General features: G+C 42.7%; 2 protein-coding genes across 5 annotated transcripts in view; both read right to left on the reverse strand.

Moving 5' to 3' along the window:
* Positions 1–3,314: 3,314 nt before the first annotated feature.
* NARS1 (asparaginyl-tRNA synthetase 1) lies at positions 3,315–23,043 on the reverse strand. Of its 2 annotated transcripts, none has more exons than XM_032293583.1 (15): positions 22,589–23,043; positions 20,895–20,974; positions 18,070–18,135; positions 17,880–17,972; positions 17,710–17,799; positions 16,851–16,929; positions 14,370–14,440; positions 12,169–12,255; positions 9,681–9,902; positions 9,371–9,570; positions 8,853–8,988; positions 8,062–8,175; positions 5,446–5,577; positions 4,991–5,122; positions 3,315–4,432 (listed from the first exon to the last, which is right to left on the reverse strand). In XM_032293583.1, the coding sequence occupies exons 1-15, from the start codon at positions 22,596–22,598 to the stop codon at positions 4,301–4,303; spliced, it is 1,644 nt and encodes a 547-aa protein (XP_032149474.1). In that variant the 5' UTR covers positions 22,599–23,043; the 3' UTR covers positions 3,315–4,300. The 2 variants fall into 2 exon arrangements, with proteins under 2 accessions (XP_032149474.1, XP_032149473.1); XM_032293582.1 differs by having other exon boundaries at positions 20,895–20,977; positions 22,589–23,041.
* Positions 23,044–40,485: 17,442 nt separating this feature from the next.
* Positions 40,486–71,698, reverse strand: part of ATP8B1 (ATPase phospholipid transporting 8B1) — a 141,827-nt gene continuing 110,614 nt past the window's right edge. For 2 of the 3 annotated variants that reach the window (XM_032293580.1, XM_032293579.1), the window contains exons 16-28: positions 68,907–69,095; positions 66,230–66,342; positions 64,167–64,331; positions 63,308–63,419; positions 61,442–61,517; positions 58,467–58,599; positions 57,222–57,510; positions 51,032–51,255; positions 50,136–50,219; positions 48,294–48,539; positions 47,841–47,979; positions 44,363–44,493; positions 40,486–42,755 (exon numbers count right to left, since the gene is read on the reverse strand). In XM_032293580.1, coding sequence (XP_032149471.1) covers positions 42,531–42,755; positions 44,363–44,493; positions 47,841–47,979; positions 48,294–48,539; positions 50,136–50,219; positions 51,032–51,255; positions 57,222–57,510; positions 58,467–58,599; positions 61,442–61,517; positions 63,308–63,419; positions 64,167–64,331; positions 66,230–66,342; positions 68,907–69,095 — 2,126 coding nt within the window. In that variant the 3' untranslated portion in view covers positions 40,486–42,530. The remainder of the gene's footprint in view (positions 42,756–44,362; positions 44,494–47,840; positions 47,980–48,293; positions 48,540–50,135; positions 50,220–51,031; positions 51,256–57,221; positions 57,511–58,466; positions 58,600–61,441; positions 61,518–63,307; positions 63,420–64,166; positions 64,332–66,229; positions 66,343–68,906; positions 69,096–71,698) is intronic. The other variant, XM_032293581.1, reaches the window with a different exon arrangement.

Below are 71,698 nucleotides of genomic sequence, written 5' to 3' on the forward strand. Positions count from 1 at the left end.
CTGGAATCCCAGCGCTTTGGGAGGATGAGGTGGGCGGATCATCTATGAGGAGTTCAAGACCAGCCTGGCCAACATGACGAAACCCTGGCTCCACTAAAAACACACAAATTAGCTGGGCATGGTGGCAGACACCTGTAATCCCAGCTACTTGGGAGGCTAAGGCAGAAGAATCATTTGAACCCAGCTGGTGGAGGCTGCAGTGAGCCAAAATCACACCACTGCACTCCAGAGCCTGGGCAACAGAGCGAGGCCTTGACTGAAAAAAAATAAAAACTACCACAGGATGTGCTTCACCAAAATGAGGATGTAAACTGAGAAAAACAGGAAACATGGAACACAGGAAAAGGCTGTCCAGTACAAAAAAAAAAAAAAAAAAAACCCACACACAGTAAAGGGAACACCCAGGGTGGTAACGAAAGATTAAGATGACAACTGTGTTCCTACAGTAGAAGCCCCAGAAGACACTAAGATGTAACTGACAGACAGCCCAATATAGCCAAAGATCTTTTGTGATTGAATTTAAAAAAATAAGGCAAATTTATTAATTATAGGGGAGATAAAAGTTGGGCAGAAAGAGAAAAGTAATTATTGTGAACTACGCAGCCAACCAAAATTAGAGTTGGAAATATGGTGCCATGGTTTGAACGTTTGTCCCCTCCAGATCTCATGTTGAATTGCAATCTCCAGTGTTGGAGGAGGCGCATGGTGGGAGGTGGTGGTCATGGGGGTGGATCCCTCATGAATGGCTTGGTGTTCTTTATGAGGTGATATGTGAGTTCTTGCACTGAGTTCACAGATCTGGTTGCTTGAGTGTGGCACCTCCCCATCTCTTGCTCCCTCTCATCGTGTGGCATGCTGGCTCCCCCTTTGCCTTATGCCATGATTGGAAGTTTCCTGAGGGCTCACCAGAAGCAGATGGCCAACATCATGCTTCCTGTACAGTCTGTAGAACTGTGAGCCAAAAGAAACCACTTTTCTTTGTAAATTACCCAGCTTCAGGTATTTCTTTATAGCAACCCCAAAACATCCTAATACAGTTGGGAGAGAGAAGAAGGTGAACACGAATGGTGGGGACAGGAAAAGGAAGAAATTAAATCCTCAAATGCCAGAAAAGGGCAATAAATAATGCCTAAAACTGAAAAACCAATAAAGTAGTATAAGCGTGTTATTTAGCAACATGCAGATAAATACTGAAAAAAAAAAGCTAAAATTTTTCAATACCTTCATTTCGTTAAGTTGGAGTACTAAGACAAGTTGTATCCAATACAACTTGATTTTGACTCCAGAAACTAGTCTTTGTCCACATACCAAGTTATCAATCTCTTCAAAGATGTTCTTCACCTATCATCATGTTAGTTACAATCCATAAGGTAGAAGGAAACTTCAGCATAAGAAACCGAGTTATTTAATTAACCAGTGATTTCTAAATACTAGAAATTACAGTATTTACATATCATGACATCCCTTCTTTTATCCCAGAAGGGCTGGATGAAATATACTGATTCGACGGCAGTTCAAAATTCAAGCCTTGAAGTTTCTCAGCCCTCCCTCAATGTTCCCATTTCAACTAGATTAACATGAAATCAAGAGAGAACCTACAGCAGTAATAAGACAGGCTTAAGTTTGAGTTTAGAAGTAGGAGGAAGCTACCTGGAGATTGTCAACCTCACTGTGCAACAACCTCCTTCGAGGAGCTTTTAAAAAATACCCTGGCCCAATCCTGAAATTCAGATTCAACTGGTCTGGGGTAATGCCCAAACACCATTATTTTTAAGGTTCCCCAAATGATTCCCATGTGCTGCCAAGATTGCTTCTCACAGAGTTGAGCTACTTTACACACTAAGGACAACATCTTTAGGAAGTGTTAGAGGCAGCAAGGTGGCAGGGGCTGAACGACAAGGTGGGAAACTGGTCACTTGAAATGGCTGAAGGACATTTAAGAAGAGGGCAAGCTGATGCTTAAGTACTTGAATTAGCTTTTTGTCTCCAAAACTGAGGTCACACAAGTGCCAAAGGTGAAGGGGTGTTTGGTATGAAAAGCAGGGAGTTTCAGGGAGAAGGAGCTCATGCGATGGGAGTCCTGAGAGGGCAGGGGTGTCTGTGAGCTGGCCATGGGAACGTGGGATGGCATCTGTGACACCTGGACTAAGGCAGCAACTACACAGCAAAGGGAGTGAAGTCCACGTGCGTGAGGTTTGCTGCTCACTGTGCTCATCTCTCAGCCTGAGGTCATGATCTTGACTCCCTTATCCAGGCTCTCCTTCAATATATTTTTTTTTTTTTTGAGACAGAGTTTCACTCATGTTACCCAGGCTGGAGTGCAATGGCGTGATCTCGGCTCACCACAACCTCCGCCTCCTGGGTTCAGGCAATTCTCCTGCCTCAGCCTCCTGAGTAGCTGGAATTACAGACACGCACCACCATGCCCAGCTAATTTTTTGTATTTTTAGTAGAGACGGGATTTCACCATGTTGACCAGGATAGTCTCGATCTCTTGACCTCGTGATCCACCCGCCTCGGCCTCCCAAAGTGCTGGAATTACAGGCTTGAGCCACCACGCCCGGCCCTTCAATATATTAAAACTCTCCATCTGTTTACACCATAAAAATTTAGGCTAATTGAGCCTAATCTCTTCACTTAAATTCTAATAAAGTGAATTGCCTAGTTGAAGTCACCTACAGCTCATTCACATTCTTCCAAGTATTTATTATTTAAAGATGCAGGCCGAATTGATTATAAATGCCTCATTTCCTATTTTTTTTTGAAAGAGTCTTGCTGTTGCCAAGCTGGAGTGCAATGGCACAATCTCAGCTCACTGCAACCTCCACTCCCAGGTTCAAGCAATTCTCCTGCCTCCGCCTCCCGAGTAGCTGAGGTTACAGGCACCTGCCACCGAGCTTGGCTAATTTTTGTACAGATGGGGTTTCACCATGTTGGCCAGGCTGGTGGTCTTGAACTCCTGACCTCCGGTGATCTGCCCACCTCTGCCTCCGAAAGTGGTGGAATTACAGGCGTGAACCACTGCACCCAGCCTAAATGCCTCATTTCTACCTGTCATTTCCTTTAACTGCAAAACAGGATAAAATCTAATGTGTTCAAAAGTAACACAAAAGATTACAAAAAGGATTTAACCATGACCCACAAATCTTTTTTAAAAAAATTCATTCTCATTATCATATATTAGTAATATCTACTAAATTTATCAGTACCAAATTTCACATATACATATATCATAAAAAACATAAAAGAATTGCAAAAGCATGAACTAATGTGATACAGAGATGTTTAGCTTTAAGAAAATTAAGCCAGCAAAGAGTTTTTACTTGTGTTCATTTATTGAATGCTGGGAGTACAGATTATTGAGAATACATGACATGCATTTGGGGGAGAAATTAAATCTGAAATGAAGCCATCCAATAAGTCTGCTGTGAGTTAATAAGGTAGCACAGATTAGATGTAAGGACAGAGTGGTAAAAACTAAAACAGCCACTTAAACAGTTGTTATTAAGATTCCAGCTGCAAATTCTTTTGGAACTTATTTATTCTTAATTACTTAGGAATTACCAGGAAAGAGCGAAGATCAGTCTGCCGCTTTACCTTAAACTAAAGCTAACAGGGATACTGTGAATCACTGAAGACCTCTCCCCAGAATTATGCTCTTACTTCAATACCTTTAAGGCCATTCTGGTTTTACAAATTCTTCCCTAACAATTAGTATGCCTCAGACTTATAAGCAGCTATGCAGACTTAGAAAAGATTAATAACTGATGCAAAAGACTGTATTCATTTGATTCCAGTGTCTAACTGCTGAATCATACTGTGGTCTAATATGAGCAAATTTTTATACCATATTGCCAATTTCCCCTCCAAGATTTTTGTTGTAACTCATTGATGCAATAAAATAAATCAAAGAATTCCAGGTACACTTAAAAGGACAGAAAGATTAAGTTACTGGAATATCTTAGACCATGATCTAAAACTGTTGAATTACACAGATATAACTTGAATAAAATGATTAACTTGAATGAAGTGAATAAAATGCCGAAATGTATCCCTAACTACGGTTTCATGCCAGCTATTTCTCCCAAACTTTGTAATGGATATCTTTTCTTAAGATGACAACCTTAATATCACTCGATGTTCAGCTGATTTGGGGTACTTTTATCGTAGCACAAAGAAAAAAAAAAGAGAAAACCCCAATGGAATGAAAAAAGGAAGATTTTGGCTTTTTGTTTTCTTTTTTAAAGAGGCAGCCTGTTTTTTTTTCATAATCATTCCTCCGCACTTCTGGAGACATGGGTTATGGCTTGCAGCGCTGGACAAATCGAGGGTATAAGCACACGTCTCGGATGTGATACCTATTCAGAATCCACGTTAAGAATCGTTCCAGGCCCAAGCCATAGCCTCCATGTGGACATGTGCCATATTTTCTCTGTTTAAAAAAAAAAGAAAGAGGAGTAAACACTTAGTTAAAAATTTCATCTAAAGTAGTTAAAATTTTCCACTGTGAAAGGAGTTAGTCCCCTGTGGTTAAGAATTCAACTATGGCCAGATTTGGTGGCTCATGCCTGTAATCCCAGCACTTAATCTCTATGCCTTCATGCACCATGTGTAAAGAAATAATTTGGTATGAAAAATCAACCGGGGATGAAGTACCACCCTGGAAAGAGATTTTTAAAAACTTTGAAACTAAATCAATGTCTCTTTATAAGACGATAATGAAGAAGAGTACTAGATACTGGTAGGATCAATTTTTTAAAACTCAGTTGCAATCAACAAGCCAGCTGTTAAACAGGCTTTCAAATGAAATTAACATAACTTGGTCAAGACAAAGCTGACAATATTCACACACATTAGTATAACAGGGAAACTGAATACAGCTCATTCAAATAGCAAAGTACACCCTGAATTCTCCCCTTTTAAAAATTTCAATATATACAGAACGATTACAGTGAAAAAATTTTAAGAGTGCTTAAAAAATTGGTTTTACCTGATCTGTATACCAGTAATAGGGAGTGGGGTCGATCCCTTCCCTTTTATAACCTGCCAGTATTTCTTCACTATCCCAGATACGCATTGAGCCTCCCACAATCTCACCAACGTTGGGCATCAACACGTCGACCTTTAAATATAAGCAAAAGAAGATACACAATTACTATCAAGCGATCAGACATAGCACTGCTCTAGAGTTTCAATGAATATTACAATTAAGCTCTGAGCGCTAAAGGAGGCACTATTATTATGTAATATTCAAATATTTACATTTCTCTAATTTAACAAAGCGTGTCAACCCCAATCAGGAGAGAGGGAACAAGCCAATGTCTTTAAATATTGTCATTTAGATAGAGAATGAAATATGTGCCATGAGCTGTATCTGATTCCAGATGACAGTTCCCACCCCCTTGAAAAGCAAAATTATTAATACACTTTGAAACAGAAACTGACAGATTCAGTAAGACGGGGATCCTCAGGACATCGTTGCATGTAGAAGGACTTGATTTCCACAGGAAATCGACACAGCAAGATTGGTTCATTAATGGTGTCTGTCATCAGTCTCTCAGGAGCTTCTGGGATATCCTGAGGTTAAACAAGATTTCATTAACATTTACAACTTGAATCACAACAAGATAGAAGCAGCTCCTTCATCCTGCACCAGTCCTTCCTCCTATCAGTTCAACAGAGTAGAGGATACACACCTACCTTTAACTCACACACATTTGTGTAAAGAATAATTTCTTTCAAAAAGAAATAAACATATTCTTAAAACTCAGTTATTTAATGAACTGTAAAAGATCTGCCTCCCTTTACAGCATACCTCAAGCACCATGCTGTTTGATGAAGGAAAATCAAAAAAACAAAAACAAAAGCCAACCCCAAGTTGTGACTAGACACAGCTCAGTATTTTTCTCAGTGGCCTGTTTTGTCTAGCTCTGAGGCGAATGAGGTCCACTTAGTCCCATAAGGCATAAGGTAATCATGAATGCTCCAGAACATCATTGATCTACAGAGTATATTACTAATGACACTAATCTTTAAACTCTCCTCTTATCTGCCCTTCTTTCCTGTTGTAATCAATCACTTATGCCTCTGATGACAGAAAGACACAATCCTAAGACAAATAACCAATGTCAAACTGCTAAGTGTAACCATACCTGGAGCTCTCTCTCAAAACATCCTTCTGTACCACATATAAATTAAAGTTAACATATAAGCTCAAATGGAAAACTCTTGTCCCATTAAAAACGGATTGAGAACTGGAGAAGACTCATAGATTTGTTTAATGGAAGAAGTGAAATGGAGGAAACAATCACCCAGCACACCTGTTTTCAAGCTCCCGGTCCTGGAGCCCTTGCTTCCAGGAGATGAGAGGGGGAGCTCTAGTTTCTCAGCTTGCATCTGCTTTACACAGCGGGGGTCTGCATAAGATTTAGTCAGGGGAAAACCTGTCTAAGGCCTGAGGACCACGTATCTACTCTAGTGTCCTCATGTGTATGGAATGACAGCAATGTATAGTAAATGCTGACAGGCTCCCCGTGCCATGGTCCTGGCTAAGCATTTAGCTCTTGTAGTCACCACAATCTTGCAAAACAGATGTTACTTCCAAGGTAGAAATAAGGAACCTGAGACGGGGGCCACTGGCCTTCAGTTACATAGCACAAAAGAAAAGAGCTGGGAGCTAAGCCCACCTGCGGGAAACTTCTGACTCCACAGCTTGTGTAATCCACTCAACCACACGATTTTACCAACAGGTACACAAAGTACTCAAGTTCTCAATACAAAATTTTGTTATTACATATCATAGGCTGAATCCACAGGCTGGGCACAGTGTGGCTCACATCTATAATCTCAACACTTTGGGAGGCAGAGGTGAGATGATTGCTTGAGGTCAGGAGCTGGACCAGCCCAGCCAACCCAGTAATACTCTCCATCTTGTTAAAAGCAAACAACGGAATTCACAAAAGCAATAAGAGTGCTTTATATAGACCTAGTATATTGTTTTCTCCTCTCTATTAATTCCGTCTAAAACCCAAAACTAGTTAGCAGTAGCTACTCACATTTTAACTGTAAAACAATTTAGATGTGCAAATATTATGTAAGTAATGGTTAAATGCACAGGGAAGATGGCCTACCACAGTGTTGAAAACGTGAGCCTGATGTAGTGGCTCATGCCTGTAATCCCAACACTTTGAGGGGCCGGGGTGGGAGGACTGCTTGAGCCAAGGAGTTTGAGACCAGCCTTCGCAACATAGGGAGATGCCATCTCTACAAATAATAAAAAATTAGCTGGGCATGGTGGCTCACACCTATAATCCCAGGACTTTTGGAGGCTGAGGGAAGATGATCACTTGAACTTTGGAGTTCAAGGTTGTAGTGAGCTGTGATCACACCACTGCACTCCAGCCTGGATGACAGATGAAGACACTGTTCCAAAGAAAGAAAATTTGCAACCCAAGTGCATGCTGGGAGAGTGGTTCTCAGGCAAAACCGAAATGCCGTTTATCTGGGGCACTTACTCGGCTTCCTTCTCCACAAAGACCTTCTCTCTTGATTTTGCATTTTAACCAATGGCTATCTTCTTTCTCACCTTCCACATTAAGGAGTTTTAAATCACTGTTTTGGGGGAGGGGATGAACCTCTTTTTAAAAGCTAAAGATATTCTCTCCAGAAAACCAAAACAAATGTATCTATATACCAACACTGCATGTGATTTCAAAAGCTTCGCAATCTTTTAAAGCACTCCTGCCAGCCTAGAGAATAAGGAGAACTTATAAGCTGTGGCCAAGGAAGAACAATGAAGGAAGGGGGAAGAGGCAAAGCCTGAGACCTGAAGGCAGCTTAGAAACTCACTCATACTTACTGGACGCTACAGAACAGGCACTGTCCCGAGACTCTACATCTGTTAGCTCAGCGGATCTGCAGGCAACCCCAAGAAGCAGGTTCTGCTGTTACCATTTATTTGAGGACAGGCAGATGCCACCCACATTACTAGTTCATTAACCAGAAGAAGAGAACCACTGAAGCCCAATCCCAGTGGAAACAATGAGAGAAAGGAATACATACTTCTCCAAATTCATAGAAAGTTCCATCTTCTTTCTTTATATCGTGTTCTTTTAGCCACACGATAGCATCTGAGTAGTTCATCCGTTTGAAAGGCCGTGTGGGGGGCTTAAAGTTCTATAGCAGAAAGGAAAACTACAATGTATGCATATATATATACACATTAACACTACAATTTCCATTTTAAAAAACTATTCACCATTATTATAAAATATCACTTCAGTCGAGTGTGGTGGCTCATGCCTGTAATCCCAGCACTTTGGGAGGCTGAGATAGGCAGATCACTTGAGGTCAGGAGTTTGAGATCAGCCTGGACAACATGGTGAAACCCCATCTCTACTAAACACAAAAATTAGCCGTGGGTGGTGGCAACTGCCTGTAATTCCAGCTACTCGGGAGGGTGAGGCAGGAGATTGCTTGAACCTGGGAGGTGGAGGTTGCAGTGAGCTGAGATCACGCCACTGCACTGCAGCCTAGGCAACGAAGCAAGACTCCATCAAAAAAAAAGGAAAAAATATATCTATATAACTTCAGACTAGAAAACTATGTACATATTCCTAAAGCAGAAAGCATATGAGCCTCTTCTTATATAAGTTAAAACATCATTAAAATTATTGAAAATAACTAAAAACATTATAAAATTATTGACAATAACTAATATCAATGTCTAGTCTTCAAAATAGTCACTTATTTCAGCTCACCAAGCCATCAAATCTACAAAAACTGATGGTGAAGACTTCATTGTCTTCCAAAAAAGGACTGTGACTTTTTCTTTCCATAAACCCTGTACCTACCGGGTTGAGTTCATGCACTATGCTGGCCACAGGTGACTTCAATACTCGGTCTACCACATCACAGACCAAGTCCTCCAGTCGGTTCAGGAGGTCCTCAAAGCTCAGGAAAGGACACTCGGCTTCCACGTGAGTGTACCTGAAGAACGAGACACTAGCTCAGTGCTGCTTTGCTCCTGGCACTGTTTTCTCTCCAGCAAGGCTTTTAACATTGGTAAACCATCAATAAAATTCCAACCATGCTACAAATTTCCAACTTTGCAAATTACTTGTGGACGCCTCTCTTCTCTACGGAGTAGCAATTTCTTGTTTACTCCTTTAAATGTAAAAGACCGAGTCAAAGTGGAAAAGAGACCTTAGCTTCGATCTAAGGCGGCAAGACTTGGTACGATGTTCTTCTGTTAACCTCTTAATATATCAGTTTTTTTTTTTTTTTAAGCATAGACATCATTTACCTACACTAAGATTTCTTCTCTACAAATATTACCTAAAAAGAAATAAACAAAAAGACAATTTCATACTCAGCCAGGTGCCTTCGTGTTCTGGACTGTTCTGCCCGGTATGATTGCGCGATGCAAAAAACATCTCCCAGGGCTGGGATGCAAGTCTCCAGGTACAACTGAGAGGACTGAGTCAAAAATGCCTCTTCCCCAAAGTAGTCAAGCTTGAAGAGTGTGGAGCCACCTTCTACTTGTGTTTGCACTAATGTTGGAGGGGCAACCTGTTCAAATGCAAAGAAAGAGTCAATCAATGCCTATCGTGAGCACCGCCATTCAAGTTTCAAAACGGCAAATATGTACTGTTTGCAAAAGCTGACGAATGCATACTTACTTCACAGTACCCCCTATCAAAGAAGTGATCTCTAAAGCACCTGGTGATCATGGACCGTGCTCTGAAGATTTTGGACATGTTTTCCCCTCGGATCATCATGTGTCTGTTGTTGAGTTGGACGTCAACGTCAGACTCCTCATTGATCAAGTTGTCAGCTCCTCCAGCAGGGGCCAAGCCAATGAGCTCCCAGAAGTCACAACTCAGCTCATGGCCACCTGGAGCCTGCATTTTTTAAAAGTGGTGTCCAGAGAAAGAGAGAAGGAAAAGGAAATAAAAAATTAACAGTACTGAGAGGATTTTAATTTATGTCAAAAGTTTTGGTAAGCTGAGATTTTTAAGAACCTCATAATTCTCAGGCTTACCCTTCTAAAAATAGACCTAATAGTCTAGTTTTATATTGATATTTTTATGAATATTCTCTGTGGATAAATACACATTCAAATACACACAACTATCTCTTTTTTTTTTTTTGAGATGGAGTCTCGCTCTGCTGCCCAGGCTGGAGTACACTGGCACAATCTTGGCCAACCTCCACCTCCTGAGTTGAAGTGATTCTCCTGCCTCAGCCTCCCGTATAGCTGGGAGTTGACAAAGCTGATCTTGAACTCCTGACCTCAGGTGATGCCTCAACCTCTGAAAGTGCTGAGATTACAGGTGTGAGCCACCACACTCTGCCACAAGTATCTTTTTTTGAGATGGAATTTCACTCTTGTTGTCCAGACTAGAGTGCAAGGGCGCAATCTCCTCTCACTGCAACCTCCACCTCCCAGGTTCAAGCAATTCTCCTGCCTCAACCTCCCAAGTAGCTGGGATTACAGGAATGCACCACCATGCCAGGTCAGTTTGGTATTTTTAGTAGAGATGGGTTTCTTCATGTTGGTCAAGTTGGTCTCAAACTCCAACCTCAGGTGATCTGCCTGCCTCGGCCTCCCAAAGTGCTGGGATTATAGGCATGAACCAATGCGCCCAGACACAAATATCTTTTGAAAATAGAAATGCACAGGCCGGACACGGTGACTCATGCCTGTAATTCCAGCACTTTGGGAGGCTGAGGCGGGCAGATAATTTAAGGTCAGTTTGAGACCAGCCTGGTCAACATGGTGAAACCCCTTCTCTATCTACTAAAAATATAAAAATTAGCCAGGCGTGGTAGCAGGCACCTGTAATCCCAGCTACTCGGGAGGCTGAGGCATGAGAGTCACTTTTACCCAGGAAGAGACTGCAGTAAGCTGAAACTGCGCCACTGCACTCCAGCCTAAGCAAGGAAAGTGAGACTTAGTCTAAAAAAAAAAAAAAGAAAAGAACAAAAGAAAAGGCAGGGGGCGGGGTCGCTCACGCCTGTAATCCCAAAACTTTGGGAGGCCAAGGCAGGCGGATCACAAGGTCAGGAGTTCGAGACCAGCCTGGCCAACGTGGTAAAACCCCATCTCTACTAAAGAGACAAAAAATTAGCCAGGCGTGGTAGCTCATGCCTGTAATCCCAGCTACTCAGGAGGCTGAGGCAGGAGAATCACTTGAAATGGGAAGGAAGAGGTTGTAGTGAGCCAAGATCGCGCCATCGCACTCCAGCTTCTGAGAAAACTCTTGTCTGAAACAAAACAAAAAGAGGCTCTAAAATTCTATCAAGAAAGTTTCAATTTTAGACTACAGTTCTCCGAAAATTTTTAGGTGGGTTGTTAAGTTTTTGTTTCCATCTGGCTACAAAGTAATTCAAATATCTATAGCACAGTGGCTGTATTATATCCCATAAGGATGATTCAGGAATTCTGTAAGGTTGGAAATCGTTATATTCATTTTATCACATGAGCTGTATAGTGTAGACTTCACATTTATTGCATGTACATGCTGGGATGGTTAATATGAAGTGAGGACTTGATTGGAATGAAGGATACAAAGTATTTTCTGGGTGTATCTGGGTGTTGCCAGAGGAGATTAACATAATCTCCCAGTCAGTGGTCTGGGAGAGGCAGACCCACCCACAGGGTGGGTGGGTATCACCTACTCGGCTGCCAGCATGGCTAGAAAAAGTCGGAGGAAGAAGGTGGACGGGCAGACTTGCTGAGTCTTCCGGCCTTCATCTTTCTCCCATGCAGGATGCTTCCTGTTATGGAACATCAGACTCCAAGTTCTTCAGCCTTTGGACTCTTGGACTTACGCCAGTGCTTTCCCAGGGGCTGTTGGGCCTTTGGTCACAGACTGAAGGTTGCCCTGTCGGCTTCCCTACTTTTGAGGCTTTTGAACTTGGACCCAGCCTCTACTGGCTTCCTTGCCCCACAGCTTACAGACGGCCTATCGTGGGACTTCATCTTGTAATCATGTGAGTCAATTCTCCTTAATAAACTCCCTTTCATATACACATATATCCTATTAGCTCTGTCCCTCTGAAGAACCCTAATACATATGCCAAACACCAAAGATCCAAAGACACTGGAAAACAAACCAATAAACAAACTACGCATTCACCCAGTGTGAAACTCAATCCACTCACCTGCTTGCCCTTTGGGGTAAGGTTTAGCGTTCCATACACTGCAACGCTACTCTCCGTGGACAAGAGTACTCCATTGTAGCACAGACACTATAAAAAGGTCAAAGTTCAAATTTAGTTATTCACATTGATTTAAAAATCCTACCATACAGAAAGTTAAAGGGATTATTTGCAAACAAGTTATCTGGTCAAATACTAGTAAAATAAAGAAATGGCCACTGATTCTCAATAAGAATAGCTATTTTTGTGGAAGACAGAGGTTTATCTATATATACACATATAAATGTAAATACACATTTTCCATATATACATATGCGTAAATGACACTGACCCACATAACTTAAAATATCTGGACAGTTTATTTATTTTAAATCCAGGCTATTAAAATAACATACAGGTTGGGCACAGTGGCTCGCGCCTATAATCCCAACACTTTTGAAAGCTAAGGTGGGAGGCTCACTTAAGCCCTGGAATTCAACACCAGCCTGGACAACATAGGGAGAGCTAAATAAAAATTAGCTGGGTGTGGTGGTTCTCACCTACAGTCTTACTTGGGAGGCTGAGGTGGGAGAACTGTTTGGGTCTGGGAAGTCAAGGCTACAATGAGCTATGATGATGCCACTGCACTCTTTCTGAGAAATCCTGTCTCTCAAGAAAACAAACAAACAAACAAAACCATACAGAGCCCATCTACTATAATCACTTCTTACTAAAGTCATTAGGAAAAAACTGATGGGGAACTTTAAAAGGAAGGAGTCAGGCTGCCAACACCTGAACCCACTACTCATAAAAAAGACAACCAGCTGGACTTGGTGGCTCACACCTGTAATCCCAGCACTTTGGGAGTGAGGCAGGTGGATCACCTGAGGTCAGGAGTTCGAGACCAGTCTGGTCAACATGGCAAAACCCCATCTATACTAAAAGTACAAAAATTAGCTGGGCATGGTAGCAGGCACCTGTACTCCCAGCTACTCAGGAGGCTGAGGCAGGAGAATCGCTTGAATCTGGGAGGCGGAGGTTGCAGTGAGCAGAGATTGTGCCACTGCACACTCCAGCCTGGGTGACAGAGTGAGACTCCAAAAAATAATAGTTTTTTAAAAAAAAAAAGACAAGCCTCTGGATGTGATGCAACTAAAAGAACACAGCTTTGCCCATGAAGCAGTTGTGTCAAAAACCTGAACCCAATCAGGCCTAACCTCCAATTTATAAACAATACAGAGACTAGAACAACAAGCTAAAGGACACCACAAGGATGCAAATAACCAAATCCAGAATGCGAGCAGTTCCACAGGACAACCCACTAGGGTTTTCCCAACAAATACACAGTAATGGGGGAGGGGGGCCGAGCAAAAGAAAAGAATGCAAAGGGAGCAGTTACAGATTAAAGAAAATTTCAAAGTCATATCACTAAATGCAGCATGTCAATCTTGTTAAGATCCTCATTAAAATCAATCAACTATAAAAAGGCCTTATAAACTGATAACAAGAATCTGGATATTAGATCATATTTAGTAGCTGTATGAATTTGGTGGAGGGTGTGTTAATAGTGACTACAGTATTTTTCTTTCTTTTTTTTTGAGACAGTTTTCCTCTGCTGCCCAGGCTGGAGGATGGTGGTGTCATCTTGGCTCACTACAACCTCTGCCACCCGAGTAGCTAAGAGTACAGTTATGCACCACCACGCCTGGCTAAATTTTGTATTTTTTGTAGAGCCAGGATTTTACCATGTTGTCCAGGCTGGTCTCAAGCTCCTGGGCTCAAGCAATCTACCCACTTCAGCCTCCCAAAGTGTTGAGACTACAGGCATGAGCCACCATGCCCTGCCATATTATTTTTCTTAGTGATGCATAAGCATGGTATTTCAGTAAAATGATATAATGTCTGAGGGGCAACATCATACCAGGATTGGCCATATTGGTAGTTACAGAAGTTGGGTGATGGGCACTTGAGAATTTTTTATATGGTTCTGTTTTTTAATGTGCTGGAAATTTTCCACAACAAAAGTTTTCTCCCTCTAGTCTTGCTAAGGTATAATAAACAAATAAAAATTGCACGTTTATGATACAAAGTGGTGTTTTGATGTATTCATTGTCAACATAATAAAAGTTTTAAATAAATGTATACAGATTCTAGAATTCACAGAACAATAAAGGAATCTACTAAAAACATCTGATTTTCAGGCATAAATAAAGGAAAATATTTACCAAATCATCCGCCAAGACACACTGAAGAAAACCTGTTCCATCTCGCAACACCAAAAACATTAAATTCTTTCCTAAAAAGGAGAAATAATAATTTAGGCAGACTGTTCTCAAATTATGAAAACCAGATTAGTTTTTCAAAATTTTTTTTTTAAGATAGGGTCTCACTTCGTCACCCAGGATAGACTGCAACAGCACAATCACAGCTCACTGAAGCCTCCACCTCCTGGGCTCAAGCAAACCTCCCACCTTACCCTCCCAGGTAGCTGGGGCTACAGGCACGTGCCATCACACCTGGCTATTTTGTAGGGACTGGGGTCTCACTGTGTTGCCCAGGCTGGTCTCAAGCTCCTGGGCACAAGCAATCCTCCTACCTCAGCCTCCCAAGCTGTTGAGATTACAGGTGTGAGCCACTGCACCCAGCATGATTTAATCTTATCTAAAGAAAACTCAAAGGTTAAACATTGGAAGTTCACACCTCCCACATGGCTCCCTTCCCTGGAAGTACCCACTGGTAATACCATTACTAAGTATTTGTAAAATACTTTATTTTCATTGTATTGGACTTTCAAATCATACATGATCCCCTAGATCCACACAACCAGGGGAAAGCAAGACAGAAGGCAACACGAGTTAAGGGATTGCGGCTTATCCACCCCTGAATCCCCTGCAATGTGTGGCACAGTACTGTGCACTCAGTGGGTGATGCATAAATGTTCTTGAACAAAATCACTTTTCCTTATTTATGTCCCAAAGGTCCTTCACTGAGATCTACTTAAAACATTTCATTTGTATTTTTTGCCCCCGCTCCCCTTTTTTTTGAGATGGAGGTTCACTTTTGTCACCCAGGCTGGAGTACAATGGCACAGCCTTGGCTCACTGCAACCCCCGCCTCCTGGGTTCAAGCAATTCTCCAGCCCCAGCCTCCCAAGTACCTGGGATTACAGGCACCAGCCATCATGTCCAGCTAATTTTTTTTTTTTTTTTCCCTGAGATGGAGTCTCCTCTGTTGCCCCGGCTGTAGTACAGTGGCATGATCTCGGCTCACTGCAACTTCCGCCACCTGGGTTGACATGATTCTCCTACCTCAGTCTCCTGAGTAGCTGGGACTACAGGTGCCTGCCACCATGCCTGGCTAATTTTTGTACTTTATTAGTAAAGATAAGGTTTCATCATAATGGCCAGGCTGGTCTCGAACTCCTGACCTTGTCATCCACCCACCTCGGCCTCCCAAAGTGCTGGGATTACAGGCGTGAGCGACCACACCTGGCTAGTCCTACTTTTTAATAAAAGATTTGCTACTGCCTTATAATAAATAGTAAAAACAATGTTTAATATTTAAAAATATATAATAATAATAAAAGGGGAAAGAGAAAACAAAATGTCAGAACCAAGGAAAATGCAAATATACTGATTATAAGAGTCAAAACTATGGCCAAGTTTCAGACTCAGATGTAAATTTCCTATAGTAACATCCCTTGGTTTTCACTAAATAAAACAGCTAGACACGGTGGCTCACACCTGTAATCCCAGCACTTTGGGAGGCTGAGGCGGGCAGATCATGAAGTCAGGAGTTCAAGACCAGCCTGGCCAATATGGCAAAACCCCATCTCTACTAAAAATACACAAAAAAAAAAAAAAAAAAAAAAAAAAAATTGCCAGGCATGGTGGCACATGCCTGTAGTTCTAGCTACTCAGGAGGCTGAGGCAGGAGAATCGCTTGAACCTGGGAGGTGGAGGTTGCAGTGAGCTCAGATTGCACCACTGCACTCTGGCCTGGGCAACAGAGTGAGACTCTGTCTCAAAATAATAATAATTATTATTAAAACTCAATTAGACAAATATTTACTGGACACATCTTCATCACTGTTAATTGCTAACCATTAAAAAAGCATTTAAAAACTTTTATACTTTCAATAGTCATTTTAAATAAGAACAAATTTAAAATACAAATCATTCTACCTTTAAAGCCAGGTGAGGTACTACTATGTGTCTGTAATCCCAGCTGCACAGGAGGCTGAGGTGGGAGGATAGCTGGGGGAGTTCAAGTCTAGCCAGCATACCAAAAAAAAAAAAAAAAAAGAAGGCCGGCCACAGTGACTCATACCTGTAATCCCAGCATTTTAAGAGGCCAAGGCAGGTGGATCACTTAAGGCCAGGAGTTCCAGAGCAGCCTGGCCAACATGGTGAAACCCCGTCTCTACTAAAAATGCAAAAATCAGCCAGCTGTGGTGGGAGGTACCTGTAATCCCAGCTACTCAGGAGGCTAAGGCAGGAAAACTGCTTGAACCCGGGAGGCAGAGGTTGCAGTGAGCCAAGACAGTGCCACTCCACCCCGGGCAAAGGGGGAAAATTTACCCCAAAAAAAAAAAAAAAAAAAAAAAAAAAAGGAGAAAAAAACCCTTGCAAACCTTTGTATGTTTTTCTTCATGTAAGACCAGGGATATTTAAAAATTAAAAAGAAGGAAAAGTTTTGCCATTTACCTTGCCTACGTAGCCTGTGGACCCAGCCAAACACCTTTACCCTTTGGCCTCGATATCCTTCTAACGCACTAATCTTCACCTGTCAAATTGAAATAAATAACATTTGCTCAATAATGTAATTTGTACACACCAACTTTTTCACTAACATTAGACAGATGGTAGTAAAGTGTTAGAAATCACAAATGGTGCAAACTGGGGACAGCCCCTCTACTGCAGGTCAGAACCAAACACATTTCACTCTACTGGAGTGGTTTAAAACAAACAAACAAAATCCAAGTCTTCTTTTCTTAGTGCAAAACTGGTAATGAGAAACACCCAGGAGAATTTCAGATATTGCTAGATAAAATCAATTAACAAATGAATTGAATTTGTCATAAGTGGAGCACTTGCTTCCCATAGTAGTAACAATCCCAGTCTACAGGGAGCCTTTTCCATGACCCCATCGTTCTTCAATATCTTCCAGGACTTGGTATCTAAAAAGGCTAGCTTTTGTGTGGGGGATGAAGGAGATGGGAGATGAGCAGAGGAAGGGGCTGGTGCATGTAGCCAAAAAACCCCAGCTCCATCACTATAAGAACTACTGGAAATTTGGCTGGGCGTGGTGGCTCACACATATAATCCCAGCACTTTCGGAGGCCAAAGTGGGCAGATCACCTGAGGTCAGGAGTTTGAGACCAGCCTGACCAACATGGTTAAACTTCGTCTCTAAAAAAAATTAAAAAAAAAAAAAAAAAAAAAAAAAAAGAAAAGGAAAGTGAAAACAACGTACAGAAACAAACCATGTGGCATGCCCCTCAAACACAGAAACAATGATCTGATGTAGCAAAGTCCACGGTATTTGAAATGATAAAAAACTTACACATTTTGGCTCTGGGAGACTTGGATCGTTTTTAATGGTAATCTTCTTGGCTTCTTCCAGGTTCTTTTCTCTTCGTAAATTATCTTCTGCCTAATTTTAATGATGAAACAGTTTGTTAACACGGTTTCCAGAGTTCTAGCAATGTTCACGGTGGCAAGTTCAGGACTCACCTCTTTCTTATCCCGGGAGTCACTCTTCATTTGTTCCCTATGCCACATCTTTTTAATGTTCTTCATCTGTGATTTAGAAATAACATCCCACCGCTAGAGAAATAAACAGGTATTTATTATCAAGACCTTTGTGTCATGATGAAAATTTATTTCCAAAATATAATTCCATAAAGTTTTTGGTTTACTCTACCTCATTTTCTTTTTGTGAATCTACGTAAATGGTAGGAAATGGTTCTTTTCCTACTGTCATCAAAGCCTTGGGTAGGGAGGGAGAAAAAAGACAGTTCTTGAACATTGTACAATACTTAAAATCAAAATAACATCTCAAGTATAAGGCAACTTAAACAATCTAACCATAAGTACCCAAGAGGCAAAAGTTGATGTTGGCAGAGTAACTGGTTGAATATTTAAGCAGCACGCTGGTTACAACTGAAGCTCTGAGGTCCTCTCACAAACAATTCCAAGTTCCAAGTTCAGGTACACACTATACAGTTCCCCAGTACAAGCAGACTACAAGCAACAGATCTTAAGTGGCTGAAGCCACCAGCACAGGTACATGGGCAACAGAAGAGACACCTGACAGCAAAAGCCAACTTCAGGTGACATCTAAAAGGTTAGTCCTCTGTGAGAAATCAGACGAGTCTCAGGCATTTTTGAAACTTTCAACAAAACAATGGCCAAGGACACAAAAAGCTAAGCTCATTTAATCTGAAAAATTCCCAAATGTAGAATACTTCTTTTCCCCAATGGGATATATTAGGCATTGCTGTGTTACACATCATTTAATAGTTTATCATTTGTGGTTTCAAAAAAATAGCTGAAAGTACATAAAAGATAGATATTTTAAGTCCTCAAATATTCTTTCAAAATCTCTCCCAAGTTATTAAATCAAACAATAAATGCAATGAATTATTCTCTTGTTGCAAGATCTGAAGCCTGGAAAAACTGACTTTTTCTCAGGTCAATGACTGCTGCAGAGAGGGACGGAACCTGGATCTTTTGAAAACATCCAAGAGTTCATCCTTTTAACAACTAGACATTGGAAGAATACATGTAGGTCATTCAGAATTCATTTACTTCCTGCCAGTCTGGACTGATCCCTCCTTTTGTATCACTGAAATTGAAAGAGCCAAAGTTTCCAAATCAGAATGCTATAGTTTTGTTAGTAGTGACATTCTGCAGACGTTCATCTACAGCATTGTCAGTTTTGGGAAGCCGCAACGAGGCACCCGACAATCCAGAAATGGAAGACTTCCCCCTAAGTTAAAAAGTAAAACCCAGCCAAGTGTGGTGGCTCACACCTGTAAGCCCAGCACTTTGGGAGGCCAAGACAGGAGGATTGCTTAAGCCCAGGAGTTTAAGACCAGCCTGGAAAGCTGAGGTGGGAGGATCATTTAAGCCCAGGAGGTTGAAGTTACAGTGAGCCATGACTGCGTTACTACACTCCAGCCTGGGTAACAAAGTAAGATCCCATCTCAGGGGAAAAAAATTAAATGAAAAACAAGTACCCATGTATGTCACACCAAAGTATAATCATATGGTATGATCTTAAAAGAGGAGAATGCTCCCACATTAGGAGGACTTGATAGTAATTATAAATGTGGTAACATAGTTAACAAAAAAAGGGGAAGCACAGGAAAGGGAGTGTCAAGGCTCTGCTTTTCCAAGTACAATTCAAGGAAAGAACTTTTTGTTGTTGTTGCGGAGGCTGCAGTGCAGTGGCACAATCACAGCTGACTGCAGCCTCAACCTCCTGGGCTCAAGTAATCCCCCCATCTCAGTCTCCCGAGTAGCTAGGACCACAGGTGCATACCACCATGCCTAGCTAATTTAAAAAAAAAAAAAAAATTTGTAGTTGGCTGGATGCAGTGGCTCACTCCTATAATCCCAGGACTTTGGGAGGCCTGGGCAACAGAAGGAAATGTCTCTATTTTTTAAATTAATTAAATTTTTAAGAAGTTACATTTTTTTGCAGAGATGAATGAAAGTCTTACTATGTTGCCCAGGCTGTCCTCAAACTCCTGGGCTCAAGAAATCCTCCAGCCTCAGCCTCCCAAGTGCTGGGATTACAGACATGAGGCACCAAAGCCCAGACCCAAGGAAGGAACTTTTAACCATCTTCCTTATGTGGCAGTTGTAGTCAATGGATTCTAGCATATAAGTTCAACAGCTAAGTCCATGGTCTATTTTAAGAAGGTTGTCTTATGCTACACTTTGTAATTCAGGCTAGAGTGCAGTGGTGCAAGCATGGCTCACTGCGACTTCCCCTTTCCAGGCTAAAACAATCCTCTCAACTCAGGTCCAGAGTAGCTAGGAGTACAGGCACACTCCACCATGCCCAGCTAATTTTATGTGTTTTGTAGAAATAGGATTTCACCAAGTTGCCCCAACTGGTCTCAAACTCCTGGGCTGAAGTGATCCACCTGCCCGGCCTCCCAAAGTGTTGGGATTATAGGCATGAGCCACTGCACCTGGCCTGAGTCCAAGCTCTTGACAAACTCCTTTGACAATATGCTAAATTCATTCGAAAATTCTAGATCCTGAGAAATAATAGCACGTTACTAGATTGGCATTCTAGCTTCAAGCTCCAGACTCATGAGTGAGCTCTGACACATGAATCCATTCCCAGTGTGTCTAGTATAAACCAGACCTTCAAGTCAAATCTCAGGATCATACTCTGCACTGTGGTAAATTCACCAAAAGCCCTCTCAGGAGAGGCTCCTGGCCATGAGCTCAGTGTGACTGAGAAAAGGTAACTTTTAGCTTTATAAGAATTGAAAAACCACTAATCTGACTCACTGGAGAGAAAAATTCCAAGGTGCAATGCCATGTGGTAAGAAAGAAGATTACTTTTTAAACGTTCAAGTTTAGACTTTGATCATCTAACAATCTGAAAGCCATATATATGTATGCATTCCTTACTTTCCCTTTTCTGAAAATTCTCTTTGGAACCTAGTGTTTGACATAAGTCATTAATAAACGCAGTCTCATTTTCCCAATGAGAAGAGACTCTACCTTTAGACCTGTTTTAAATGGCTTCTCCTTGGTTCCATCTCCCGTGGCATCATTGCCCTCTCGTTCAGAGACGTACAGCTCTGCTGTTTGACAAAATGAGAGTAACTTACTGGTTTGGCCATTAACTATTAGTCGCCTTACTACTTTATTCATTCTTTGCCTTTGTAAACAGAACAAGCATGATTAGTAAAAATTACTGAGGTCCATAAGAAATTAATATCCTAATTATTTCCCCACTCCCACATTTCAGTAACATCCATCTCATAAAAACATTAGTTAAAAATCCAGGTTTTCAAAGTGAACTCTGATCATTTTAATTTGTGATATTTATTCTCTCTACCTGGGCACCCAAAAATAAAAGAGGGGCTTTGAAGTTGGTCAGACGTATGCTGGGATCTTGGATTTTGTACCTTAAAAGGCAGGGTGACTCTGGAAAACTTATTTAACTTTTCTGAGCTTACTTCTTCTTTTGTCGCCCGGGGTTGGAGTGGAATGGCGCAATCTCGGCTCACTGCAACTTCTGCCTCCAGGGTTCAAGTGATTCTCCTGCCTGAGCCTCCCAAAGTAGCTGGGCTTACAGGCACCAACACGCCCAGCTAATTTTTTTTTTTTTTTTGTATTTTTAGTAGAGACGGGGTTTCACTATGTTAGCCAGGCTGGTCTCAAACTCCTGACCTGCCTTGGCCTCCCAAAGTGTTGGGATTACAGTCGTGAGCCACCGCGACCCACCACTTATTTCTTTATCTATAAAATAAGAACAACAATACCCATCTTGAAAGGCTGTGCTGAGGATGAAATAAAATAACACATACAAATTAGACATCCTCGTGCCAGTTTTTGTAGAGACGGCAAATAAACACCAGCTCCCTCTAGTCTTTAAAGGAAACTGAAGCTCTGACGTTGGAAAATTTCAGAAGGCCTTACAACTAGAAGGTCTGAACAGTTACATCCATTTAGATCTCCTTTTTTTTTTTTTTTTCCTACTATACAGTATGGTCTCTCCCGAAACCTTAATAAACAATAAGGCTGGGAGAAAAACAACTGGAAGCCGGGTGCGGTGGCTGATGCTTTGTAATCCCAGCACTGTGGGAGGCTGAGGTGGATCACCCGAGGTCAGGAATTTGAAACCAGCCTGACCAACATGGAGAAACCCTAACTCTACTAAAAATACAAAATTAGCCGGGCGTGGTGGCGCACGCCTGTAATCCCAGCAACTCCGGAGGCTGAGGCAGGAAAACCGCTTGAACCCGGGAGGCGGAGGTTGCGGGGAGCCGAGATCGCGCCATTGCACTCCAGCCTGGGCAACAAGAACGAACCTCCGTCTAAAAAAAAAAGATTAAAAAACCTGGAATCCTAAAGTCCCTTCCTGACGATCTCTTGGAAGAACTGAAGGAGTGGGGCCTACCCAGCGTCTGAACCCCTCCCAGCGCCTGAGTCTCAGCGCGATAGGGATGTTTCGCAGCGGGGCAAGGGTAGGCCCGGAGCCGCCGCCATCACAGCCCGGGGGAACCAGGAGCTCGGGGAAGCCTGGCCCGGCCCTTCGAATCCGGGACCCAGCGAGGGCCAGGACCCTCCCTGCAACTGGACCCCAAACACTGGCGGCCTCTGGCAGGCACTAAGGAAAGCGCCGGAACCAGGCTTGAGCAGAGTTCCTACCCCAGGCAGGGAACACCGCGCCATACACCAAGCCTTACCTAGCACCATGCCTGCAGTGGCCGTGATCACCTCCAAGGACACAGACGCAACACCACGCCGCCTTAGCACTCCGACGTGCACCAGCGGTTTCCGCCACAGGGGCGTTGCATCAGACAGTTTAGGACAGAGGGCGCCCACGTGAGTCAGCTGAGCGCCGCGGCGCCATTGGTTACAAGAGGTGGGCGAGCGGCGCCGGAGCCGCCATTTTTGGTGAGGGCAGAGGCAACTTCCGGGTCCGAAGACGCCCCGCCCTGCGCGTTTGCGCAGCTGGGAGGGCGCAGCCTGGCTCGGGGTTCCCAGGTCATCGAGACCCAGGCACAGCCTCACTTTTGCATCCTTCCTTCCCCGCCTCTCCAATTTTCCTTTCTGAATCTTCCAATTCTGCCCCAGCTGGAGGCGTGCGGGCCCTCTTACAAACCAGACCCCGATCCCCAGATACTGGAGGCTGGTTGAGTTTATGTCGCGAGACTGGGTGCGCGGGAATGGAGGGGACGCGGCGGGATGCATTAACTTTCTAACCTCCGTGAACCAACGTCCGTCGGTGTTCAGGACAGGAACTATGATGTAAGTTCATTTAAAGTTATAAGGATCACTGTTAGGGAGGCCATAATAATGTGGTGGAAAGAACGAAAGCTTTGGAATACAAACCTGGTTTTCCCTCTTACTGTGTGTCTTCACATAAATTACCTAATCTGAATGAGCTTCAGTTTTTCTATTTGTGAAAGATGATATAAGTTCACTGTCCAGGCATGTAAGAGGTGCTAATAAAGAGTCTGTCATTATTTTTAACTTTTTCCTTTTTTGGTGTTTTTGTTTTTTGTTTTCTGTTTTCTTGAGACTGGGTCTTCTCTGCTGCTCGGGCGGGAGTGCAGTGGTTTGATCATAGCGCCCTGCAGCCTCGAATTCCTGGGCTCAAGCGGGCGTCCCACTTCAGCCTCCCAAGTAGCTGGGACTGCAGGTGTACGCCACCACACTCAGCTTTTTTTTTTTTTTTTAATTTTTGTGGAGACGGGGAGGTGGGGAGGAGGCTTCCTGTGTTGCCCAGGCTGGTCTCAACCTCCTGGAATCAAGTGATCCTCCTGCTTCATTCAGCCTTCCAAAGTGCTGGTCTTACAGGCATGAGCCACCATGTCTGGCCCATTATTCTCAATTTAGTGGAATACCAGAGTTTGTCCCTGAAGCAAAAGAAAACCCTTTTTGTTATGAAAGGTCCTCAAAAATAACTCCATACATAGGTTCAAGGCCTATCAAGAATATGAACCAGGGTCGGGTGCAGTGGCTCACGCCTGTAATCCCAACACTTTGGGACATGCTGAGGTTGCTGGAACCCTTGGGGCCAGGAGTTCAAGATCAGCCTGGCCAACATGATGAAACCCCTGACTACTCAAAATACAAAAATTAGCTGGGCGTGGGGTCATGTGCCTGTAAACACAGCTACTTAGGAGGCCGAGGCAGGAGAATCACTTGAACCTGGAAGGGGGGGTTGCAGTGAGCTGAGATTGTGCCACTGCACACTCCAGCCTGGGCAACAGAGCAAGACTCCATCTAAAAAAAAAAAAAAAAAAAAAAATATGTACTAAATACTATTCCTAAAGAATATTTGAGCCAATTTTTTGAACTTTCCGTTTTCCTCTTTGCTGAATGTTTTCTGTTGGCTCATGAATTGGGATCAATTGCTGCAAAGCAAATTACCCCAAACTTTAGCAGCCTAAAACCCCAAACATGTATTACCTTAGCAGTTTGAGACAGAGTCTCAGTTCTGTCTCCCAGGCTGGAGTGCAGTGGCGTCGTCTCGGCTCACTGCAACCTCTGCCTACCGGGTTCAAGTGATTCTCCTGCCTCAGCCTCCTGAGAAGCTGGGATTGCAGGTGTGTGCCACCACACTTGGCTAGTTTTTGTATTTTTTTGTGGAGATGGGGTTTCGCCATGTTGGCCAGGCTGGTCTGGAACTCCTGACCTCAAGTGATCCGCCCGCCATGGTCTCCCAAAATGCTGGGATTACAGGTGTGAGCCACCGTGCCAGGCCCTACTTTACACAGTTTCTGATGGTCAGAAATACGGTAGTGGGTTCGCTAGGGGTCCTGGCTCAGGTCTGTCCTGAATCATGCTGAGGGCAGGGACTGCAGTCATCTGAAAGCTTGGCTGGGTGGGGATCTGCCTTTGGGCTCACTCACAAGGTTAAGGGCAGAAAGCCTCAGTTCCTTGCCAGGTGGGCTCCCCATAGAGCTGCTAATGATACAGCCACTGACTTCACCCAAAATAAGTGATCAGAGAGGGAGAATATTAGTTACCCTTTTTTTTTCCTTGAGACAGAGTGAGATGGAGTGGCACTGTGGCCTGGGCTGGAGTGCAGCAGCGCCATCTCGGCTCACTGCGATTTCCACTTCCCAGGTTCAAGCGATTCACCTGCCTCAGCCTTCCAAGTAGCTAGGATTACAGGTGCCCGCCACCATGACCAGCTAATTGTTTTGTATTTTTAGTACAGATGGGATTTCACTACGTTGGCCAGGCTGGTTTCAAACTCCTGACTTCGCGATCCACCTGCCTCAGCCTCCCAAAGTGTTGGGATTACAGGCGTGAGCCACTGTGCCCAGCCCCTTTTGTTTTATGATAAATTACCCCAAAACATCAAATGGTATTTGTTGTCTCACACTTCTGTGGAATAGGAATCTGGGCATGGGTTAGCTGAGGACTTGGAGCTGAGTCTATCCGTAGGCTGCAGTGAGGGTGTCAGCTGGGGCTGCAGTCAGTTTAACTTGAGACTCTTAAGTCTCACCTGGGGTGCATGACCTTCCATATGCACGCCGGTGGGTGTTGGCCAGAGGTCTCCCTCAGTTCTTTCCACATGGGTCTCTTGCTTGGTTAAAGCCAGCGAGCAAGATGGAAGTCAGAACCCTTAGTTGCCTAATGTCAGAAGGGATATCCCAAAACTTTTGCCATATTCAGTTAATTAGGATCAAGTCACTTGTTCCAGCCTACACTCAAAGGAAGGGTATTACACACGGGCGTGGATGCCAGCAGGTGGGAATCGTGGGCTCTCTTAGAAAGCTCCCAACTGCAGTGACCAAAACTGAGGATGCAGTGCTGTTTCTAACCTGACTTGTTAGATGAAATGTCATTGTCTCTCCATATTCTACCGGTCACACAGACCAGCCCTGGGGTGAATACCAAGAGGTGGCGCTCAGTGGGTACCATCTTAGAGGCTGCCCACCACAGCCCCTCCAGATGAATTTCTCCTGCTCTGCCCCAGAGGCTGACTCATGTGAACCACATCAATGGGCTCCCTCGTCCTCTGACTCCTGTTCAGGTGCAACTAATGGAGAACACTTGTGGAAGAACAGAGGGGTGGTGTGAGGTTGGGGTCTTTATTTCCCTAGCTCCTCATTGCAGGCTGGCTGCATCCTCACTTGGGGGCCACCACTCCTGCCAGGTGGCACCAAGAGACTCATCTGAACTGCCCTTCAGGAATTTCGTTTCATTTGATCATTAAAACTGAATGTGTAGGCTAGGCGCAGTGGCTCACACCTGTAATCCCAGCAGCTTAGGAGGCTGAGGCAGGCAGACCGCTTGAGGCCAGGAGTTCAAAACCAGCCTGGGCAACATGGCAAAAACCCGTCTCTACTACAAATACAAAAATTAGCTGGGTGTGGTGGCATGCTCCTGTAATCCTAGCTACTCAGGAGGCTGAGGCAGGAGAATTGCTTGAACCTGGTAAGCAGAAGTTGCAGTGAGCCAAGATCAGGCTACTGCATTCCAGCCTGGGTGACAGAGTGAGACTCTGTCTCAAAAAAAAAAAAAATTGAATTTACACAGCAACATTCTGTTGTGAAATAAAAAGTGTATATAGGTTCGTACAAGCAGGCTGTACAAAAAGGTCACTTAAATTCCCACCCTCTCCTCAGTCCACACCTAGAGATTCACAGGATTTCTCTAAGTCCAGTTAGTACAGGATGGAAAAAATGGGGCTCGTGCTGACATAGGCATAATATGCTAGCACATGCCAGACATGAACAGCTATTCTACTGTAGCCTCGCTTGGGTGAAGCCCTAAAAAGACTGGTGAAGGGAAGTCATCTCAGACGGTGGAACTGAGCACTGTGACTGCTTTTCCACTTCTCAGCTAAGTAGAGATGGCCTGAAGGACTGATGGACGGACACTGGTTCGAGGGTTGGCCAGTTGATCAGAGACTAAGAAATAACAAGAGTAAAGATTAGGTACAGGAGGTCTGGTGGGGATGTGGATGGAGCTTTTTGAATGGGCACTGAACGTGAAGATTTTTGTCCTCTGCAAACATCCATCAGAAAGCATTCAGTATGGAGGAGGTCTCTATCATCTGTTGATGTTGGACTTTTTCCCCCAGAACATCCCCGTTCTTGGTCAAAGAGCCCATGTACAAATGCATGTGTTCAGCCTCATGGACTGCCCTTCATCCTGGCTGATCTGGCTGGCCACTGTCACTGTTAAGTACCCAACCTGCCAACAGCAGAAGCCAACTTTGAGAACCTGATGGGACACGATTCTTTTTTTTTTTTTTTTCTGAGACAGAGTCTGGTTCTGTTGTCCAGACTGGAGTGCAGTGGCATGATCTCAGCTCACTGCAACCTCCACCTCTTGGGTTCAAGTGATTCTCCTGCCTCAACCTCCTGAGTAGCTGGGACTACAGGTGCCCGCCACCGTGCCTGGCTAATTTTTCTATTTTTAGTAGAGCTGGGGTTTCACCATATTGGCCAGGCTGGTCTCGAACTCCTGATGACCTTCTGATCCGTCCGCCTCGGCCTCCCAAAGTGTTGAGATTACAGGTGTGAGCCACCTCACCCAGCCAGGACACGATTCTTTAGGGAGACTAGCTGGCCACTTGACGGCAAGTAAATTACATCAGACCCCTGGAGGAAGCAGGGATATGCCTCCCAGGTGTAGACTCAGTTCACTCAGGGATGTGCCTTCTCTGCCTGCAGCACCCACATGTACAGACTTACAGAATGCTGCATGCTCTCTATGGTACACCGTATCTCTCACCTGGGGACACATTTCGGTAAAGGATGTGTGACAGTGAGCTCATACCTATGGAATTCAGTGCTCTAACCATGTGCTTTGTGTTTATTTAGATTATTATTTAAAATAATCAGACATGCCCCTGTGAACCCAGAAAATCAGAGACACGTCTTAGTTGATTTAGAAAGTTTATTTTGCCAAGGTTAAGGATGCACCTGTGACAGCCTCAGGAAGTCCTGATGACATGTGCCCAAGGTGTTCGGGGCAAAGTTTGGTTTTGTACATTTTTTAGCGAGAGGCAAGACATCAATCAATAGATACAAGAAGTACATTGGTCAGGTCTGGAAAGGCAGGACAACTTGAAGCAAAGGCAGGAAGACTCCAAGCCGGGAGGGGGTTTCCAGGTCACAGATAGGTGAGACACAAACGGTTGCATTCTTTTGAGCTTCTGATTTAGCTCTTTCAAAGGAGGCAAATCAGATATGCATCTATCTCAGTGAGCAGAGGAATAACTTCACAGAATGAGAGGCAGTTTGCCGTAAGCAGCTTCCAGCTGAGTTCTCCTTGGTGATTTTGGGGGTCCAAGGTATTTTCCTTTCACACTCCCCTCTCCTATACGGAAGGACCATAGGATATTGGGAGGTGTGGTGCAAGCAAAGGTTTAGAATGTCTTTGTATAGTTGAAATTATTTTATTGCTTCTGCCATTGTTAGGGAAGCAGGGGCCTAGGAGGGCTAGAGTGACACCACTTTCAGTTCAGCTCCATCTTGAGACTAACAAGGCACATTCCTTGCCAGTCACGACCCATGTTTACAGTTGAGAAAACAGCCTAAAGATACCTGCAAGGACACAATCATAAAACAACAGAAAGACCAGATGTCCCAATACCCATAATATATGCTTTCAAGATATAGTTATGCTTTAATGTACTTATACACTAAAATGTCAAGGACAGTGTTTTTTTAAATCAATAAAATAAATTTTGTCTTGCTGTCAGCTCACACACGTGTAAGCACAGCTTAGTTTAGCCTTTACATAGACAAAACCCCTATATATGAAAAAGCTTAAACAGGCTGGGCGCAGTGGCTCACGCCTGTAATCCTGAGAGGGATCTGGGAGGCTGAGGCGGGTGGATCACCTGAGGTCAGTAGTTTCAGACAAGCTTGGCCAACATAGTGAAACCCTGTCTACTAAAAATAAAAAAGTTAGTTGTGTATGGTGGTGGGCACCTGTAATCCCAGTTACTTGGGAGGCTGAGGCAGGAGAATCGCCTGAACCTAGGAGGCAGAGGTTGCAGGGAGCCGAGATTGCGTCACTGCACTCCAGCCTGGGCAACAGAGCGAGACTCCAGCTCAAAAAAAAAAAAAAAAAAGAAAAAACGTGAAAGGGCATTCCTTTCTTGCTTCCTAAGGACGCCCTATTGTGTAATGGAGGAGCTTTCAGTAAACTCTCACTCCACCCTCCAACTTGTCTTGAATTCCTTCCTGCGTGTAATTCAGGGGAGCCCTCTCTTGGGGTCTGGATCAAGATCGCTTTTTCTGTGAACACCATCACCATGAGAACATGCCCTGATTGACCCACTGGTTCAAGGAGGGTGAGAGACATCTGGAGAAGATGGGGACCCAGTCTTCAGCTTGGAGACATGCCCAGCTGAGCTCAGCCCACATCAGTGACCTGTAGATACATGAGTGAGAATAAACGGTTGTTGGGTTAGGCCTCTGAGTTCTGGAGGCATTTTGTTACACCTCTTTACTGTGGCAATGGTAGACTAACACATGCTCTATTACCCGGGAGTGTGTGGCTTAAAAGAATAATTGAATGGCCAGGTGCGGTGGCTCAAGCCTGTAATCTCAACACTGGGAGGCCAACGTGGGAGGACCACATGAGGCCAGGAGTTCAAGACCAGCCTGCGAAACACAGTGAGACCCGCCCCCCCCCCCCCCCCCCCCCCCCGCCATCTCTACAAAATTTTTTAAAAATTAGCCTGGCGTCGTGGCACACGCCTGTAATCCTAGCTACTCAGGACGGCCAGAATGAACCGCATTGTTCGTCTGTCTCCTCATTCCGATTCTGGCCAGCAAGGGGCGCCCTCCCACTGCGGTCCTCGCTGTGAGGTCTCCGCGCCCACTCAGGTTTGCGCTGGATTGCTTCACAGGATGCGAGTCTTTGCTCTTTTAATGTGGCGTCCCCCACAGGCTACCGTACCTGGCCGCCGGCTCGGGTTTAGGGCACTTGACGCCGGCGCCGCCATGTTGTCTCGGGCCACTTCCGCATTTCAGGCGCTTGGACCTGCATTTCCTACTTGGTACTGCTCGCGGAGCCGCGCGTCCGAGTGTTGGGGGGTTCGAGGTGGTGGGGAGCCCGGGGCTCGCCCTAGTCGTGGGGACACTGCCTTCCAGGCGCTGTCCCCAGGCAAACTTAGACATCTTCAAGGAGCCTTCTTGGACATTCGGGTTTTTGCTCCTCAAAATAGGCTTGGGGAAGAGAACAGGTAAACATCGCTGCGAGCGTCTCTAAGATTCGTTTCCCTGTCCCAGGACCGGGAATCGGGGAGGGATCCATGCGGAGTTCACTGAATTTAACAAATCAGTGAAGCAACTGGAAAACCTCAGTACTGTTTTAAATCAGATCGAGGGCGGTGGCTCACGCCTGTAATCCCAGCACTTTCGGAGGGCGAGGCGGAGAGTGGGGGCGGAGGGGATTGCTTGAGGCCTTGAGTTCAAGACCAGCCTGGGCAACGTGGTGAGACCATCCCCCCGCCCCCACTTCTCTTCAAAAAATACACAAATTAGCCGGGCTTAGTGACATGGGATTGTGGTCCCAGCTACTCAGGAGGCTGAGGTGGGAGGATCGCTTGAACCAGGGAGGTTGAGGCTGCAGTGAACTGTGATCACGTCACTGCACTCCAGCCTGGGGCTACAGAGCTACACCCTGCCTCTAATTAATATAGATAGATAGATGACAGATGCAATAAAAAATAAAATTGCTTGTAAACGGCAAACTAAAAGTGGGAATTATCATTATGATGAAACTATTAATTTGAGGATCCAAAACCTTAACTTTCTTTTTCCTGTAGTTAAGTTTAAGCACTTAGGTTTGCTTCAGTGATTCCCAGGCGTTTTCATGATCACACGCTGCTTGCTTGTAAGCACCTTATCTCTTACTAAAAAAATTACAATCATTTGAAAGTATCTCACTCTTTAAGAAGGGCGAACAGTGGTAGCACCTGTACAGTCAGAGCTCTGAATGAAGCCAGATCACAGAACTCATTTTCTGGCTTCGCGACCCTGGTCAAGTTTCTTAACCCTTCTGAGTCACAGATGTTTCAATTGTAAAGTGATAATAACCCTTCACTGGGAAGGTTATTGTGAGGATAATATGAGATCAAGTGTACCAAAATGACAAACATGTGCTTGACATCCAGTAAGCCTTCTGAATTGGGATATAAATGGCATTAATAGTTAATCATTGTTATTCTTTTGTTCGGTGATATGCATGAATCACAACTTTAAGCCTTTAAACTGCTAAGAGCTGCTTGGTGGACCTCCTCTCCCAATTCACCCCACTCACTAAACCTTGCTTCCCTCAACAGTGGGCTTTCTGGACAGAATTTCAGCATGTCTGAAACTATAGGTCCTTCCGAACACAGCCCCGAATCTCAGCAAATGACTGGTCTCTTGCTTCAAGTCATTAAATGGGTGCTCTCTGACAGCCCTCCCTTGAAACCTACAAACTTTCATGCTTTGACATCCATCCTTTCCCTCCAGTGCAATGCAAGTCGCATCCTCCCTCTGGCTAACGTCTCTGGATTCCCCAAACCTCTCCAGTCTAATCTCCACACTCTAGCCAGGGTGAACGTTTATAAGTATAAACACATTTTCATTTCATTCTCTGTCTAGCAACCTTCCATGGGCTTCCTTCTGCTCTGAGGGTTCACCCCAACATCCGTACCGGTTTACCAGACTGTATGCTGTGGCTTGCCATTGCTTCTTATTTATTATTTTTTATTTATTCTTTTGAGATAGGGGTGATCTTCCCACCTCAGCTTCAAAAGTAGCTGGGACTATAGGCACACGCCATATTGCCTGTCTAATTGTGTGTGTGTGTGTGTGTGTGTGTGTGTGTGTGTGTCTGTGTCTGTAGAGATGGGGTTTGGGGATTTTTCCCTGTTGCCCAGGTTGGTCTCGAACTCCTGGGCTCAAGGGATACACCCACTTCAACCTCCCAAAGTGCTAGGATTACAGGCGTGAGCCACTGCACCTGACCCTGTTGCTTTTTAAAGGTACAAATAGCTTTAGCCCAGGCTAGCTTCTTCACTGAATTGATCTGGGTACGATGTAGGATTTGGGATCGCTGTTTAGAAAGGTGAAGACAGAGTCAAAGAACATTTTCTCTATAGAGGTGGGGAAACTTTCAAAGCAGAATTAATTGTGTTCTCTAAAAGCAATGAAGTCTCTTGGTTAGTTTGAAGAACAGTCATGTATTAGTTTAGCAGGAGTCGAGGCTCTTAAGGGATCTCTGTGGGTCTCAGAAGCTCAGCTGATGATATCTGGGTTAATCAGGTTTGGGTTATTTATTTATTTATTTATTTATTTTGGTGGTTGTTGTTTTTGGAACAGGTCATAAAAATATTTACCCCCGAAGCCACAAAATCCTATAAAATAGCTCAGTCTTTGACAAATTCAGTAAATATGAAAGAGTCCTTCTGAGTTCTTATTTACTCAAGATGTTTGCAGTAATAAAATCTTGATACAAGTTTTCTAGAATCTTGAACTTTCAGAGCTCCTTTAGAAACAGTCCATTGTGTTGTTTTTATTAAACACTTAAATAAGCACAAAGTTTTTACGTTGTTCACACAAAATTTAAATAAGGTAGCTGAAGGTAGGTGGGAACCCCCAAATGGATGGTAACAGAAAACCTCCTATAGGATTTCCATAGACTGGTTTATTCATTATGCAGCTTGGCTCAGCAGAACCATTTTATAATGAAACTGCAAGATGACTCCCAGTGGACAAATCAACCTCTATTCTAAAGGTTGATTCTTATCAACTGGGAGAATTGATTCCTGATGAGAAATGCTAGACTAAAAAGCCCTCCCACGTACACTTCACAAGCCAGATCCAATATCTTTAATCCTCTCGTGGAAAAGAAACAAGGAGACATTTCAGGGTTTACAACAGCCTGAAATAATTGCAACATTCTCACAACAGGGGCCAAAGGAACAGGGACATCTTTCCAAATGGAAATCATAAACAGGTTACCTGGAGTGAGACAATCTATATCTTAAACTTGGCCCGAGCAGCTTGGATTTTGGTTTTTTTGTTTTGTTTTTTTTTGAGATGGAGTCTTGCTCTGTGGCCCAGGCTGGAGTGCAGTGATGCAATTTCGGCTCACTGGAATCTCTGCCTCCTGGGTTCAAGCAGTTCTCCTGCCTCAGCCTCCTGAGTGGCTGGGACTACCGGCATGCCCCGCCACACCTGGCTAATATTTTTGTATTTAAATTTAATTGAAAGATGGGGTTTCACCATGTTGGTCAGGTTGGTCTCCAACTCCTGACCTCAAGTGATCCTCCCACCTTGGCCTCCCAAAGTCCTGTGATTACAGGCGTGAGCCACTGCACCTGGCCAGCACCTTGGATTTTTAACCACCATCCTAGATCAGGAAGTTTAAATTTCTGTTCATATTAAAATTTTCCTTCCTCATTTATTGTTAATACCTGCATTACTATTTTATTCAGGTTTTGAAGCAAAATTCCTGATGATTTTAAAACTGTGAGAGTTATTTCTTCCTATGCTTCTTATTACTGAGGTCATCTTAGCTGACAATTAATTGGACAATAAAGACCATACTGGTCTTTGAAACAGTCTTTCAAATTCCATTGGTGCTTTCCACTATTTTGACACGACTTTAAGATGTTGCCCAGACTCTTCTGAGGGCAAAGAAAATGTGTGTGCATATAAATGGCCTAGCAAAACACACTGCTCTCTGTCTATAACCATGAGCAGGAAGTCCCCATCTCTGGGTACTGCCAGTCACCCCAGAGGACAATGTGAAGAGCTGGGGTTGCTGTTCTAGTGAGAAACTTGTGGGCTTGGGCGAGACTCAGTTTGGGAGGCTTTGTGACTTAAGCAGGAAAAATATTAACTCAAATTACTCCCTTTGGCCTAAAAATCATTTCTATTTTTATTGTTTAATTTTTGAAATAGAAATATATTCATATGGTTCAAAATAATTTTAAAAGTATAAAAAGGTAATTCCATATTTAAAAGTCTCATTCCTCATAACCACTTTCACTAGTCTCTTTTATATCTAGAAATTCTTGTTGAAAATATGATAGTATTCCTCCCAGTCTACCTCCTTTATTCCTTCCTTCCTTTCTTTAAAACAGCTTTTTTTTTTTTTTGAGGCATAAGTAATTTACAACAGCCTGGGTGCGGTGGCTCACGCTTGTAATCCCAGCACTTTGAGAGGCCAAGGTGGGCAGATAACCTGAGGTCAGGAGTTTGAGACCAGCCTGGCCAACATGGTGAAACCCCGTCTCTACTAAAATTACAAAAATTAGCCAGGCATGGTGGCACATGCCTATAATCTCAGTTACTTAGGAGGCTGAGGAAGGAGAATCTCTTGAACTCAGGAGGTGGAGGTTGCAGTGAGCTAACTCCAGCCTGGGTGACAGAGTGAGACCCCATCTCAAAAAAGAACAAAACAAAACACCCCCCCCAACCAATATATATATATGACAAAGTGCACACATTTAAAATGTGCAATTTGATATGTTTTAACATTATGTGTATACGCATGAAACCATCACCACAATTGGTGTTAGGGAACAAATTCATCACCCCAAAAAGTTTTCTAATGCATTTCCCTAGTGGCTAATGAGGTTGAGCATCTTTTCATGTGCTTTTTTGCCTTACTTATGTCTTCTCTGTTGAAGTGTGTGTTCAGATCTTTTGTGAAGACAAGGTATAGTTTCAGGTAGGGATCCAAGTTCATTTTTTTGTATGTAGATATCAAATGTCCTGGCACCATTTGTTGAGAAGGTCATCCTTTCTCCACCTCATTGCTTTTGTAACCTTGTTAAATATCAGTTGTCCATTGATATGTGGATTTATTTATGGACTCTATTAGGGTCCATCTATCTGCTCTCTTTAAGCTATTACTATGCTGTTTTGATTGCTGTTGCTTTATAACAGTTTTCTCTTTTTTGCCCCTTATTTCACATTTATTTTATTTTTAAAATTTTGACTTTTATTATAAAGGGTACATGTGCAGCTTTGTTGCACGGGTAAATCAAATGACTCTGAAGTTTGAGGTCCCTATGATCCTGTTCCCCAATCAGTCAGCATAGTACCCAGCAAGCGGTTCTTCAGCCCATGCTGGTAACAGTTTTCAAGATCAAGAAGTGTTCTTCCTCCATCTTTGGTTTTCTTCTGAAGAGTTCTTTTGGCTATTCTAGGTCCTTTGCATTTCCAGATGAATTTTAGAATCAGCTTATCAATTTTTACCAAAAAAATTCTTGAGGGATTTCAAATTGGAATCGTATCGACTCTCCACCTCAATTTCATCACCTCCTCTTTTTTCTATTTTATATGAAAGGTTGTCACCATACATACGGTTCTGCACCTGGCTCCTCTCACTCCTCAGTGAATGAAGCTCTTTCATTCTTCTCCTTTAGCTCCCATTATAGTTACATTGTATCTTGTTGTTGGGATGGACCTTAGTTCATTTAACTGTAGTTAAACAGATGGATTGCTAGCTTACTGCCAATATTTTGCCATGAGAAACAGTGCTGCAGTATAATCACCATACATGTCATTTCCCTTGTGGGCAAATATATCTGCAGGATGAATTTGAGAAGTGTGATTGCCAGGTCAAAGGGAATATACACTTAAAATTTTAATGGTTATGGCTAAATTGCCTTTCCTAGAGTTTCATCAATTTATAGACCTATCAATAATAAAATAGAAGGCTGGTTTTGCCACAGGCTTAATAGTGCATTACTAAACTTTCTTGTTTTTGCAAAATTAATAGGTGAAGATGGCCTATCAAAATCATTTTGCTCTGTATTTCTTTATTTCAGGTAAGTTGAAACATCTTTCCATGTGTTTAAGAGCCATTTGTATTCCTTTTTTTTTTTTTTTTTGAGACAGAGTCTGGCTTTGTTGCCCAGGCTGGAGTGCAGTAGTGCAATCTCAGGTTACTGCAGCTTCCACCTCCCAGGTTCAAGCAGTTCTCCTGCCTCAGCCTCCCTAGTAGCTGGGACTACCGTTGCACACCTGGCTAATTTTTGTACTTTTTTTTTTTGAGATGAAGTCTCACTCTGTTGCTCAAGCTAGAGTACAGTGGCACGATCTCGGCTCACTACAACCTCCACACCTCGTGGGGTCAAGTGATTCTCCTGCCTCAGCCTCCTGAGTAGCTGGGACTATAGGCATGCACCACCATGCCTGGCTAATTTTTGTATTTTTAGTAGAGACGGGATTTCACTGTGTTGGCCAGGCTGATTGAGAACTCCTAACTTCGTGATCCACCTGCCTTGGACTCCTAAAATGCTGGAATTACAGGCGCGAGCCACTGCGCCTGGCTCTGATGTGATGCCTTATCCAAGAACAGGATATGCTTTTCAGTTAGTCAATTCACTGTTTGTTTTATAGTTTTGTTCGCATATGGCTTACTTGTAAAGTTTATTCCTACATATTTTATCTTTTTTGTTGCAATTGTAATTACAGTATTTTCCCATTAAATTTTCTAAGTCGTTATTGTTTGTATAGATGAAAGTTATCTATATATAAATTATTTTGATGAATTCTTATTATAGTTTTTTAATTGAACCTCTTGGGTTTTCCCAGAATGCTTCCATAACACCTTCAAACAGTGATAGATTTCTGTTCTTACAATTTTTATACTTCTAATTTATTGGGTGCTTTATTTTTATTTTTTTGAGACAGAGTCTCACTTTGTTGCTCAGGTTAAAGTGCAGTGGTGTGATCTCTGTTCACTGCAACCTCTGCCTCCTAGGTTCAAGCGATTCTCCTGCCTCAGCCTCCCGAGTAGCTGAGACTACAGATGTACACCACCATACCCGGCTAATTTTGTGTTTTTGGTAGAGACCAGGTTTCACCATGTTGCCCAACCTGGTTTCAAACTCCTGAGCTCAAGCAATCCACCTGCCCCGCCCTCCCAAAGTGCTGGGATTTCAGGCACGAGCCACCGAGCCCTGCCATTATTGTGTTTTTGTTTTTGTTTTGTCCAGTTGCATTCAAATTATTCTTCCCCTTTAAACTTCTTCCTTGACTGGATACAGTGACTCACACCTGTAATCCCAGCACTTTGGGAGGCCAAGGTGGGCGGAATACTTGAGGCCAGGAGTTCAAGACCAGCCTGACCAACATGGTGGAAACCCGTCCTTACCAAAAATACAAAAATTAGCTGGGCACAGTGGCACTGTTTTCCACAGCTGTGTTGGTCTGAGTGTAGTGGTGGTTACAACTAATTGATCACAACCAGTTACAGATTTTTTTGTTCTTTCTTCACTCCACTGCTTTGCTCCCAAAGTGTTGGGATTACAGGAGTGAGCCACCATTGTTTGGCCTTATTATTTTTAATTGATGTGAAATTAACATAAGATTAACCGTTTTAAAATGCACACCTCAGTAGCATTTAGTGTATTCATAATATTGTGTGACTGCATCAATCAAGTTCCAAAACATTTTCTTCATGTGGTGCTTGAATTTTGTGTTAACTTAGCTAGGTCATGGTGCCCAGCTATTTGATCAAATAAGTCTAGATGTTGCTATGACGGCATTAACATTTAAATCAGCAGACTGAGGTCTGTGAGGAGGAAAGAATTCTGCCTCAGTTTCCAGTATTTAGGCTCAAGACCGCAACATCAATTCCTGCTAGAACTTCAGCCTGCTAGCCTGCCTGTCCTTAACCTTTGCAAGCCCTCACAATCACGGAGACTACTTTGTCAGAATCAACAAATCCTCCCCATAGATGTATACAAATGACAGATGTTTGTATGCATATATCCTATAGATTTTGTTTCTCAGGAGAACCCTAACATTAAACACTCACTAAACACTCACTCCTCAATCTCCCCTTCCTGACAACCACTAATCTGCTTTCTGTCTCTGTGGATTTATCTATTCTGGGTAGGTAAATGGAATCCTACAAGATGTGACTTTTTGAGTCTGGCTGCTTTCCCTACGCACGTTTTCAACTTTCACTCATGTTATAGCGTCTCTTAGTACTTCATTCCTTTTTACGACTAAATAATATTCCTGCATATGTATACATCACATTTTATTTATCCATTTATCTGCTGATGGACATTTGGATTGTTTCTACCTTTTGGCTCTGGAGGATAGTGCTGCTGTGATCATTCATTAGTTTGTATTTGTTTGAACACCTGTTTGCTTTTCTTTTTTTTTTGTTTTGAGATGGAGTTTCACTCTTGTCCCCCAGGCTGGAGAGCAATGGCACAATCTCGGCTCACTGCAATCTCTGCCTCCCGGGTACAAGTGATTCTCCTGCCTCAGCCTCTCGAGTAGCTGGGATTACAGGTAACTGGGATTACATACACCACCATGCCCAGCTAATTTTGTATTTTCAGTAGAGACGGGGTTTCTCTATGTTGGTCAGGCTGGTCTTGAACTCCCGACCTCAGGTGATCTGCCCACCTCAGCCTCCCAAAGTATTGGGATTACAGGCATGAGCCACCACACCTGGCCTTTACTATAATTTTTAGCAGAAAGAAAATGAATGCATTACAATGGTTATTTTTAAGGTCCCCGACCTCCACTTTGTCCTGAGATCTATGCTGTGTTGTTTTCAGTGTTTTGATGGGCCTTTTTATTTTTATAAATACCCCAGAAGTTGTAGTGCCACTAAAACTTTCTAGCAGGACTTTAGAAGCTGACTGACAGTTTTCCTGTTTCATTTACATCACATGAAGGCAGCAATTGTTAAAATAAATTTCGATTCCATTAGGGTACATTTTGCTATCACATTGGAGTCTCTCAAGAATCATTTTATTCCCCTCAGATAGTGTTACTGAGCAGTTTCTGGTGTAGAACAAGACTAAGAGCCTTTAGGTGGTGCTCTTTGATTAAAAACATTTATCCCTCAAACAAACAACTTAATTACAGTAGTACGTTGCAGGAAAAAGTGGCCTTTATTTTTTTTTAGGGATGACCTCCCAGGTCTGCTTGATTTTTCTGCCATTTCTATTGCACAGGCTAATAATTTGCTCATCCCCTCCCATCCCAAACACCCCAAGACTGATATTTTTCTATCACCTGCTGCTAATTATGCCTCCCAAAGTGTCTCCCGTCTCTGATGCAGAGAGAATCTTCTTGGTGGGGTCACAGCTTCCCTTGAGTCCAAGAGCTGTCGGTCCCACAGCCTGGTCAGACCCCTGCAGCCACAAACCCCAGGTCTCCCACCTCCTTCCTTACTCACTCCTCTCTGCTCATTTTTTTTGCCAGTGATTCATCATGTATTTCAAGGACTATCTGCTCACTTCCCAGCTCTTTTTCCGTTTTGTTTTTTGAGACAGAGTCTTGCTCAGTCGCCCAGGCTGGAGTACAGTGTCACAATCTCAGCTCACTGCAACCTCTACCTCCTGGATTTAAGTGATTTTCCTGCCTCAGCCTCTCCAATAGCTGGGATTATAGGCATGCACCACCACACCCGGCTGATTTATTTTTAGTAGAGAGGGTTTTGCCACGTTGGCCATGCTGGTCTAACCTTGGGTGACTGGCCCACCTTGACCTCCCAAAGTGCTGGGATTACAAGTGTGAGCCACTGCACCCGGCCCTAGCCCTTACTTTTGGTTGTGGGTTACCTTTCCTTTTGTTCTAAGAGTTGAGGTCAGTTGGAAAAACTGTCCCTTGTCTAAGTATACTAAGATGCACTCTCCTGGGCCCAGACTTGATCATCCTTTTTTGTATTTTTAGTAGAGATGGGATTTCACCATATTGGCCAGGATGATCTCGAACTCCTGGCCTCAAGTGACCCGTCCACGTCAGCCTCCTAAAGTGCATTACAGGCATGAGCCACCATGCCCAGCTGATCTTCCTAACTCTAAATCCTTACCCCTCTGTCTCTAAAGTCTGACCTTTTTAATTCTTTTAGAGACAGAGTCTTGCTCTGTCACTCAGGCTTCAGTACAGTGGCATGATCATAGCTCACTGCAGCCTCAAACTCCTGGGCTCAGGTGATCCTCCCCCATCAGCCTCCCAAACAGCAGGGACTACAGGCACATGCCACTACACCCAACTGATTATTTTTTTTAAAGACAAAGTCTTGCTATGTTGCCCATGCTTGTCTCAAACTCCTGGCCTTAAGTGATTCTCCTTCCTCAGCCTCCCAGAGTACTGGGATTACAGGCGTGAGCCACAGTGCCTGGTCCTGATCACCCTTTCTCCATCACTTCTTCCCTAACACTTAGTTTCCCTGTCCCTTTCTCACCATTAAAGGACCCCTACATTCCTCAAGAAACAGTGTGGGACTAGATTTTTCTGTCATATATCCTATTTTAAAAAACGACAGGCTGGGCACAGTGGCTCACGCCTGTAATACCAGCACATTGGGAGGTCAAGGTGGGCGGATCATGTGAGGTCTGGCGTTTGAGACCAGCCTGACCAATATGGAGAAAACTGTCTCTACTAAAAATACAAAAAAAAATTAGCCAAGCCCAGTGGTACATGCCTGTAATCCCAGCTACTCAGGAGGCTGAGGCAGGAGAATCACTTGAACCTCGGAGGCAGAGGTTGTGGTGAGCTGAGATCACGCCTTTGCACACCAGTCTAAGCAATAAGAGTGAAACTCCATCTCAAAAACAAAAACAAAAAAAAACAATAACAACAATGGCCAATTTAAATACTTTAGAAGATTATACTTTTCAAAGATTTTACTAAATCATTTTTTAAACAAAAATATACAAACTCAGATTTACAGAATATAGAAATAATTTATCCAAAGAAATTTGCATTTTAAAATTGTTAATATTGCACCCAACAGTATAAGTCTTTGACACATTTGCATTGTCAATCTTTCCCACAATTTGCAAAAACAGGAGAGAAATCTGAAACTAACAAAATGACACAAGCTAACTTTTCTGTAAAAAAAAACTTACAATTTTTCATTTACAAGGAAAAGTTGTAAACGTTCAGAATTTTACTTCCACAGAATAAAGAGCCATACATTCTTTTATCATACCTAGAAAACGAACTATATACACATTGTGATTACCTCATAGGAATTCAACAGGACTGATATTGTGAATATTCACAGCCCAATGATAAAAAACAGATTTACTAAAATATGGAAATTAGTGTGTGAAAGACACAGAATGAGAAAAACGTCTGGAAAAAAATTGATTTTACCACTTTGAGGAGTTTCCACAGTTGCCTAAAGTTATCTTCAAATGTAAAAGGACACACCATTCCCCAGTCTTAGGAACGTAGCTACCAATAGCCTTTTCTCTCAAGACACAAGTGAAAAAGAGTGAGGTCTCTCTGTTCAAGTCCCTTATAAAACACTTTACATATAGGCAGGCACAAAACTTTGCTTTTGAAAAGAAAGCTTTGCAAAATAGTCTGCAATTTATCACTGGCATCCTCAGTTTTTAAAATCCCCTTTTTAAGCCCATAAATATTTAGATGCTTTAAAAAACGAGAGTAGGGAATCAAATCATTTGGTACTGTGGGAAGCTGCTGAAATAATATTTGATAGTGAAAGTATGTAATGTGCTGCTTCACCTAGTGGTGAACCAAAAACAAACTGAAACTTTATATTTACGGAATCTGAAGTTATTTCCTTGATTAAATAGAATTATTACACTATTATGAGGAGAACATGAAACCAGGCAGTCTACTATCAACTTTGAAAAAGTGATTGAACCACTTAGCTTCCAGATGGTGAACACTGATAAGTCTTTTGTCATTACTACTATAAATGGAAAAATCTGTTAGTGAGGTGGCCTATGGGTGGGGCAGGAAGGAGTCTCTGGGAAAATATGCTGAAGATCACAGAAAGGAAAATGTAAGTTTATAACACAATACCACTTGAACTGAAATATGACATGCTTTGTAATTCTGTTGCCCTAGATTGAGACTGATTAAAATGTTCCCTTTGAACCATAATGTACATAACCATTTGAATAATGGGACTTTTATTATTATTTAAACAATTTTTTTTGTTTTTGAGAAGGAGTCTTGCGCTGTTGCCCAGGCTGGAGGGCAGTGGCACAATCTTGGCTCACTGCAACCTCCGCCTCCTGGGCTCAAGCGATCTCCGGCTCATTTTTGTATTTTTAGTAGAGACAGGGTTTCATCATGTTGGCCAGGCTGGTCTGGAACTTGTGACTTCAAGTGGTCCGCCTGCCTTGACCTCCCAAAGTGCTAGGATGACAGGCAGAAGCTACTGTACCCAGCCTATTTAAAAAAAATTTTTAAGACAGAGTCTTACTCTCGCCCAGGCTAGGGTGCAGTGGTGCAATCTTGGCTCACTGCAACCTCCACCTCCACCTCCCAGGTTCAAACGAGTCTCCAGCCTCAGCCTTTCAAGTAGGTGGGATTATGGGTGCCCGCCACCAAGCCCGGCTAATTTTTCAAGTTTTGGTAGAGAAAGGATGTCACCATGTTGGCTGGGCTGGTCTCGAACTCCTGACCTCAGGTGATCTGTGCTCCTTGGCCTCCCAGAGTGCTGGGATTACAGGTGTGAGGCATGCCCTGCCAAATAATAGGACTTTTAAAGTCCTATTGCTTGGCTCTGCTAATGTTTAATAGCCCAACCCAAGGAGTTTGTTATAAAGGTTATTTATTGTCTTCAATATCTTTGTGACGACTGCAATCCACACACACAAAAAGTCCTGAGAGTCTTTCATAAAAAAATAGACGTGCTCTGTGCGGCCGCATCCCGGCCTGGGGTGGGGGGGGATCAGCTGTCCCCGGTGCGCCTGTACTCTGCAGTGCCATCGGCCACGATGGCATCAAGGGGCGAGCGCTTCTTGCGGATGCTGCGCCCAGAGGAGATGAGGTCCGCGTAGCCCCGCTGGTGCGAGAAGGCATAGGCTGAGCGCCTTGACGACACGCCCCGGCGGAACACCTGCTGCCTCCGCTGCCACTGCTCCTCCGCTTTCAACCGCTTGCGATGCTTCTGGATCTGCAAGGGGGAGAGATGGGAAGGGGTGAAGACAAAGTTCATGCCAGGAAGGAGGCGTGGCCAGACGGTGGGCAGAAATGAACACTGATGAAACCCCAACACCTGCCCCATTTTGATGCAGGCAGCTCTGTCCTCACTTTATAGTTGTGTGTATCTTTTGAGATGCAGTCTCACTCTGTCACCCAGGCTGGAGTTCAGTGGTGCCATCTCGGCTCAACACAACCTCTGCCTCCTGGGTTCACGAGATCCTCCTGCCTCAGCCTCCTGAATAGCTGGGGTTACAGGCATGCACCGCCACACCAGTCTGATTTTTGAATTTTTAGTAGAGACAGAATTTCACCATGTTGGTCAGGCTGGTCCTGACCACCTGAACTCCTGACCTCAAGTGATCTGCCTGCCTCGGCCTCCCAAAGTGCTGGGATGACAGGCATGTGCCACCGTGCTTGGCTATATCTAATTATCTATAGATATATGTTGACATATAGATATGATTATATAGCTCTATATCTATACATATATCTATCTATCTGCCTACCTACCTACTTACCTACCTACCTAGAAATATATATCAAAGCTGAGGGAAGATATATCTAACTTTTCCAAGGTCACACAGCTAGAAAATGCAAAGCCAAGATTCCCACTCCCCCGAAGCTAGTGCCCTTTTCTACTTCAGACCAGATGGGTACAGTGAAAGAGAAAACTCAGTAGGGTCTCTTTCCTGGATTGTTACTGCATACTGTTGGCACTGCAAAAGAGAGCGAGGGTTGCCCCACGAGCCTCTCCTCTCTCCTTTCTAATGGAAATTGATTGCATTCAGATTGCCCCCACCAACCCCTGCTCACAGCCACATTTCTCATGGGAGTGGGCAGGCTGATTTCCCTTGCTAAGCACTAGTCAAGAATGGGCAAGTGACCTAATTTTGGCACATGAGACCTGAGGGCACTGTGCTGGGGCCCTTGGGTGAGAAGTTCCATGGCACCTAAGGAACTACAGAATAGTCTCTAGTCTCCCCTCGACACTGAAATGTCACAGTGATGCCCAGACCTGCTATGGCCATCTTCCAGCATCCAGATGAAACTAATAGTAAATGTTCCAAGGGGAGAGAGAGAAAGAACCTGCCCAGTCCTTTTTTGACAACATTAAACTGCTGATTGAACTGAGTTCGAAGCCTGCTAATGATGATGCACTACTTAGAGAACTTTTGAGTCACACCTTTCTGTTCCTTGTAGCTCAAAGGATCCTGCTACAGAAGGTGACACTTTTCTTTAAATAAAGAAAAAAAAAAAAAAAAAACCCAATGTGATTTGTATGACTAAATGTTAACACTGTAATTGTTAAACTGAGGGAATAGATATATGGGGCTGATTATTCTATTCTCACTTTTTTTGTGTATGTTTGGTAATTTTTGTATTAAAAAGCAAGCACACTAAACTCCCAATCCCAAAAGACTTACTTGTGAGATAGAGTTAAAGAAAGAGAAGCAATCATGAAAAATCATTCTAACCAAACTTCCCATGAGCTTAGAATTTTGCAGGCAAGGTGCTGTTGGGAAATGCTTTGGTTTCTGTGAGGGACACAGAATTGGGAGAGGACTTTATTCTATATACCTTATCACTTTCTGATGGCCAAATGGTCATTGACAGGAATCGGATGGCAACGACAGGCAGTAAGCACACAGCAACAGTCAGGATGATAGTTAACCAAATGTACGGCTGTCTCAGAGCGTTCGAAGCTGTGCCTGTAAAGAACATGCAAATGAATCACTGGGGTCCTTTTATCCTAAGAACACAGTTAATATGTCGTCAGGCGTGGTGGCTCATGCCTGTAATCCTAGCACTCTGGGAGGCCGAGGCGGGTGGATTGCCAGAGCTCAGGAGTTCAAGACCAGCCTGGGCAACATAGTGAAACCCTGTCTCTACTTAAATACAAAAAATTAGGCCAGGCACAGAGGCTCAAGCCTGTAATCCCAGCACTTTGGGAGGCCAGGGCGGGAGAATCACCTCAGGTTGGGAGTTGAAGACCAGCCTGACCAATATGGGGAAACCCTGTCTCTACTAAAAATACAAAATTAGCTGGGTGTGGTGGCACATGCCTATAATCCCAGTTACTCGGGAGGCTGAGGCAGGAGAATCTCTTGAACCTGGGAGGCAGAAGTTGTGGTGAGCTGAGATCGTACAATTGCACTCCAGCCTGGGCAACGAGGGTGAAACTCCATCTCAAAAAAAAAAAAAAGAAAGCTAACACTGCCAGTACCTGGTGTTTTATACAGATCATGTTGTTTAATCAGTTCTGAGAGATGTGTATTAACCCTGTGTCACATGAGATTGCGTTGTGAAGAAGTTAAAAAATTTGCCTAAGGTAACAAAACCAACTATGGCAATGACTGAATTAAAACCTCCTTCTACCTGACTAGAGCTGTGCTTTTTCACTGCAATTTGTTTTCTGAATTTTTATGTCAGATGAAGTAATAATTCTATTCAATAATAGAATCCCATAATCATAGACGCTACTCAGTTTGCAAAATCGAATGACCATCTTCTAGAGCCGCATTTCTCACCATGTTTTCTGTACTTACACTCCGTTTGTAAAAATAATGATCTTTATTTTTAAAAATGTGTTTTTTGGCCAGGCGTGGTGGCTCGAGCCTGTAATCCCAGCACTTTGGGAGGCCGAGGTGGGTGGATCACGAGGTCAAGAGATCAAGACCATCCTAGCCAAAATGGTGAAACCCCGCCTCTACTAAAAATATTTTTTTTTTTAAAAAAAAAAAAAAGCTGGATGTGATGGCATGCACTTGTAGTCCCAGCTACTCGGGAGGCTGAGGCAGGAGAATTGCTTGAACCCAGGAGGCGGAGGTTGCAGTGAGCCGAGATCGCGCCACTGCACTCCAGCCTGGCGCCTGGTGATAGAATGAGACCCTGTCTCAAAAAAAAAAAAAAAAAAAGAAATGTGTTTTTTACCCTGCTAAGTGTTTCTGGGATTAAAAAATTCCCTATGGGAATTTTTTTTTTTTTTTTTTTTTTTAGGCAGAGTCTTGCTCTGTCACCAGGCACTAGGCTGGAGTGCAGTGGCACAATCTTGGCTCACTGCAATCTCTGCCTCCTGGGTTCAAGCAGTTCTCCTGCCTCAGCCTCCTGAGTAGCTGGGACTACAGGCGCACACCACCATGCCCAGCTAATTTTTGTACTTTTTAGTAGACAGGGTTTCACCATGTTGCCCAGGATGGTCTCGATCGCTTGACCTCGTGATCCACCCGCCTCGGCCTCCCAGAGTGCTGGGATTACAGGCGTGAGCCACTCCTCCCAGCCCCCTATGGGAATATTCTAAGTAACTGGGTTACTAATATTTTAAAACACAGAGTTAGTAAAGAAAAACACAATCACAAAAAAATGAGCTCAATCCCAAGAAGGAAAGGGTTACCACAGCAACTGACTTTTACAACCCAACAACTGGTCATTAAAATCCTAATCTTTTACAGGGAAACTAGTTTATGGGGATGGTTTTTCATTGTGACTTTAAGCTCTCTATTAAAAATAATCTCATGAATTCCAGTTCATAATTATTAATATTTTCTATTTATAATATTTATGATATTTATATCAGTTCAAATTTTGTTTTCTATCAGTTATTGCCCTGCACACATATTTATTTGTTTTTTTAATTACTTTATTATTATTTTTTTTAAGAGATAGGGTCTCACACTATGTTGCCCAGGCTGGTCTTGAACTCCTAGGCTCAAGTGATTTTCCTGCCTTGGCCTCCCAAACTGCAGGGACTATAGGTGTGAGCCACTGTGCCTGGCCTGCACACATATTTCTATTTCTAATAATGTAGGTTACTTTTGAATTCTAGAATTTTATTATATTGGTGTTTCATGGTATGATTAGCTAATTTAATAATATTCTTAGGTTTTGGACTATTTCTATTTTTTCCGCTTTTTAACAATTTAGAAATGTTATGGTGGTGCCATCTGTGGAAATTAGCTTACCAAAACTTGGTGTGTTTTATTATCTTGGGGTATTTTCCTCAAGTAGAAATACCTGGCCAAAATATATAAAGAGTTTCATAATCCCATATGCATTTTCAAATAACGTTTGGAAAAATTAAAATATATTGCAGTGTTACCAGCAACACATGTATACTCACTTTTCCAAAAACCTACCAATACTAGGTTTTTGGGTCTTTTAAGAAAGGGTCTTGCTCTGCCACCCAGGCTGGGGTGGCATAACCATGGTTCACTGCAGCCTCGATCTCCCAGGCTAAAGCAATCCTTCCCACCTCAGCCTCCTGAGTAGCTGGGATCACCAGTGTGTACCACCATGCCCAGCTAATTTGTTTTCAATTTTGTAATTTTTTTTTTTTGTAGAGACAAGGTCTCCCTATGTTGCCCAGTCTTGTCTTGAACTCCTGGGCTCAAGCGATCCTCCTGTCTTGGCCTCCCAAAGTGCTGGGATTATAGGCGTGAGCCACCACGTCTGGCCCCATTATTAGGTTTTATGGGAAAGAAAGAATAGCCTTTTACCTAGCCTTTTAAGTCTTAAGTTATGTAATTCAACACACACACAGTACTCTCGTAAAGCTATTTTGTTTTCTTATCATGTTACGTCCTTTCAACCCATCATCACCATTTAATTTCCAGACAGGACATTAATTTTCACTAGTAATAATTTATACTTTATATATTTTTGTTTTGCTTTGCTTTTTTTGAGACAGGGTCTTTCTCTGTGACCCAGACTGGAGTACAGCAGTGCAACCACTACTCACTGTGGCCTCAACGTCCTGGGTCAAATGATCCTACCACTTCAGTCTCTCAAGTAGCTAGAACTACAACTGTGTGCCACCATGGCTGGCTGATTTTTTTTTTTTCAGAGATGGGGTTTTGCCATGTTGCCCAGGCTGGTCTTGAACTGCTGGGCTCAAGCAGTCCGCCTGCCTCAGCCTCCCGAAGTGCTGAGATTACAGGTGTGAGCCACTGCGCCTGGTCATTCCACCTTGTATATTTTATTACTTACCAGAAGCTATGTCAAAATCTAAACTAATGACATTTGTCCGAACATTTATTTTTGGAATTTAGAAAATACCAACCTGTAAATTGAAATGCAGATGGAAAGAGAACATGTATTCCAGCACTATGAAAGTCAAACATGATGCCAAAATAAAGTGCAATGCTTCCAAAAATTGAAAAAGCATTCACAAAAGTCCAGTAAGAAGTATCCAAGCCAATCTGTTGGGAAACCAGAGAAAAACAGAGCACTCATTTTGGGGAATTAGCAAGAAATAAAGGATCTAACAATCCTGAAAACAGAATTCAGCAATTTAGGCATGATTTGGCTTGAGTACTGGACAATCAGAAACCAAACCTTCATTGACTCAGGCAAGAAATAGAAAATATGCTTGGTATAAGAGATGAAAATAGCATTCATAGTTTGTAAGTGGTAGAGGTGAAGTGGGAGTCAGGTGGATGTGCACGCCAGCCTATATACAGAAATATAGATAGGTACCAACTGACACTGAATATGGCCCATGAAAGCCACTTACCTGGAAATTGACTGTTATTACAAGAGCAGAGGCCATGGTGACGGCAAAAGACTGGTAGTCGGAAGGTGCCTCTCCATCCTGCCCTACGGTTTGCAGATAAGCTCCAAGAGGTATGAAGAAGAGGATCATCGATGTTAGGACCCCATGCAACAAGCTTACGAAGAATCTCTTATAGTTGAATAGTAAGTCTCTTTGTCCCACTACATATAACCCAGGGAATCGGAGGCTCAGTTTGTCACTCACATCCTTAAGGAGAAAACAAAATGATGGTGTTTTATTCATCAGGTCAAAGCAGTCAGAGATATGGTATATATATATATATATATTTTTTTTTTTTTTTGAGACAGAGTTTTGCTCTTGTTGCCCAGGCTGGAGTGCAATGGTGCGATCTTGGCTCATGGTAACCTTCACCTCCTGGGTTCAAGTGATTCTGTCTAAGCCTCCTGAGTAGCTAGGATTACAGGCATGCACCACCACACCTGGCTAATTTTGTATTTTTGTTAGAGATGGGGTTTCTCCATGTTGGTCAGGCTGGTCGTGAACTCCCAACCTCAGATGATGATTCTCCCGCCTTGGCCTCCCAAAGTGCTGGGATTACAGGCATGAGCCACTGCACCCAGCTGAGATATGTTATAATTAATATCTCACAAAAAGTTGCAGCCTGCTGTTAAATTTTAAGAAGGCCAAAACTGAACAAGATAATCAACCTCTGCACACCACAAATATTGCATTAGACCACCATTATTTGATATTGCATTAGACCACCATTATTTGATATTGCATTAGACCACCATTATTTGATATTGCATTAGACCACCATTACTTAATATTTAATTCAGAGAAGAGCTAGGTGTAAGTTTATTACTTTGCTACTTATAGAAAGAAAACAAATTAGTAATGTCAAAAAAAAGTTGGGAGGCTATTTTCACCTCCTGAGTGAATACACATCGCTGCAAATCCTTTGGGAAAAAAATGTTCTCATACAAGTTGATGAGTTAATTGAAAATTATTATTTTTTCATCTTTATAGCACTTCTTTCTTTTTAAGAATTGCTATTAGATACAAATATAGATTAGCTACATAAACTTTGGAAAGGCTTTAAATTTACTTTAAAATGAGTAAGTTATTATTGTAGAGACATATTGGACTCTCAGGTGTCATTTTTTCTTTTTCTTCTTTTTTTGGAGATAGGGTCTCACTTTGTTGCTCAGCCTGGAGGACAGTGGCACAAACGACTCACTGCAGCTTCAACTTCCCAGGCTCAAGTAACCCTCCCACCTCATCCTCCTAAGTAGCTGGACTTCCCAGGTGTGCACTACCATGCCTACTAATTTTTATATATTTTGTAGAGATGGGGGGTCTCCCTATGTTGCCCGGGCTGGTCTCGAACTGCTGACCTCAAGCAATCTGCCTGCCTCAGCCTCCCAAAGTACTGGGATTACAGGCACGAACCAGCACGCCCTGTCTTCATAGTAAGGTCATACTGTCTGAAAGGAACATAACAAATATGTGTGTCAATGAATTCAACCCAGTCACAGAAATCCTCTTTTTTTTGTCTTAGAGATAGGGTCTTGTTTTGTTGCCCAGGCTAGACTTGAACACCTGGGCTCAAGTCATACTCCTGCATCAGCCTCCTGAGCAGCTGGGACTACAGAGAAATCTTCTTTCCTTATTACAAAATGAGAGGCACAGTCATGACCCTTGATGCCTGACAACAGAATTATGATAGGGTTTAATCAGAAAGAAGTAAACACCAGAAGAATGCACTGAAACATTTGTCTGTGACTTCTCTAACAAATGCCCTTCTGTCCAGAAGTATCCCCGCCAGTGCAAGGCTCCTACCTGGTCGAGCAGCCCCATGAGGAGCACAGGCAGGCTGGAGTATAGCACGTTGTAGAGGGTGATGAACCAGTCCTCGTATGCAGTCTGTGAGGGGATGACAGAGGTTCCACGTCACCAACAAAGACACATGCCAGCAGGGATAGCACACACTCATCTGCTTCTTTTTTTTTAATTTTTTGTTTGTTTGTTTTAATAGACATGGGGTCTTGCTATGTTGCCCAGGCTGGTCTCAAACTCCTGGCCTTAAACAATTTCCCCACCTCAGCCTCCCAAAGTGTTGGAATTACAGGCAAAAGTCTATGCGCCCAGCCTGTTATCACTATTTTTTTCTTTTATTTTCTTTTTTTCTGAGATGGAGCCTTGATCTGTCACCCAGGCTGGAGTGCAGTGGCACGATCAGCTTGCTGTAACCTCTGCCTCCTGGGTTCAAGTGATTTTTCTGCCTCAGCCTCCCGAGTAGCTGGGATTACAGATGCACGCCACCACATCCAGCTAATTTTTGTTGAGATGGTGTTTCACCATGTTGGCCAGGTTAGTCTCCAACTGTTGATCTCAAGTGATCCACCCTCCTCGGCCTCCCAAAGTGCTGGGATTATAGGTGTGAGCCACTGCTCCTGGCCCTGTTATCACTACTCTTAATGGCAAGGTAACATGAAAAAGTAACCGAAGATAAAGACAAAAACATACAAGCAAATCCCCTCCTAAGGCAAAGTGTTTTTACAGCACCAGAAACATTTAGAGAAGTGATGATCATACTTAATTATACCCCAACTGTAAGGAGACACAGCCCCAAAACTACAAATACAGAGAAAGAAACAAATTGGTTTATTGGAACTAGATTTTTCTTTAAGAGCTCTACTCAGTAAATAATAACGACAGCAACAACATTACATTACCTGTGCAGAGTAGCCATTGAAGAAGGAGTACCAGAAATGAACCAAAGTAAAGGCAAAGTTTTTGTAAAAGAAGTATCGTAGGAACTTGCACATCCTTATGTAAGACCACCGGCCATGCACCAGTAGTAGCCTCTGCAGATATCGGAACTGGGCAAAGGAATAATCACTCGACATGACAGCTTGCATTCCTTCTTGTCCACTTATTCCAACGCCAATGTGGGCAGCTATTGGACAGAGGGAGAAAACACTGTGGATCATAAGCCAATGGTGAGGCAAAACATCAGATAATAAAAATAGTTCCATAGCAAAACAAAAAACAAAGACAGACATTGACGGAATGATAAATACAGAAGCTCTTGCTCACCATCCCTCACCCTCAGCTCTTGAACTCAACTCAAAGTCAGAGTTACAAGTTGCTAAGCAGAGCACACAGTAGGGCCTCCATAAATATTTGGGAAAGGATCTCATGTGGGTGGTGAATTCCATTTGGATTATTTGCCCAGCTCATAACCATCCCTTCCATCCACAGCGTGAGCTCCAGGCACCTGTGTGTAAACTCTGCCCTTGCCTTTTTGGCAACAGCTTTCTCAGTCATGAGCAGATACGTAATTTATGGTAGATACTACAAACCAGCTTCCCCAATTTCATTCCACTCTTGTTCCAATTAGAGAGGTGGGAAAGGAAATGAAAACCCTGCATTTCCCAGACTCCCTTGCAGCTAGGCTCTTTATGAATTAGGTTCCACTGTTTAGATCCATTTATGACTTGGAAGCAGAAGTGAATCAGAGCCCAGCATCCCTTCCTCTTTTGGCATTTCTGCAGCAGAGCTCATATCTACTTTCCAGCTACCTGGATGTTGACAGGCAACTATAAAGGCCTCTTAATGAGAAGCTCTTTAAAGGAACCTCAAAGGTAGAAGCTATCCTGGTAAGTGTCTTAGCTTAGAACCTGCTTCTGTAGTCCATTCAGAGCTTTTGAAAGTGCCTAGTCCCCTGTATTAATCAGATCTTGCTTAAAAGTACCAACTGGGGTCTGTTTCCTTTGGTAAATCCTGGCTGACAGAAAATCCAAGCTGAGCCAGTCTCTCTCTTGATATTCTGGAATTAGAATTCAGGCATTTTGTATCTAGAATTTTAAGGTCTAAATTACTGAGGTCAGAAATAGGTATATTTCTTTTTCTTTTTTCTTTTTTCCTTTTGTGAGATGAAATTTTGCTGTCACCAGGCTGGAGTGCAATGGCACAATCTTGGCTCACTGCAACCTTCTTAGTTCAAGCAATACTTGTGCCTCAGCCTCTTGAGTAGCTGGGATTACAGGTGTGCACCACCACACCCAGATAATTTTTGTATTTTTTGTAAAGACAGGGTTTCATCATGTTGTCCAGGTCTTGAACTCCTGACCTCAGGTTATCCCCCCGCCTTGGCCTCCCAAAGTGCTGGGATTACATGCATGAGCCACTGTGCCTGGCCAAAATAAATATATTTCTTCCTGATGATTTCTAAGGGGCAGAGAAATAAATAGGGGTGGGGGAGAAGGGAGAGAATGGGGAGAGAGAAGGGAGGGAATGGGGGGAAAAGAGAGGGAAGAGAGAGGAGGGGAAGAAGGAGAACAGGAGGAGAGAGACAGATACTGGGTTCCTGGTGCAAATCTATGTCCTTGTTCCAGCATCTTCCTGAGGCTGGCTTCTTGGACAACAAGATATCTTTGTATCTTTTTAAATAAATTTCTTTTTTCTTTTACTTTAAGTTCCAGGATACCTGTGCAGAATGTGCAGGTCTGTTACATAGGAATACATGTGCCATGGTGGTTTGCTGCCCCTATTGACCCTGCCCCTATTGACTCTCATCTCCCACCCCCCTCCAAATATACTTTTTCTTAAGTTAGCTTTGGTTGTTCTCCAATACTTGCAATCAAATTTTTTTTTTTTTTGAGACAGAGTTTTGCTCTTATTACCCAGGCTGGAGTGCAATGGTGCGATCTTGGCTCACCACAACCTCTGCCTCCTGGGTTCAAGCAATTCTCCTGCCTCAGCCTCCTGAGTAGCTGGGACTACAGGCGTGCGCCACCATGCCCAGCTAATTTTTGTATTTTTAGTAGAGACGGGGTTTCACCATGTTGACCAGGATGGTCTCGATCTCTTGGCCTTGTGATCCACCCGCCTCGGTCTCCCAAAGTGCTGGGATTATAGGCATGAGCCACTGTGCCCAGCCAATCAAAAGAGTTTTAACCAAGAAACTATTAAACTTTCAAAGTCTTATTCATGGCCCTCCAAGACTTTAAGACATATTTTTTTTCTTTACAGGGGAAAAAGTTTCCAGAATGTATACAATTCAAGTCACATTGATTTATCCTTCCAATGGTCAATAAATAACACTATCAGATTAGAGAATTATTAGTTTTGTCTGGGTCTTATAAGTAATGACTGTGAAGATAGACCAGATCATTTAGAAAAGATGTATTGGAGAACACAACCTATCATTACTCAGACCCTGGCAAGTGGCTGCGACTCTGTGGCATTTCTGAACTAAAAAGAAGCTTCAAAAATCCTGCCCTAGTTACCGAACACAAGGTCTGGCAAATTCAAAACGTAACTGTAGTGACGTGTCCAAATCTGCGTTTTCAGTAACACTTTGCAGTTCTAAAAAACAGAACAAATGGCATCTAGTCTAATAGTTATGATCTCTTTTAAAACACACAAATATTTCCTATGACCAGAACGGCTGCGGGACTGCTCCTTCCTGCCAAACTGTGGCCTTCTTTTCTTTCCTGAACAAGCCACGGAGGAAAACGCTGAGATTCTCTTGGCTGTTGCAGCTGAGGGAGAGGAACCCCTACCCTGGGCCCTGGCATCCAGTCCTCAGCCTTCCCACTGAGCAGAGCAAGGACAGATGTGAAATGAACACTGTCATAGTTCCCAGGGCAACCAAAAGCACCTCAACAGATAGCACTATAAGGTGACATTGGCCTTTTTTGTAAAATGTAAGTATATGCACTTAGAGTTTCCTCTCAAATGAGGCGTTAGATGGCTCACTGGTAGGCACTCCATCATTCCTTAACAAAAGGACTATTTCCTCACTACAGCAATCATCCCTCTTGCCTTTTTTTTTTTTTTTTTGAGATGGAATCTTGCTCTGTTGCGCAGGCTGCAGTGCGGTGGTGCATGCAGTGCGCTGGCACAATCTCGGCTCACTACAACCTCCGCCTCCTGAGTTCAAGTGATTCTCCTGCCTCAGGCTCCCAAGTAGCCGGGATTACAGGCGCCTGCCACCATGCCTGACTAATTTTTGTATTTTTAGTGGAGATGGGGTTTCGTCATGTTAGCCAGGCTGGTCTTGAACTCCTGATCTCAGGTGATCTGCCTGCCTCATCCTCCCAAAGTGCAGGGATTACGGGTGTGAGCCACCATGCCCCACCTTGCCTTTATCCTTCTCATGCTTCATGTACATTCTCAGGCTCTAAGACCAAAAGAGACGACATCCACCCAGCTGGAACGAGGTATCTTCAGGTAGGATAGAGGGAGAAAGCTGCCTATGAGAGTCCTTGGATCCTTGCTAGGGGCAAAAACGTGGTGGATCATGATTCCTTCACTTCTTCCGGTCTACACTGCTAAACATGAAACCTGTTAGCAAATGCTCAGATTATTTTTGACACTTGAATTTCACTACTTTATGACCAGCAATTTCTGTGTGTGTGTGTGTGTGTGTGTGTGTGTGTGTGTCTGTGTTCTTTTTTGTTGTTGTTGGAGAAAGGATCTTGCTCTGTCACCCAGGCTGGAGTGCAGTGGCACAAACATGGCTCACTGTAGTCTCAGCCTCCCAGGCTCAAGTGATCTTCCCATCTCAGCCTCACAAGTAGCTGGGACTACATGTGTGTGGCACCACACTTAGCTAATCTTTCTGTATATTGTCCTTGATGCATTTGAAAGAAATGACAGCTTTTACAAAGTAAAGAAAGACACTAATACTACTTGTATAACTTCTAAAGAGACCCCCAAAGTTTCCTACATTTTTATCCCAAAGGAATGATGTATAACTTACATATAAAGGTACCTGGAACAAGGTGTGGTGGCTCAATCTGTAATCCCAGCACTTTGGGAGGCTGAGGCAGGCAGATTCATTGAGCCCAGGAGTTCGAGACCAGCCTGAACAACAAGGCAAATTCTCATCTCTACAAAAAATACAAAAATTAACTGGGCATGGTGGCTTATGCCTGTAGTCCCAGCCACTAGGGAGGCTGAGGTGGGAGGATTGCTTGAGCCCAGGAGGTGGAGATGAGCCAAGATCGTGCCACTGCACTCCAGCCTGGGTCACAGAGGGAGACTTTGTTTCTGAATGAATGAATGAATGAATGCACCTGGTGCTTAATAAAAATTTTAAGACAGTGTAAGAAAAGCCGCTATAAGGTTATCTATGTTGACTTTGTGCAATCCCGCTCATTATGTATGAGTGAGCTCAGAGGAACAAAATGTTTCAAGTCTAAGCCCATCATGAGTTGATAAATCTCCAAAGCAAACCCCTCCCGTCCCATTATCTAGACGGATACTTAATAACTGAATAAAAATCATGTTTGACTTGTCATTTTGGCACAGCTAATTAAGTTAAAGATACATAATGGAAAATAAACTAGAGCTGGCTGGCTACAGAGGAAAGAGATAGATCTAATTCCATGCAAGCAATACCATTCGTATGATATGAGAAGCACATGCAAAAAAATTGTGGGGATGAATTAAACCGCCAGTGACGACAGACATACGCACTGATAAAGAAGGCAAGATGACATACGTCATACAGCTGACTCCTGCTGAGGAAGATAAAGTTGGAATATTCTTAGTATACATCAAGGAGGAAGAAGAGACTAAGAAAAGAAAGAGACAGACTCATGAGTCACAAAATAGACTGAAAAGTCTAGTTATATATAATGCATTTAAGCCACCCAGCACTACAGGAACATGCAGTTACCTATGTATAGAAGGTAATACTTCAGCCCAGCAATAATAATATGACAGAGCTGGAGGTGGCAATTGGGATTATTTCCTTTTCCAATAAGAAAACTGAAACCTGAGCGTAAGGCCAAGGTGACACAGGATTTTGACAATACGATGAGGATGAATATCCAGGTCATTGGTTTGAGTATTTTCATTACAAGATACTCCTTATAGTAACAGAGGGAGGAAAAAGGAACAGGACTCAGAGATGAGGGCGGCAGGTGTGGTTCTGCAGGCTTTAATGCCAGCACAGCTGTATTTCTGCACGGCTGGACTCAATCTTTTAATTGTGTGAACCTAAGTTCTAGCAACCAGCAAAAGGCAGCCTTCTAGGGAGGTCAGGAGGATGGTGAGACCACGTGGAAGCTTTTCTTCAATGCTAAATATGTTACTCTAAACTCACAGCAGGTGACCCAATGATGAAGTTCCCACACATTTACCACAGGTAAGAAGAAAGCCCCAGAAAGAGATGTTTAGGTGAGGGAGAATATTATCAAAGCAAGCACCAGAGTTCAACAATTTATCTTACAAAACTTATTAACTATCAAGGTTTTTTTGTTTTTTTGAGACAGTCTCACTCTGTCGCCCAGGCTGGAGTGCAGTGGCATGATCTTGGCTCACTGCGACCTCTACCTCCCGGGTTCAAGTGATTCTTCTGCCTCAGCCTCCCAAGTAGCTGGGATTACAGATGTGCACCACCACACCTGGCTAATTTTTGTATTTTTAATAAAGACGGGGTTTCATCATGTTGGCCAGGCTGGTCTCGGATGCCTGACCTCATGATCAGCCCGCCTCGGCCTCCCAAAGTGCTGGGATTACAGGCGTGAGCCACCTTGCCCGGCCAATATCAGGGTTTTAATAAGCCCAAAAGAAATATGGGGAGAGAACCAGTAAGAGGGAACAAAATATACCACATCTATGTAAAAGAAGAAAAATATAAGGATGAATTCCCACCCCTCATAGACCTGATCTTCCTCTTAGCATCCTTCAGGAGCCCTGTCAGCGATACCTTTTCCTCCTGATGGGCTGTGGGCTTTCTGGGGATAGGGTCACAGGTGTTGTCATGGTTAAGTGACTTTATGAAACATATGCTCTATGAAAATTTAAGCTGTAAAATCTAAAAAAAAAAAAAAACACCCCCAAACATTCCAGCCATTTCTCCTCTCTAGCACATTGGTCCTCACTGGCTGTCGGTGCATGACTCACTTTTGATCATGTTCACATCATTGGCCCCATCTCCAATGGCCAGCGTGATGGCTTTCTTGTACTTCTTCACCAGGTCCACCACCATGGCCTTCTGCTTGGGGGTGACGCGGCAGCAGATGACTGCACTGCACTCACAAGCCAGGTCCACAAAGTTTTTCTGCCGCTGCTCTTTCTTAGTTTCTAGCCTCCTTTTACTTTGGGTCCGCATTCGTTTTTCTTCTTCTGTCCTTGGGAACTTCAGCTTCAGAATCTTACTTCTCTTGGTCTTTTTTTCGAGAAGAATTTCATTCTGTGAAATAAGAGAGAGAAGAAGTTATATTCATTTTAGTTTTAGCCCAGGAATACCATTCTCAAAATTTAAATTATGTGAAGGATAATTTTCGGGTTATGTCACTGATTATATTTGACAAATAAACTTGATTTTGTAATCAAAACATGTATATGGTTGTGTGTATATATATACACAATATACAATACATATTTATACATTGTGTATATATATTTTTTGAGACAGAGTCTTACTCTTTCGCCCAGGTTGGAGTGCAATAGCCCGATCTCGGCTCACTGCAACCTCCGCCTCCCAGGTTCAAGCGATTCTCCTGCCTCAGCCTCCTCAGTAGCTGGGATTACAGGCATGCACCACAGTGCCCAGCTAATTTTTGTATTTTCAGTAGAGACGGGGTTTCTCCATGTTAGTCAGGTTGGTCTTGAACTGCTGACCTCGTGATCCACCTGCCTCAGCCTCCCAAAGTGCTGGGATTACAGGCATGAGCCACCACGTCCAGCCCCATATATATAAAAAAATTTTTTTTTTCCATGGAGATGGGTTTTGCCGTGTAGCCTGGGTTGAAGTGTAGTGGCTATTCTTTCACAGGTGTGATCACTGCATGCTGCACCCTCCAACCATCTTTCTGCTTCAGCCTCCAGAGTAGCTGAGGCTGCAGGCACACACCACCACATCCAGCTTATAAAATATATGTACAACAAAAATTTAGAAAATCCAACAATCTATAAAGAAGGAAATGAAAAATATCCATTAATTAATAAACCAAGATAACTGCTTTTACCTCTTTGGTATACTTCCTTTCATGTATCATACACTATTGAGTCTCAAACTTGGAAAAAACACACTTTGATGTATAGGCTCAGAGACTAAGGTTGGCTGTTAATATGTGAAAGCATTTAAAAGTGGCCCCAAATGAACTTCTTTCGAGTTTAAGGCGCAGAAACACTAATGATACATACCAGCCAAGAACCAGTGATGATTAAGGCCCGGTTTCCACCAGACGGAAAAAAAGGTTCCTGCACAGGCTGTACGAACTTTGCGTAGACTCCGCCTCTGTTCCTCTGGTTTTCCATCCTTGCATGAAGAAGAGAACTAGGGGAAAACAAATTTAAGTGTTTAAAGTATAAGACCATAAACAGGCCCCTGACTCTGAGATAATTTTGACTTAAAAAAATTTGTGACAAAAAAACAAAATGTACCTTCTTAACTATATTTGTTTATTTATTTTATTTTCATTATAATTCTTTTCAGAGAGGGTCTCACTCTGTCACCTAGGCTGGAGTGCAGTGGCATGATCATGGGTCACTGCAGCCTCGACCTCCCAGGCTCAAGTGATTCTCCAGCCTCAGCCTCCTGAGATGCTGGGACTGTACTCACGTGCTACCACGCCCAGCTAATTTTTGTACTTTTTGTAGCGATAGGGTTTCACCATATCCCAGGCTTTGGCCATTTTTAAGCGTACAGCTTATTAGTGTTAAGTACAGTCACATTGTTATCCCACCAATCTCTAGAACTTTTTCTGCAAAACTGAAACTCTACAGCTATTAAACAATAACACTTGATCTCACCCTCCCTCCAGTCCCCGGTAACTTCCAGTTTACTTTCTGTTTGAATGAATCTGAGCACTCCAGATACCTCATCTATGTGAAATCAGACAATATTTGTCTTTTTGTGGCTGGTTTATCTCACTTAGCGTAATGTCCTCAAGGTTCATCTATTTAACATATGTCGTAATTTCCTTCCTTTTCAAAGTGGAACACATTCCATTATGTGGAGGCACCACATTCTGTTATCCATCATACACTGATAGGCACCTGGGTTGCGTCCACCTCTTGGCTACTGTGAACAGCATTGTTATGAACACAGGTGTGCATGTATCTCTCTCAGATCCTGCTTTCAATTATTTTGTGGATATAACTAGAAGTGGGATTGTTGGCCGGGCATAGTGGCTCACGCCTGTAATCCAAGCACTTTGGAGGCCAAGGCGGGCGGATCAGCTGAGGTCGGGAGTTCAAGACCAGCCTGACCAACGTGGTGAAACGCCATCTTAAAAAAAAATAAAAATAAAAATAAAAAATAAAAATAGAAGTGGGATTGTTTAATCATATGGTCATCCTTTTTAAAATTTTTTGAAGGATCACCATGCTATTTTGCATAGTGGCTGAACCATTTTATATATTCCATCCACAATGCACAAAGGTCTCTTTACCAATGCTTGTTATTTTCTATTGTGTTTTGTTTTTGATAATAGCCATCCTAAAGGGTGTGAGGTATTATCTCGCATTGGTTTTGATTTCTCTTCCCCTAATGATTAGTGATGATGAGCATTCTTTTACATGTTTATCAGCCATTTGTATATCCTCTTTGGAAAAAATGTCTACTCAAAATGTTTTGCCCTTTGTTTTTTTTTGAGACAGAGTCTTGCTCTGTCACCAGGCTGGAGTACAATGCCGCGATCTTGGCTTACTGCAACCTCCGCCTCCCAGGTTGAAGCAATTCTGCCTCAGCCTCCCAAATAGCTAAGACTAAAGGCACACACCACCATGCCCAGCTAATTTTTGTATTTTTAGTAGAAATGAGGTTTCACCATGTTGGCCAGGATGGTCTCAATCTCTTGACCTCATGATCCACCCACCTCGGCCTCCCAAAGTGCTGGGATTACAGGTGTGAGCTACTGCACCCGGCCCTGTTGCTACTTTTTTAAACCTAAAAACACAAAGAGGCATGGTTTATGTGCCTGTATTCAGGCACATAAATGAAATCAGTTCTAAATGGAACTGATTTAGATCACAAGGCTACTGATTTCGTTTGTCTAATTTAACGGAACACCTAATATACTACAACTAGAAAATGCTTTATCATCATCATTAGAAATAAGACTAATATTGACCATCAATTCCCTCATCAGTTTATCAGACCTGGCAACTGTGTGTCTGTTAACAGCTTAATCTGACCTCATGCTGGTCTGAGAGAGGTGTTGTAAGGAAAAAGCTTAAGGAACTGTCAGGCCGTCAGTCAACACACCATAGCAACTGTGTGCAGTGTATTTATAGCTTCAGAACAAGACAGGACTTTTTCATCATACATTTCCAGATCTGCTGTCACTCTGATTCAAAGCTAACAAACGTTTCAGCACATGCTAACATTTGAATGATCAGGCCTGCCCCACCTAGACTAGATTACAGAGGACCTACATGATGTAACCCACCCACACATTTCCTTCTGGGCAAAGGTTGCTTTTTTTTTTTTTTCTTTCTTCTATTTCCCTTTCAAAAGTAAAAGTTCCTAGAAAAAGCAAAACAGGACTATAATTCATATTAACTTGCTGATGATATTACAGGCTCACTTCCTTTTCCAGTAAGGTGAAATAAGAAGACTTCTTTTTTTTTTTTTTTTTTTGAGTCAGAGTTTCGTTCTTGTTGCCCAGGCTGGAGTGCAGTGGTGAGATCTTGACTCATTGTAACCTCCGACTCCCAGGTTCAAGTGGTTCTCCTGCCTCAGCCTCCGGAATAGATGGGATTGCAGGCGCTGGCCACCACATCCAGCTACTTTTTATAGTTTTGGGAGAGATGGGGTTTCACCATGTTGGCCAGGCTGGTCTAGAACTCATGACCTCAGGTGATCTACCCTCCTCGGTCTCCCAAAGGGCTGGGATTACAGGCGTGATCCACTGCCCCGGCCTGTGCTGAGGAGTGGAAAAAAATTGCCTCTGAAGGGCCCCAACTTTCCCTAAAAGTAAAATCTGCTCAAAATTAAGCTGAACCTTGATTACTTGGAACTGTCTGTCGTTGTCTTGCTTCGTTTAAACGTGAGCAAACTGCCCCAAGTGACATATCATAGCCCCTAATTCTCCAAATTGGCTATCTTCTTCAGACAGTCTTGTATTTGGAACGATGAGCTATTATGTAATTTCATACTGCAGGCTCTGACTCACTTAATATCCTCCCCGTAGCAGATGGTGGTGTCTTCAGTCAGAAGTTCACAAGCAAATCCTATATTTTCAGCAGTTTCTACAATAGAATAAAATTAAGGCAAATGTTATTCCTGCTGTTTTTATTTTGTTTTTTTGAGACAGCATCTCACACCCATTGCCTAGGCTGAAGTGCAGTGGCACGATTTCTGCTCACTGCAGCCTCAACCTGCGGGGCTCAAGTCATCTTCCCATCTCAGCGCTCCCCCAGGCCCCAAGGACCTGGGAATACACACTTGCTACCAAGCCTGGTTAACTTTTGTATTTGTTCTTCTCTTTTCTTTCTTTTTCTTTTTCTTTTTTTTTAGGCGGAGTCTTGCCCTGTTGCCCAGGCTGGAGTGCAATGACGTGATCTCAGCTCACTGCAACCTCCGCCTTCTGGGTTCAAGCGATTCTCCTGCCTCAACCTCCTGAGTAGCTGGGATTACAGGCGCCTGCCACCACACCCAGCTAACTTTTTGTATCTTTAGTGGAGATGAGGTTTTACCAGGTTGGCCAGGCTGGAACTTTTGTATTTTTTCTAGAGACGGTGTTTCGTCATGTTTGCCAGGCTCATTCTTACTGTTGAACTGAATAATTAATTTTACCTAGTAATGATGTTTTTTAGTGCATGAACATAACCAGATTCACACAAATATGATGTTTTTCTATAGCAATCCATAGGAATCATATGCAGAAAAAAATCCTTTTCTCTATAATAAAACAAGTGAAAGTCAAAGTCTAATTTGAAATGTTTTCAATTAAACTATGTGCTATATTGTCAAACGTACAAACTACTTATTTAATAAACCAATGTTCATTAAATTACTAAACACTGTTATTTCATAGTTTAATTACTCGATTATTGGTGGGGGGTAGGGGAGAGAGGTAAAGATAATTTCCACCAACCCTTACATGAAGATTTTTTCCCCTTGTTTTTGAGACAGAGTTTTGCTCTGTCACCCAGGCTGGAGTGTAGTGGCACGATCTTGACACACTGCAACCTCTGCCTTCCAGGTTAAAGCGATTCTCCTGCCTCAGCCTCCTGAGTAGCTGGGATTACAGGCACACGCCACCACGTCTAACTAATGTTTGTATTTTTAGTAGAGACAGGGTTTCATCATGTTGGTCTTGATCTCCTGACCTCATGATCTGCCCACCTCGGCCTTCTAAAGTGCTTGGATTACAGGGGTGAACCACTGCACCCGGCGATTTTTATTTTTCCTTTTTAGATTACCACCCAATTTGGCATTTATTTAAGGTTAGGGCTGCACTTCTCTTAACTTCACAGAGTGTGTAACCCAGTGACGATTTTAGAGCAAGAGACGTTATTTGACTTCTTGTGAAAGGCTTGCCAAGTAAAGCATCAATACCAAACAAGTGCTTGTTGAGTTCTAAAGTTAAACATTAAAATCGTTCTTTCTGTAAGTATGCAATTTTACTGCCAAGCAATAAAATGGGCAAGAAAACAAAAGTTATTATTCAGCACTTCGTATTGTTCTACTCTGTGCCCACCAAATGTCAAAGCACTGGAAGGACAGAGGGACGAGGGGGATGGCCCTTTCAGGACGGGAGCCCACGTCTGGCTGGAGAGATAAGACCAATCATAATCAGCAAAACATGGCCAGGAGCTCAATTATAAAAAAGAAACTGCTACTGAGGGGGATCAGGAAAGGATGCAGAAGGGTGTGTTGGAATAACAGAGGAGGGTTTCTCAGAAAAAGCATCTTCCGTCCAAGGAAACAGTGTTTGTACAGGATGAAAAGTCTGAGGAGGTCATCTTGGGCACAGGAAACGGCAGCTATCAACATTTGTGAATTAACAGATATGCTTCCCTGAACAATGAATTACCCTTTTTGTCTCCAGTAAGAACCCAGATCTTAATGTCAGCTTTTGCAAGTTTTGAAATGGTCTCTGGAACTCCATCCTGTAGCTTGTCTTCAATAGCTGTAGCTCCCAGAAGCTAGAATGAACATTTAAAAGAAAAAGGAATTAACAAATAAACCAAAAGTTTTCTGTAATTACAGTTTGCCAATCTGTAAAAAGAAGGGCTAATTATACATTCTGGTGCTGCTCTCCTGGGGCCAATGGCCAGTGTTGATTGACAGGGAAGGCTGCCAAGTTTCACATTTACTGCAAACTAACACAGCTGAAAACTTTCTCCCTAAAGAATGAACTATTTAATGTACTGAGACAAAAATGCAAGTACAAAGTCAAGGATGTTAGAAGTAGACTTTTCTTGTATATTTGTGGCTTTACACTAACATAAACCAGTTGCAATACTAGCTATTTGTTGAACATTTCTCGAACTAGGTATGAAATCTGGAAAACTTTTAGAAACACCATATTTTTCTTATTTCAAGATTTGGTAGAATATGTATTGTCTCAGTAATTCTCTCAATGTAGTAAGTATTAGATACAGGTTTGTTATTGTTTAAAAATTATAATACATTTTAATAAGTGATATAAAAATGATGGAATTGAATTAGAACTTCTCCTAATGTGTTTTGTCTTTTGGTTTCTCATAATGGTAACTTCTGTTCTACTTCTATTTGCTCAACAAAAGAAAGAACCTTCTTCCATTGTGCCAGTGTCAAATGCTGAAGTTGCAATTATCTCTTAAGCATGAGATCAAATATTCAATAAAATTTAATAAAAAATTCAATTCTGCTTAGACTATCAAAAAAAAGTTATTAAGGCTAAAACTCACAATTAAGTCTTTTTCAATCTCCTCATATACTTTATCCAGAGCTTCGTCTCGGTTGGTCGAGGCCACACTGGCAGCCATGAACTTTTTATTCCATTCTGCAAATTCTTTTTCTTCAATTTCTTTGTAGCAAAGGCATAGGGTTCTAAGAGTTTCATTTGCAAAGACCTGTTTTATAAAAAAAAAAAAAAAAAAAAAAAAAAAAACCAGTACAAAGAATAGTTAATTTTATGCAATTCAAGATCAAGTTTAAAACTTTACTTTGAAGTAATACACTATCAGAATTTAAAAAGAGACCGTTAAGGATGAAGTATTCTGTACAAATACATTTTAGAGGGGCCATTAAAAGTCACTTTTTTTTTTTTTTTTTTTTTGAGACAAGGTCTGGCTTTATCACCCAGGCTGGGATGCAGTGATGCAATCCTGGCTCGCTGCAACCTCCACTTTCCAGGCTGAAGCCATCCTCTCACCTCAGCCTCCCAAGTAGCTGCTACTACAGGTGTGCACCACCATGCCTAATTTTTGTATTTTTTGTAGAAACGAGGTTTTATCATGCTGGTCATGAACTCATGAGCTCACGTGATCCGCCTAACTCAGCCTCCCAATGTGCTGGGATTATAGGCATGAGCCACCATGTGTGGCCTAAACATCACTTTATAATAGACTTTGCTTTTCTAAACTTCTATAGGGTCCAGGACTGCACTTCTAGTTTCTAAAGGGAAAATTTCACTTTTCTTCTTAGTCAAGTCACTAGAGTGAAGAAAACCTTTTTCTCTTAATGACTAGGAAAATATCAGACCTAGGGAGATGCCTTGGGGTGTAGTGACATAAATATGAACTTGACAACTTTATTATTTATTTTTACTTTTAATTTTATAGAGATGGGGTTTCGCCATGTTGGCCAGGCTGGTCTTGAACTCCTGACCTCAGGTGATATGCCCACCTGGGCCTTCCAAAGTGTTGGGATTATATGCGTGAGACACCACGCCTGGCCTATAGTCACATCTTGTCTAGCCAAGATGGCAAAAGTGTTCAGCTGATTGAGTATTTGCTTTCAAAGATTCTTTGGCAGGTTCTGCATTTATTTGATTAGATGGTCATCGTTCATATCCTCATAAGAACTTGTCAGTTTTAAGTGCATCAGCATCAGTACATAATCTTAAAATGTGACTCCACTTAGGAGACAACATATTCATCAGGCTCCTCTCTGAAGGCTGTTTAGCTGGCTCTAAAACTCAATCGATCCTTAAAGTAAAGGGGAAAAAACCCACCCTATATTAAGTACCTCCTAGGTGCTAGCCACTACGGAAGATGCTTTCTCGTGCAATGATCCTCCATGATGGGAATTATCCTTTCCCTCTTTCACAGGGGGAATTAATGATTCATATCATATATCTACCATTTTTTCCAAAGATGCAAACTAGTAAAGAGGCAGGGACACCAGGTTGGACTGATGTCCTCCATGCCTCCCTGCCATTGTTGTGCAGAACCAAAACAACATGAGAAGTGGTAGGTAATTCCAACAGTGGAAGTTCCAGAAACATTCTGAGTAGTGGCAACATCACTGGACTAAGCATACAGCCTCCTAAGAACTTGGAAGTAATTGAGACCAAACTGTTTTACTAACAAAGCTATCAGAAGCCAATGATCCCACACATTGCTTTGTCATCGTGTCACACACGAAGGCTTTCCTTCCTTCATGCTACACCTTGAAGTTAGTGGAGTTCTTGGAGGCCACACACATAGTAAGACTACAACCTAGGATAGTTATGCAGCTTGCTCAAAGTCACTGGAGGAGAGCTAAGCCATTCTTCTGCCTTAATCCTACAGACCTTGAAGACCCAGATGCTGGGAGAAGGTACTATGGTCATATCCCAGGAAGTCAACGGCAGGGGCAGAACTGGAACCCAGGTGGCTGTAATACTGCTTTGCTGCTCTTTCTGCCCCAACTAGTCCAAAACAAAGGGAGGGTCAGCAGTTAACATATAGCTTTTATGCAAACTTAACAGACAGCATCAGAGAGTAAGATCAGACTCCATCACAGAAAGAATAAAAGTGACACTTACATCCAGGGCATCCTGTGTTTCTTGCTTAGTAGGATTCATTCGATGTAACCGTTCATAAATAACAGTATCAGCACCTTTACAGTAAAGCTTGATATTGCCTTCTGGAGTTCTTACTGGTAGTAAAAGAAGGAAATCAACATAACAAAGTTCAAAGTTAAGTTTGATTTTTTTTTTTTTTTTTAGACAGGGTCTTATTCTGTCACCCAGGCTGGAGTGCAGTGGTGCAATATTGGTTCACTGCAGCCTTGACCTCCCCATCTCAAGCAATCCTTCCATCTCAGCCTCCTGAGTAGCTGGGACTACAGATGCATGCCACTATGACTGGCTAAGTTTTTATTTTTATAGATGTGGAGGTCTCACTATGTTACGCTGGTCTTGAACTCCTGGGCTCAAGCAATCCTCCTGCCTCAACTTCCCAAAGTGCTGTGATTACAGATGTGAGCCACCGCACCTAGCTAAGTTTGATTTCTTAATAGAAAACTACATTTATAAAGTTAATTTGAAGTGTTACCAGCCTCATAATTCACTACTAGCTTAAAATCATCAGTTCATCTAGAAAAGTGTTGCCTTCAACAAAACTGGTAAGTCCCTATCTACATTGAATATAATAGTGAAATAAACATAAAAAGATTCCTTCACAGTCAGCTCTGTTTTCCATAACCTTACTTATTCTTCCAACAAGTATTTCCTGACTCCCTACCATGTGCTATGCCATGTGCTAGTTACTTTCTTTCATGGAATTTTCCTCCATCCAACCAACAGGAAGTTTCTCACATATGAACACACAACACTTATTGCCTTTAATACTTGGACCATAACACCACTCCTTGTGATTAGTTTCTTTTGTTTCTTGATTAGTGCACAATTGCAATATATGTCTCATTGCTAACTAGATTATAAGGCAAGGTAGATGACAGGCATGAAAATCAGTCCAGATCTGTGTGAGGGGCACAGAGAAGATTCAGTAAATGTGCCTAAGGAGGATGTAATAGACAGTTAAACCTGTATGTTTGTATTGGTTAAAAATTCAATATCAAGCCAGGTGCGGTGGCTCATGCCTGTAATCTCAGCACTTTGGGAGGCCAAGATGGGTGAATCACGAGGTCAAGAGATCGAGACCATCCTGGCCAACAAGGTGAAACCCCTTTTCTACTAAAAATGCAAAAATTAGCTGGGTGTGGTGGTACATGCCTGTGTACAGTCCCAGCTACTTAGGAGGCTGAGGCAGGAGAATCACTTGAACCTGGGAGGTGGAGGTTGTACTGAGCCGAGATCATGCGACTGCACTCCAGCCTGGCAACAGAGGGAATATCCTCAAAAAAAAAAAATTCAATATCATAGTGGAGGAGGCTTGTAGACACCACCTTAACCAAGTAATCAAAGTTCCCATCGCCAATAATATATGCCTTCTGATGTGATACTTACAGAAGGGCACAGCATCACTTATGGACTTTTCCTGCCAACAATGTGTAACCTAGCTCTAATCATGAGGGAACATTGGAGAAACCCAAATGGAGGCATAGCCTATAAAATAACTGGCCTGTGCTTTTAAAAAATGTCAGTGGATGAAGGATCGAAAACAGATTGAACCATCCTTGACTCAGAGTCATTATCACTTAATGTAACCTGTGATCTTGGATTAGATCCTGTACCAGAAAAACAAAAAGAAAGAACTTCCCTGGCAAAATCTGAAAAAGTCTATCAATTAGATAATATTGTATGGTGTTAAATTTTCTGGTTCTGATTATTGTACTGTATATACAAGTGAGTGTTCTTCTTCTTAGGAAATACCTACTATGGTATATAGTACAGTATTTAGGGGAAAGGGACATTAGGGCTGCAATTTATTCTCTTACATATATACGTATACATATAAAATATATATATATATGTATACATACATACATATATATATTTATTTATTTAAATCATGCAATCTTGCTCCTTCTAATGAAATTTACTCTCAACTGGTTCAGAAAACAATATCTATATGTATGTGTGTGTGTACATATATGTGTGTATGTATATGGATATATATATATAAGAAATTAAAAATATGGCAAATGTTAACAATTGGTAGATATGAAGGAATATGAGAGTTCTGTAAACCATCCTTGCAACTTTTCTATAAGTTTGAGATTATTTCAAATTATGAATTTAAAGCAGTTCAGTGTTAGGAAGTGATTTTTATCTTTATTTGGTGGTCTGTTATGTGCCTGCATTGCAGGTATGATTTTGATTAATAAACACAGCCTTGCTTTCCTCAGGAAACTTTTCCTGCTGAGTCTTCCCTTCCCTGTCATCAAGTACAGAAAAGAAAGCTCAGAGGTGCTTGAAAAAAAAGAGAACATGTGTTGCTTAAAATAAGAGACTGCCACAAACGTCCACCTGCCGCTTCTGGAGTGTTCCACCTGCCACCCCAGATTCAACATCTGGCAGCTCACATGGTTAAAGAAAGTCAGCAGCATTTGCAAGATTTAGAGATACTGTGGCTGTCCCTTCGAATAGGGAACACGGTGAAGAATGAAGAAAACCATACCAGTTTCAATTAAGTCTGCAGAAATCTCCCAGGAGCCAAGTAGCTTATTCATTGTCCACTTTATCTTGCTGCCATTCAATACAATGGGCACAAGCATCTAAATGAGTGATTCATAGACAGACTCTGAGGGGAACCTACCAATGATAGACATTCGCTTCCGGTCACTGTTGAAGTCCAAAATGGCAAGAACATTATAGGTCCTTTCAGTGCCCAGCTCACTGATGGTGATGGTGTTCTGGGTCCTGGCGAGGAAGGCAAAGCCGAAGTTCCTGGCGGCGTTTACCAGGGCACCTTCATCAGGAGAGGCTGCCTGGTAATTGAGATGACCTAACAAGGAAGTGAGAGAAATCCCAGAAAAGCTGTAAAACCAAATATAGAGCTCACTGCTGAGGCCTCCACTGAGGCTCCTGTGGGGGTCAGCTGGGCTGCAAAGCCCAAAACATCCCCAGGAAAATGAGTCATTGACTAAAGGGTTATGCCAAGATTAAAACATCTTTGTTTTATCTTGACTTATAAACAGTAATGTAAACTAAAAGTGAAACAGTGGCTGAGAACGGAGGGAAATTCCCATAACCCCACTATCCACAGGAAAAACAACAGGTGTTGACATTTTATCATTCCTTCCAGTCCCTTTTAAAATGTCTATATCTGAAATTGTTTCTGTGAAGCTGAATATACATTCACATCCTGATTATTTTAATGCTGTATCTGAGCATATTGCCATCTCTTCGTAAATTCTTTATAAACATTTGAACAAATGTAAACACGTTATCATTTTCCCATTACAGACGCCTAGTTTATTTCTGAAACATTTTTACTCTCAAAAATAACATTTAATAACCTTGTTGTATGCGTGTAAAGATTTTTCTGGTTTTTTTTTTTTTTTTTTTTTTTTTTTGAGACAAGCATCTCCCCTTATTGTTCAGGCTGGCCCTGATGTCTGGGGCCCAAGTGATTCTTCTGCCTCAGCCTCTTGAGTAGTTAGGACTACAGGTGCGTGCCACCGCACCTGGCTTGTTTTACCAGTTTATCTTCCCTCTAAAAGAGTATGTTTTCTTTCTTTTATTTTTTTTTTTGAGACAGGGTCTTACTGTGTCACCAAGGCTGGAGTGCAATGTTTAATGTTTAAAAGCTAAATAATGGAAAATTGTCTTCTATTCACAACTACATTTCAACAATAAGAATAAGCTAGGTTCAGCGGCATGTGCCTGTAATCCCAGCTATTCAGGAGGCTGAGGCAGGAGGATCACTTGCGCTCAGGAGTGTGAGGTTCTAGTGAGCTATCGTCATGCCACTGCAGCCTGGTCGACAGAGCAAGATGCAGCCTCTTTTAGAAAAAAGAGAAAACCAGTAAGAATAGGAATAAATCTCACAGCCAGATACACAGAAGAGTATGTATGCTACATGATTCCACTCATATAAACCAAAAAACGGACAAAGCTAACCTGCGTTATTCATAGTCAGGAAAGTACTTTTCTTGGAGGGGTAATCGCTGGAAAGAAATATAAAGGGAATTCTAGGAGAATTGTTAATGCTCTTTTTTAAAAAATCTGGGTGCTCATTACAAGAGCATATTGTTTTGTAAAAATTTATTGAGCTATATACTTACGATACGTATATATCTCTGAACACATGTTGTACTTCAATAAAATGTTTAAAAAATACTCTGCCTACCCAAGGTCTTCTATTTTTCTACTCCAGTTATTTTGTCCCAAAATAGAAGGAAAAGCATTTCCACGGCCAGATGACTGAACAGAAAGGGCATTTAGTTTTCCAAAATATTTTGACCAGGACGAAGGCCACAGATGCATGGGAAGCTGTTTATACTCCAGTCTCACTTGGAATGATCAGTGCTCTGGGGTAATGGTGGCAGAGAGAGCTAAACACATCTTCCTTCCTTTACAATTAGCTCAGAGGATTCACTCGTTAAGTCAGTATTAATCACTTCCTAATTAATAATTAAAGATGACATTTTAGGGTCTCTCTATATTTGTTCACCCAGAAAGTCATTCACCAGAAGCTATAAAAGCACTTCATAAATCTGGCCATGTGACAAACATATACAAATGCCGGAGGGCAAACTATTTAACCAGGAACAAATCAGCAGCGGTGAGAACAAAGCCCTTCCCTTCGGCAATGTAAGCTGGCACAGTGACATATGGCGTAATACTGAGAGCAAACGCAATTCCAGCAGAGAAAAGAAACAAAATAATCAAAGGTAGTAAAGTTCCCACAAGTAAGACAATCATATCTAGAGCAAACACCTTGATATTTTTATCATTAAAGAAAAAAGAAGGCCAGGTGCGGTGGTTCATGCCTATAATCCCAGCACTTTGCAAGAGGTGGGTGGATCACCTGAGGTCAGGAGTTCAAGACCAGCCTGGCCAACACAGTAAAACTCTGTCCCTACTAAAAATACAAAATTAGCCAGGCATAGTGGTGTGTGTCTGTAGTTCCAGCTACTAGGGACGCTGAGGCAGGGAATCGCTTGAACCCTGGAGGCGGAGGTTGCAGTGAGTGAGTCGAGATTGTGCCACTGTTCTCCAGCCCAAGCTCAAGGCTGGGCACAGTGGCTCACGCCTGTAATCCCAGCACTTTGGGAGGCCGAGGTGGGCAGATCATTTGAGGTCAGGAGCTCGAGACCAGCCTGACCAATATGGTGAAAACTCATCTCTACAAAAACAGAAAATGAGCTGAGCATGATGGCAGGTGGCTGCAGTCCCAGCTACTGGGAGGCTGAGGTTTGAGAGTCACTTGAAACCAGGGGCGGAGGTTGCAGTGAGCTGAGCTCAAGCCACTGCACCCCAGCCTGGGTGACAGAGCGAGATTCCATCTCGAAAACAAACAAAAAAAAGAAAACTAATATATCCTCTCCATACTCGGCCCCTACCTGTACTCAATGCTCAGGCCACACAAATTGTGGAAGTAGT

The sequence above is a fragment of the Sapajus apella genome, unplaced genomic scaffold (assembly GCF_009761245.1).
Source record: "Sapajus apella isolate SASKATOON/1434 unplaced genomic scaffold, GSC_monkey_1.0 scaffold30, whole genome shotgun sequence".
NCBI lineage: Eukaryota > Metazoa > Chordata > Mammalia > Primates > Cebidae > Sapajus > Sapajus apella.

Bases quoted from the DNA above. Each gene is read 5' to 3' on its own strand.
- NARS1 (XM_032293582.1), bottom strand. The intron at 9,571-9,680 runs GTAAGTATGCAT...GCATTTGAACAG, and splicing joins TTGATAGGGGGTACTGTGAA to GTTGCCCCTCCAACATTAGT. The intron at 8,989-9,370 runs GTATGAAATTGT...CTCGTTCTTCAG, and splicing joins ACACGAAGGCACCTGGCTGA to GTACACTCACGTGGAAGCCG.